The 52,055-nt window shown below is 42.2% G+C and overlaps 4 protein-coding genes across 6 annotated transcripts; 2 read left to right on the forward strand and 2 right to left on the reverse strand.

Annotated features, from left to right (window-relative positions):
• Positions 1 to 211: 211 nt before the first annotated feature.
• On the reverse strand, positions 212 to 26,384 carry LOC123872035. 3 transcript variants are annotated; one of them, XM_045916153.1, is made up of 15 exons: positions 26,149 to 26,384; positions 25,575 to 25,685; positions 23,098 to 23,189; positions 17,450 to 17,559; positions 17,002 to 17,182; positions 16,200 to 16,279; positions 15,224 to 15,360; positions 12,051 to 12,202; positions 10,177 to 10,324; positions 9,196 to 9,386; positions 8,965 to 9,069; positions 8,557 to 8,640; positions 6,239 to 6,295; positions 1,923 to 2,095; positions 212 to 428 (listed from the first exon to the last, which is right to left on the reverse strand). In XM_045916153.1, coding segments are annotated over exons 1-15 (1,695 nt in total). In that variant the 5' UTR covers positions 26,150 to 26,384; the 3' UTR covers positions 212 to 355. The 3 variants fall into 3 exon arrangements, with proteins under 3 accessions (XP_045772109.1, XP_045772111.1, XP_045772110.1); XM_045916155.1 differs by lacking the exon at positions 6,239 to 6,295; XM_045916154.1 differs by lacking the exon at positions 6,239 to 6,295 and having other exon boundaries at positions 8,545 to 8,640; positions 26,149 to 26,381.
• A 1,016-nt stretch (positions 26,385 to 27,400) lies between these two features.
• On the reverse strand, positions 27,401 to 31,079 carry LOC123872096. The gene is made up of 2 exons (XM_045916225.1): positions 30,089 to 31,079; positions 27,401 to 29,937 (listed from the first exon to the last, which is right to left on the reverse strand). The coding sequence occupies exons 1-2, from the start codon at positions 31,077 to 31,079 to the stop codon at positions 27,401 to 27,403; spliced, it is 3,528 nt and encodes a 1,175-aa protein (XP_045772181.1).
• A 137-nt stretch (positions 31,080 to 31,216) lies between these two features.
• Positions 31,217 to 37,005, forward strand: LOC123872097. The gene is made up of 3 exons (XM_045916226.1): positions 31,217 to 31,394; positions 33,077 to 33,220; positions 36,025 to 37,005. Exons 2-3 carry the CDS (start codon positions 33,215 to 33,217, stop codon positions 37,003 to 37,005), a joined length of 987 nt encoding a protein of 328 aa, XP_045772182.1. The 5' UTR covers positions 31,217 to 31,394; positions 33,077 to 33,214.
• A 2,128-nt stretch (positions 37,006 to 39,133) lies between these two features.
• LOC123871677 (nuclear protein localization protein 4 homolog) lies at positions 39,134 to 45,050 on the forward strand. Its single transcript, XM_045915588.1, has 11 exons — positions 39,134 to 39,283; positions 39,595 to 39,861; positions 40,191 to 40,348; positions 41,089 to 41,261; positions 42,064 to 42,279; positions 42,563 to 42,755; positions 43,002 to 43,135; positions 43,285 to 43,445; positions 43,947 to 44,147; positions 44,468 to 44,787; positions 44,889 to 45,050. Exons 1-11 carry the CDS (start codon positions 39,263 to 39,265, stop codon positions 44,899 to 44,901), a joined length of 1,857 nt encoding a protein of 618 aa, XP_045771544.1. The 5' UTR covers positions 39,134 to 39,262; the 3' UTR covers positions 44,902 to 45,050.
• The last annotated feature ends 7,005 nt before the right edge of the window (positions 45,051 to 52,055 follow it).

Raw genomic sequence — 52,055 nt, forward strand, 5'->3', positions numbered from 1 at the left:
AAAAATATCGCAATGAGCCTCTTTTGTACGTTAGAATTTTACTCATTAGCTATTATATATAAGTTCGACCCCTCGATAAGTGGACAAGATGAAAACAACAACCATTTCCCTCTCCCGTGTGAACAAATCCTCACGTCACAATAACGGAAATATATTATTAACAGCAATAAATAATAAATTAAACATTTCAACAGTATCAACAAAACAACCAATCGCACCAGTGAAGTGATTACATCAAAACTTATCAATACTTCCCCGGCGGCCCCCGCGTGGCCCTCGTGTTGCAGGCCGGGGACAGGTCGGGGACGAGCCGGGGACAGGTCGGGGAGGAGCCGGGGACAGGTAGGGGCAGGCCTTAGCTGGGCGCGGCGCTCTTCACTTTGCTCATGATGAGGTCTATCTGCTCGTCGATCCGCGGACTCGTGCCTCTGCAACAAGCCGTTATGTTTCATTACCGCACGTACATACATAAAGAGAACATTTATTTTTAACCTTCGGCGCAAAAAGTGAAGTTATAAGTTTAACCACTTTGTTGGTCTGTTTACAGCATCGCAACGTTCTTACGGATGTATTGATTTGTGATTGACGATAACTTTGGCTTGGCATAGGAGGCTCCTAGAGCGTCGTTGTTTCCTCTGCCTTTGAACCGTACAGCGTGCTCATAGCTCGATGAATCATTTAATAATGATAATTTCTATTTCTCGGTAATTTCCTTCACAACTTCGTTATGTTGCTTATATTGAATGAATTATTACTTTTATTTTTTTATTTAAAAAATAATAAAAGCGCGCCACAGCGCCTCCTCGCCCGGCGCCCACGCCACCAGCTGCAGCGCGGCGATATCGACTCACCGGAAGGCGGAGGGGTCGGGGCCCACCAGCGCCACGAGCTGCGGCACCTCGGCGGAGTGCGCGGTGAGCCGCGCCAGCGCGGCCAGCGCGCGCCACAGCGCCTCCTCGCCCGGCGCCCACGCCACCAGCTGCAGCGCGGCGATATCGACTCACCGGAAGGCGGAGGGGTCGGGGCCCACCAGCGCCACGAGCTGCGGCACCTCGGCGGAGTGCGCGGTGAGCCGCGCCAGCGCGGCCAGCGCGCGCCACAGCGCCTCCTCGCCCGGCGCCCACGCCACCAGCTGCAGCGCGGCGATATCGACTCACCGGAAGGCGGAGGGGTCGGGGCCCACCAGCGCCACGAGCTGCGGCACCTCGGCGGAGTGCGCGGTGAGCCGCGCCAGCGCGGCCAGCGCGCGCCACAGCGCCTCCTCGCCCGGCGCCCACGCCACCAGCTGCAGCGCGGCGATATCGACTCACCGGAAGGCGGAGGGGTCGGGGCCCACCAGCGCCACGAGCTGCGGCACCTCGGCGGAGTGCGCGGTGAGCCGCGCCAGCGCGGCCAGCGCGCGCCACAGCGCCTCCTCGCCCGGCGCCCACGCCACCAGCTGCAGCGCGGCGATATCGACTCACCGGAAGGCGGAGGGGTCGGGGCCCACCAGCGCCACGAGCTGCGGCACCTCGGCGGAGTGCGCGGTGAGCCGCGCCAGCGCGGCCAGCGCGCGCCACAGCGCCTCCTCGCCCGGCGCCCACGCCACCAGCTGCAACGCGGCGATGTCGACTCACCGGAAGGCGGAGGGGTCGGGGCCCACCAGCGCCACGAGCTGCGGCACCTCGGCGGAGTGCGCGGCGAGCCGCGCCAGCGCGGCCAGCGCGCGCCACAGCGCCTCCTCGCCCGGCGCCCACGCCACCAGCTGCAACGCGGCGATGTCGACTCACCGGAAGGCGGAGGGGTCGGGGCCCACCAGCGCCACGAGCTGCGGCACCTCGGCGGAGTGCGCGGCGAGCCGCGCCAGCGCGGCCAGCGCGCGCCACAGCGCCTCCTCGCCCGGCGCCCACGCCACCAGCTGCAACGCGGCGATGTCGACTCACCGGAAGGCGGAGGGGTCGGGGCCCACCAGCGCCACGAGCTGCGGCACCTCGGCGGAGTGCGCGGCGAGGCGCGCCAGCGCGGCCAGCGCGCGCCACAGCGCCTCCTCGCCCGGCGCCCACGCCACCAGCTGCAGCGCCGCCATGCACAGCTCCACGCACACCTCGTCGAACACCTGCACCCACACGTCTACACTAGTCTAACGTGTCCCACCGTGTCTCGGCGTGCGATCCAGCCGCACCGTTGTAGTGCGACGGGACAGCACACAGCAGTCGTAACCGAACAGTTTAATAAATCAAATGAAACAAAAGGGGGTGTAGTCAGGAACCATTACAATTCACGCAATCTTACTTGACTAGCCCGAACAACAAACGAGCCCTAAAATAGCAAAAGCTACTCGTGACTAATTTCTGGTCGGACTAGTGAGCTTGCGGCAATTGTACATTCGGCTAATAAGAGTAATCCATCTCCATATCGCATCCTGTACGCACATCTTGTATTCGACGAGGCGATACGATTTCTTATAAATTACATATTTTTGTGAGAGCAATAACCGACAGTAAAATGAGAATAAATAATAATAATTAACGTTGTTTTAGCGCGTTGAGTTAAAACCAGATTTTAGGGATTACGTTGGGATTACGCTCACACAAACTCATTTTTGGAGTCGTTGCACTCAATGAATATTTTGAATTTGAAACTACATATTTATTAATAGAAAAAATATCTTGACGTTTCTAAATAATTTTGAAAAGTTAAAAATCTTGAAAAACACTATCATAAAAAGTATAAAAATATACCTTTGAAGTTCTTCGTTTGGATCATTTTTTTTTCGATTGATGTATTAATATTTTATAGCTTAAAAGATGTATGCATTCCAAGCTAACTACATGCATACTGACCAAGCTCATAAAATTGCGGGCTAAGCAAAATGTATCCAATATTATGTAAAACAATTTATTATTATATTATATATATTTATAATACCTATATACCTACATGAGCATGCAGTTTTTAAAAGAATTGCTTTGAATTTATTATTTTTAGAGGACTTAGGCGACCTTTGACAATTCGTAATGTGTAAATGATAAAAACGATAACATTGTTATTTACATGTGTTAGCTCTTGATTCTTTAAGACCTTCTAGAATAAAGTGCTAAACACTTCGGGAAATCTTATTTTTATTCTCTATCGGATATAGTTACAAATGTCTCTGCAATTTTTATGTACGAGTAGATTACAAGCTATAATAATATTTTTGTAAGCTATGTTTTTTGGTCATTGTTACGGGTAGGATAGTTTCTCATCAAGGCGATATAAGTATTTATACCTAAAGTGAGCTTTTTCATGTTTTGTTGCTCATGTGTATGTTCATAATATACCCTCCTTCGGCTTCCGTACTTGATTAACGAAAGTAAGGAAATCTATCTTTAGATTTTAAATTATTTGTCGGTCGGGTGGGTTGCGTAATGGGTTACCCATTCAGGTAAACTTTACTTTTTGGGGTCAATCACTTGGCGCTTAGCTGTGGCCTCATGCAGAATACATTATCATACTGAAGATTAGACAACTGTGTATTATATGTCGCTAAGCAGGCCCAACCTGTTGTAACGAAAATAATAACAAGCCAGAACCTGTTGCAACTCAACGAGCTGCACAACATTATGTTATGCGCAAGATGAATAAAAAGTACAGAGCATGAAAGTGCACTTAACGCGGAAACATAAATTGCGCAGCTGCTAGCGAACTACTGATCTGAAATACTTCTTTTTCTTTAATCCGGACGAAAAACGCAGCAGCAAGTTTCTAAAGGTCTTTTCCTGCTCAACGATCACGTAAAATGAAAATGAAAAATGAATTTATTTATTTTACGCAGCACAGCTTGTGCCGGTATGCCTTACCCTGCCGCGCTGGAGTCCCAAAGCCTGCCGTTCGTGAGTGCGGCTTTACTATTGCCGATCATCCCTCGTAGAGAACCGGCGGGGCCTCGTCCGAGTATTTTATTTTCCTAAAGAATCTATTTAGTTAATATTTATCAAATAGTGTTTTAAAAAGCGTATCACAGTATTTTCGACAAAATATTTAGACTTGTATGTCGGCTGCGGGGCTGGACCCATACCAGTAGTTGAGGCAGCAATTTCTCTTGCTTCCTCATATATAAACTGCTATAGCAACAAGATTAATCGCACACGAGTCTTTCTGTCGCACAAGCCAACAATTAAACGCGATTGCTCATGTGGGGTGGTCGCTATCGCCCGGCTACAGGGTCGCGACCGCGCCGAGCGACGTTACGAAACCCGCACAAGCTGCCGTTTATTTGATAGTAATTTGTACGACATATGTAACTGATAAGGCGACGGAGAATTGCACCATGGCGCATAAGCGTAGTTGACGCGAACAAACACACGAGCGATTCAAGGGCGCCACCAGGCCTCCACACCACAACTACATACCTACTAATTCATTGCTCGCATTAATCATATTATTAATATCATTCAATATTAACATTTACAACTTCATTGACAACTAACTGAAATGCATGCAACTATTCCCGGATTTCAGCTCAAGCCAATATAATTGAAATCATAGCAATAATATGATCAACTCATTTGTTTTCACGAAGGCTTAATTTATAAGCGCATACGCAAGTCTAGCTGTTTCTAGTGACTTTTTAGTGAAAATAAACCCCTTTGCAGAAAAACGGGCGGTTTTGATTTTTTGGCAATCATTCACTGCTAGAGTTTTCAATGTATAAAATGTGTTACTGGCATGAAATAACTTGATAGAAAGGATGTGCCCTCGAAACCGAGGCGCAGGTTGTCTTCAGAGAAGGCGAGGATTTGAGAGAAAACCTCCACTGAGCCACAGGACGACCGCTTTCTAGTGAGTCAGATGTTAAGGAACCGGAAGAATACTTACAGGGAGCTCAAAAAACCTAAAAGAATTACAAAGAAATCAAGTTAGGTTGTCGATGACGAGAAAGGCTTCTAGCTATGAGTCTCTGATGGCCCGTTTGAGATTTGCGAGAAATTGTGCATCCTGGACACAAGCAAACTGGAGTAGCGTAGTTTCTCCTGGCAAGTTATGAGAATTTAGAAAAGCTTCGTTCGTCTTGAACATTGAATGTTGAAATTCTTATCCATAGAAAATTTGAAGCACAAATCCTAGATATCGCTGCTCTACTTAGGATAGAGTGACGCACAAATAGAACAGAGGAGCGCGTTTGGTGGCGCCGACGTCCAGCAGCGGACGCATATAGGCTGATGGAATGGAACAAAATGCAGAAATTGAATGCTCTCAAATCACAACATCCACAAGATATATTCAGTGAACCTATGGGAGTAGAGTATTTTCATTGGTCGATTACGTTTACTGTTCGTAGACTAAGAATAGTGTACAAAGTAATATCTGCACTAGGTAGTATATTTTGCTAACGAGATAAGTATGTTAACATTATCAAAGCAGGATTATTTCAGCTATCACATGCAGTTGGAAAGATAGAGTAAGGACAATCACTGATTAATGCAAATATACTGAGAACATGAAGTTATTAATAGCAATCACAACCTTTCTATCGTTTCTGGGTTGCATTATATGCAAATATAATAATATGTAGTATTATAATACTTTTCTAATATAAATAATTAAGTTATTATTACTTTTACATCATTATTTTACAAATTCAACAACTGACAATTAAAAAGGGGACAATGGCACCTATTTTGAATAAATACTTGAAGTTTGAGTTTTATGAGTTAATATTTTACTGGAAGCGTTGCCAAATATTCTCTTTAAGGATATTCAAAAAATTTGCCATAAAATTAAATCGAAGTTTTATCTCTTTATCCTGTACTCAGATCTGAGAATAATTAATTATTATTGTTGAGAATTCGAGAAACGTGCGTGTAAGTGTTGCGATACATTTCCTACGCAACATAAGATATCATTGTATTTCATTCCGTACAACAAACAAACAACCACTGCGCATGTCGGTGGACAAATATTTATATAGCTTTACCGAGAAATTAGATTGTTAACGATTGTAACAAATATCCGTTTTCCTGGACTTGTTTTCGTCAAGGAATTTAGTTTTTAAAGCAAACGTTATCTAGGAAGGGCAAGTGTTATTAGATTGGTTTCACCGCGGGACTATTGTTATTTCGGAAGGAAAACAAGTAAACATCATACATACAGTTCAAGGTGACACCGTTACGTCGGCCCATCGGCGCTTAGGAATGTGTGGGATGCGTAAACCGACTGGAGTATCGAGGAGTGGTGGGGAGCGATGGGCAGTGGCGGGGAGCGGAGCGGAGCGCACCTTGCACTTGGCCGGGGAAGGCAGCTGGCGGCGCAGCATCGAGGCGAGCCCCAGGCGCTGCAACAACCACACTTCTGCAGCGATTCCGCCCTACGGCGCCGCGCCCGCAATGCATTCGACAGACTACCTTCCGCCGTCGAGCAATGAATGCAGCACGTCTCATAAACAACGAGCTCTTTGCTCATCGATGGGATATCAACAGATTTGACTGTATGCGTTCGAACGCGACACATGCACGCTGAAAATTTGTATCATATTTTTAAAAAAAACTTGGATTGCTTTCTCTAATTGACACAATATTTCTAAACAAAAAAACTGGTATAAGTAATTAGATTATGTAACTATTTTTTTAGCCATAGAGTATTACGTTTTATAGAACTGGAGCTTCAAAAATAAATACATCATAATTTAATATTTGGCGGGATAGATTCACCCACTGCTTCGTAATAAAAATAACTCGTTATAAACTCTTAAGTCAAAAGAGACCAAATACATGTCGGCGTAATCAAATTGTTTAGAGAAACTCGAGTTCGCTGCCCGAAATAAATTACTTATATTTGTTATAGAGATCATAAATAAACAAAGCACATCAACATGCGCGTTAATGATTGGCGCCGATAAAGCGTATGCACTCAACTCCGCCGTTGCTGTTTGAACAGGCTTGCGTTGTCTCAACTAATTTTCCTTCCATTTAGAACACTAATATTTGGTTAGTGGCTTCTTTTAAATGTTAGTCAACAATGCAGATACGAAAAAGATACAACAAGGGCGAAGAAGTAAACTAGGACATTACTCTAATGAGCCTTGTCCTCGTAGCACCAGGTTTCTGACAACCGCTATATGTGACGCGATCATCGCAATGATTCAGCGGCTCTGCTGCGCTATCGATCAGCATCCAAATACAATCTTAGCGGCGCAGCTCCTGGCGATCGCTAAGGATCCATATAAACAAAGGTCTATGAACAATCATTTACGCTACCGATTAATTTTTTTTATGAAAAATGGAATCGCGGAAGAGTTGTGAATTTGGATGTCGTTTATGGACATGGACCATTGTTACGCAAACTGCATACGTGTAGTTTAGAAGTTACTGATACTTTTAATAGCTTTAGTTTTAAGTTTATGTTATTATTCAATAATTAGATATCCCATTAAATCTTAAAGATTCAACAATTTTTGACAGTCCAAAAGTGTACAATGGTACCCAATTAGAATAAATTATTTGAATTTGACTTTCGTACACACCAAAAACAGTTTTAGCAAGAAGTGTCAGTCAATAACAACAGTTGCAATAACCACAATACTATTTTTAGCTAAGCCTAGTTTTGACTGAAATTCATTTGTACGTGAAAATGCTGAAAAGTTTGTAAATATTGTCTTACAATAATAGGTGAAAAGAACAATTTCCGCTGGTATTTAATGTTATCGCGAAAGTAAATATACTCAGTTGATTCAGATTCTTTCCGTTTCAACTTATTGTCGTATGTATTAAACTATTTACAGTTTGCAGTCAACACAACCAAACAGGAAGCCGTCAACGTGTGCTGAAATTTTGTAATCGCAATACTTTCCACGACAGTGGTATCTTTATTATTGTTTCTCGCTCGTTTGTACTGTTGAAAAGCATTTTTTCGTTTGTCATGTACAAGAAGAGATATTTTAGCGATCTATGGAGATGAATTCGTCAGTCACATCAAATAGAAGAGCCACAGTATAGTTAATAAACTACAGTCCAATACTTAGAATTTAATTTGAAAGACTAATTTGGTAACTCTGAGGCAATTAGACGATTTGTTGGTTTGGACAAGAAAAAGCATTCTGTTCAGCACGGGCTATGATTTTAAAAATCTGCTAGAGCAAGACAGGAAGAGCATTCCGAATCAGTGGTCGATTCACTTGACGATTCAAAATCGCTTGCAAAAGTTTATTTGAATAAAAAACATTTTTATTTCTATCTCAAGCAACAAATATTCTTATTTCTATTTCAAGCTATTGGAAGAGCCCATTGTCGCCAAGTGGCGTTTAACACGATTAGCATTTAATGTCGGAAGCCAAGATCCTATCTGGGTCACTAATTCAGCGAAGTTAGTAAATATACCGTGGCTGTTCTTAATGCAAGTACAATGTACAGAGAGTATACAGCGCCATGCAAAAAGGAGATAAATCTTACTTTCATGTTTTATGGGTTGGTCCCAAAGAATTTTGAGGAAATTGATTGCAGCGACGCGGACGCCCTGTTGGGTTAGTAACACCCCCTTTCTGCATGGCCGTGTGGAGTAATAGAGGATGCTAAGCGCGATACTGACCACAGTCTTTACCTCCTTGGTGGCCACGTTGTAGAGCAAGGCCGTGCCCGCGTCGCGCAGCTCGCCCGCCTCGCTGAGCACGCAGTGCACGCACACCTACACACAAGGACATTATCACTGAGCGGCACTAAGATGACAGCTCACAAACAATATGTCAATCAATGCAAGTGGCCACGTTTGGACACATAATATACAGATTTATGTTTCCTGCCCGGCTGTGGCGCAGGGAATAAAGCTTGCCTCTTTAAGTGTCGTATCAACTGAGGCCTGCGCTTCCTGGCTTAGGGCCTCGTGGTTGGGTGTTCGGTCCAGGGGTTCCGCACCGCGTGCGCAGGGATGTCGCACCATCCTCATCGTCGGCATGTTCACGTTCAAGTAGCGGCGAGGAGATATCTTAGCAGACTAAGTGCCGCGGCTCACCTTGGTGGTGACGCGTATGTTGGAGAGCGTCTGCCCGTTGGCCTCCCACTCGCTGATGTACAGCAGCCACTCCGACGACGACGTGTTCTCGAACAGGTTGCACATCTGTTGCGATAAGCCAAAACATTAAAAAAATGATTTTTATTTCGATGCTTACATAAAATGTTTTTTTTTGCCATCACAAACTTAGATATTGACAGTTGAAGGTAACACGTATAAGTAGCAACTCACGAAGAGCGCCAGCGCGAGCTGCTCGCTCGGCGGGTGCGCGTCGATGCGGTGCGCGAAGGCCAGCAGCGCGTGGTGGCGCCGGTCCTGGTGCAGCACCAGCGACACGTCGTCCTTCAGCGCGGCGGCGGCCAGGCAGCGCAGCACGCCCACGCGGCACTCCGACTTCAGCCCGCCGTCCGACAGCACGCGCCCTGCGGCAACGCAATCACACGCTACTCACTTCACAGGATTTGCCAAGTATAATAAAAAGACTTGACCTGACTGACTGACTAATGTATCACACGCCATATGCAGTCTAAAAAGCTGTTGTTAAAACTTGAAATTTTGATATTAGGTTCCTTTTATGACGTAAGCGCTCACTAAGAAAGGATTTTTGAAAAAGAGAGATAAATTGAGGGAATAAATAAGCAGTACGTGTTTCAGGGAAGATTTGTAAATCCCCCCCCCCCCCCCCCCCCAACGCTTTTCAAAAACTCCACTCGAACAAAGCTGGGGAAGACCAACTAGTATTTCGATAAATCTCGATGCAACCCATGGAATTTTCTGTGGTCCATCAATTTTACTCTGACTGTTGCATTATAAACAGCGAGATTCAGACAGCGAGTTGCATAAAAAAAATTGTTGTTCAAAAAGTGAGATAATCTTTGTGACAGACAAATTTAAAAAATACTAGCGCACTAGCCAAATGGCCACCTAACAAAGGCTTCTCACATCGGACTGCAAGACATTGTAGAGGATGCGGCGCCTTCACCTGCCCAGCGCAACATCTCGAGCTACGTCCGTGGGCCAAACCAAGGCATATTGGCGTTCATTTTTTAAATATTTCTGTTGTATAAGAAAAAGCTGGTTACTAATTACTTTTCTTTATCCCAAGTTTTCCCGTTTAAGCATACTGAACGAAGCTATCAAAGCATACTGAAGAAATAAATCTAACACGCAAGACAGGACGAACGATGCACCCGCACAGCACTCACTACTCACCGATAAACGTGAGGAACTCGTCTCCCAGCACCCAGCTGCCTTCGCCTTGCACCAAGTACTGCTGCAGCTCGTCCAAGCTCTGCTGCTCCTCTGCGCTCAACTCCACGCCCTCCAGCGCCTTCGAGAACGCCTCGAACTCTTGCGTGCCCTGCACCGACAAACAGTGATTCATCAGATTAAGGGATGATTTGTCTTACGCCAACTCAAAGTCACGACAGTCTAGAGTTAAGGGATGAACCAGTACTAAGGTCCAGATGTGTTGTGCCTTTGGCCGCAATCACGGAGGTATCCAGTAACTTTTGTGCAACCAACTTTGCGTTCTATTGATGGTAATTTTAATCACTTGTTAACTGCATAGCTGTAACTGAATCTTAGTTTCGGACACAATATAATAGGACATTGACAGATTATTCTCGTTGGTTGATGCCATTGACGCCAACACCCTAAACCAAATGTTGTGTAGCACCTATTCATCTCTATGACGTTTTAATTTAATTGGATTGTATACAATCCCTAAGTTAATTTTTTCAACTCTGAAATTCAACATTTTGCAAATTCAACAATATGAGAATTCAACATTTTAGAAATTCCACATTATGAGCCTGAAGGAAAATTACATGTTAAAATTTGGTCCTGTCCTATGCACAAAGTACCGTGCCGTGATTGTGAATAACCAACTCAGCACTACTGTCTAATGTAGCGTGGCTCGCTAGTCGCTACCGCATACCATGTCTGATGCGTTCCACCATAATATCACACTACAGTGGAACCACTTTGGGTGGAAGTATTCTTATTTCCTTATTCATGGGCGTGAGTCATTCGCAAGTAAACTCATTACTTGTGCTTGGCTCTGACTGGCGAGCGACCAAACGCGCGCGTCGTCGCCTGGACACTTCTGGAAAGGGTAATAGTACTAGTATAGACTTGCACTCAATAACAACATACCACATACCTACTGTGTTCTGTCGGTTCTATCTTCACTATTAGTCGTTCTAACGCCACATGACCCATTTTTGGCGGTTTTAACATTTCGAAGCCATTCGCTAGAGGATCCAGAGACGTGCCGTTTCAGCCATTATAGCCAGAAACTCTTAAAGAAATAAAAAACAACTGCACGGTATCCATAAAAACCCAAACTTCTGCAAGTTTTCTCGCTCTCTTGTGAAGTTGCTAATTTTGACTCGTTGAGATGTGGTGTTAGAACTCATACAATGTATCTTGAATATCACGGCATTATTTTTATGAAAGGCAATAATTAAGTCCGATTAATATTATTATGCGCGTTGCAAAGATCGAATGTTTTTTCCGGCACTGATAAGCTCTTCAGAGCGAATCAAATGTTTGGAGTTACCTTCACGCCATGCGCCGCTTCCAGCTCCACCGATTCCCAGCACTTTGACATAAACAGATAAACAGACGAACTATGCAAATATTACAATTTCCTATGGCACGAGATGAGAGCATGTAACGTTGCCATCTGTTGCGGCACGCATCATAAACGTTTTAAAAATAAACTATGACAAGTTCAAGGTCTGATCATTAAGAAAAGTACGATACGTTAAAAAAGACCATTGCAAGAGTGCAATTTAATAGTGCAAGTAATAGAGCAATTAAATAGTTCAATAGAAAGGAATATTAGCAGAAAAACAACACAGATTTTAAAATAAAATCACTTGCACTAATAATGCAACTGGGCTGAAATCATTGTTCTCGGGTTTGATGTCAACTCGTAACAATTGATTTTCGCCGTTGCCGAGCTCGCTACGTGGCTGGCTGTCAGGCTTGAGAGCTGCTATGTTTATGCTTGCAATACATCGACGCCGAAATAACGATAAAGCGAATATTGGCGACAGCCGCGTCCCGTGGGTACTTACGTCGATGTCTCTGTACACGATGGGTGGATCCCGCTCCCGCCGCCGCTGCTCCTCCTGGCGCCGCTCGTCCGCCTCGGCGTCCAGGTCGCGCGAGCTGGGCCCCGCCAACGCCGCGCGCGGCTCCGGCATCGCTTCCACCGCTTCCGCCATGTCTGCCCACCCACAACACACGCTGTCAAACTGGTCTCTCACCCGCTTCGGAGGAGAAACACCTCCACCGTGTCTATGGGAGTGTCCTACTCGACGTTCGTGAGGATTCCAGTACAAGGATCCAAGATCTTGTCGCCTCGGGGGAAAGCTTTTGTCGGTTATACGAGAATTCACGCAGCAGTGGCACGAGATGCGGAACGGTATGAGAGGATCTGGTCCGCGAGCCTTCTGTCCCGAGAGAACTATTAACAACTATGTTGTCAACTATTAACATTTCTGTGTTCCATTTAATAGTCATATCAGCACAGCAAATTGGACAAGGAGAAAAACAAAAGGGGCAATAGACAGAAAGAATTAGTCGAAAAGGCATCATCAGGAAACACGCTAGCAAGTAGCGAGGGGCCCTCCTGTGATTCAGGCCATATAACGGAGGGGTCGGTGGGGCTATGAGAGGTGGTAAGTTGACCCACTTCGACATCGCTCGGGAGAACGCTATACATTTCGACGAGTAAACGAGGTTTGTTTACCTCCTCGACAACTTACACGTGAGATACGAGAGTCGGTCATGTACGTGCGAGTTACGACTGACAAGCGAATGATGATCATATAGTTACACGTTACGTTTCAATGAATGTGGTTATCCTCACCGGCTACGAGAGGATTGTACAGTGTTTAGTTTAGGGTCAAGCTAAACAAACAAATCAATTTGTGAACAGGAGTTCAGTAAAAATAAACATACATCTTTAAAATGTCTTTAAAGACATTCTTTGTTGCATCGTAACAGTTTAATTATTTCCTTTCGTCTCCGACAGGATATTTTAACATCTACAACTGTTGAGCGACACAAGCGGTCCCCGCTCGACGCTCGTTCGCCAGCCGCATTGATCCGCAGATATTTTAAGCATTTAATCGACACTAGGTTGCAGCGTTATTCTCGGACCACTCCAACTTTCACCAATCAATATTTCATCCATGTCAAAGATCATAAGACCGCGTGTATTTTTGGAGAAATAGCACGATTATTTCACCGACATATTATAAGTTTAGAAGTTAGAACACATACAAACCTAACGAAAACACAGATTATTTATAACACAGTCTATTTCCAGAGGTTGCGCTTGGAAAACACCGGCTAGTGAATCGAAACGCACGAACACAGGCACAGTGGAGGTAGTTCCGGAGTCGCGACGTACTGGGCGTGCAGAACACGGGGCAGGTAGATCGACGTTCCCGCGTCACCTGGCGTCAGGCTCCGCGCAGCGGCGTAGAGAGTCTCCTGGCGCAGGAGCGGCACTGGCGGGCGGCGCCGCGCGCTGGCAGCGCGCCAGCGCGCGCCCCGACCGTGCCTCATCACTAGCGTTATTAAACTCCAAAACATCTAGCACATCTCCCAAATGTTACAGGAATTTTCCGGCAACTGACGACTTTCGAGATTCGCTGTACCTTAAAAAACGAGCGGGTTTCCTGAAGGTGTTGCAGTGGCACGTGGGCGCGCGGGAGGCGAGTCGCGGCCTATTTGAGGATCGTTCAACCGGGGGGAATAAATAACCGAGGTCGATCACTCTGTCTAGTGTTACAAGAGTTCGCGAGCTATTCGCACTTATACCTACTACGACTTATGAGATCGAGATATATATATGTATGTATTTACGTTTCTTAGTTCCACGAGCAAACAAAACTTTCATCGTGGATAAGTTCCCGGGAACCGACTCGGCTCAACGTGTCGCAAAGTTGAACTGACGATGGGCTCGAACCGCCCGTAACGAGAAGCCCTCCCACCTGTCGGGGTTGACCCCTAACTAAGTGGTCTTCACCACCAACAACAAAGCACTACAGCCCTGGGTGGGCCTTGGCTCTGTCAAGCACACTCCGCCATCGGTGCCGGTCAGATGCAGCTTGTCCCTCTCCACTCCATCGATCTACCGACCTCTAGGTCTTCCTCGGCCCCTGCGGCCTTCTGGTTTGCTGTCCAACAACATTTTCGGGGCTCGTGTGTCGTCCACGCGTTGCTTGACAGTTTAATGATTTTGACAACATTCGGTTCTTTAAAAAGTTCGTACAGTTGGTGATTGTAACGAATGCTATAACTATAATTGTGCTCAATTGACATAATATCTTGGGTTGTGGAAAACGAAAATCCGCTAAAGATACTAATGTCCATCGGTTGAGACGACTAGTCACGAGAAATAACTAGTTGCTAGGAATGCTTACGAAAAGAACGGCTAATAGAATTTAATGGATTAGTCTGCAACAAACAGACAACTATGGCAAGCGCAATCTTTGAGTATAGAGAAATTGCTATGAATAATTTAAAAGGCGCGAACTGAGATTTATCGTTTGGCCTGGACAGGTGGCAAATAATATGATGGAAAGGAACACGAGGTGAAAATCTAGATAACTATCCGCAGACTGCCAGTTAGAGACTAAACCGAGTCATAAACTGGCAGTTTCCGAAACGCTATTCAAGTAATAAATCAGTAAATTGGTAAAATATTATGAATTTAGCGTGCAATGACGATGCAAGGAGCAAAAGATAGGTGAATTTTGAAGTCTATAAACATTTGGTATGGTCATCAATATTGAAAACAGAGGATGACGTTTTTACATTAATAAATTACGTTAATAATTACGTTAATAAAAATAATCACTTGGAAATTATTCAGCTCTGGTATTATTATTTCATTTATACTGGAGGGAAGCATCTAAAAAGAAAACCACATGATTTCTTGCTTTGTTTGTAAGAGCGAGCAATCAATATGTACAAGGGTACAATTGTGTTTCCAAGTCGAAAAGAATACCTTCACGAGACTCAGATGGAAATGCTTCTAATACGAAAAACGCGTGTTCTAGAGATATAAATATAAAATCTGTTGTATCGTCGGCACATACAGTAGACCTGAAGATGTAGACTGAACTGACCAGCAGTAAATTGTTTTAAATGTTGCAAAAATTGGGTGATAATTTGATTTCCACACAATTTTGTGCAGATTTATTTAGTCAGAATTGTTCAGCGTTTTAGTTACCGTCGTCCGGCTCGAGCGCGTCGCCGCCGCCGCCGTGCTCGCGCAGCTTCTTCCTCTTCTTCTCCTTGCGCCGCTCCTTGCGCGCCAGCTTCTCCGTCAGGCTGCTCCGGCGCGCGTCCAGCGCTTGGGACGCCACTCTGTGTGGATCACAACAGTACACAACTTCCTACGTTATGACATTTGTGCAACTAAGCGTACGTGTCAAGATATGATTCATTTAATATGATTATTATTACAGATTCCTCAAAGTTTGTTTTTAGTAAAGCTAGAGAAACCACGATATATTGAGGAGAGTTACATTATTGGATAGGTATAGATGGATACTCGTTGAAGCAACGGTTACAAGAAACTGCTAACGTAATCATATAATATGACACACTGACTACACATCTTACGAATGAATTTTTATCCAGAATTCCAGCTGATTCTTTTTTACTTTTGAGGACAACGAAAGGATGATTTTCAGAAATATTTCAGTAAATTAAAAATAAGTGCAAAGATTTCAATGAAATTAACTGACAATTAAGTAAAATACAGAAATAACAGAAAACAGTTTTACTATTTTTATTTGAATTTTAAAGTGTGTACGTTGTACAAGATGTAGATGGATGTTTGTGGGATGAGTATTAAGATAGTTATCTAGAACGGTCTCCGCGGCGCGCTCTCGCCGTGCAGCGCGCGCACGGCGGCGGCCGCGCGCGCCAGCGCTCGCAGCACGCCCAGCGCGGCGTGCGTCGCGCCGCGCCGCCCCGCGCCGCCCCGCGCCGCGCCGCACCTGCGGCCCACGGACCGTGCCACTACCGCCGCGCTACGCTACGCCAGGGATGTTATGGAGCTTCGTTACCGTAACCCAAACTGGCGGATATCCGAAATAAAATCTATCCGTAAGCGTAACCAAACCCGTTATAAGTTTCGAATAACTTCCTGGGTCTGGCGCATGGGTTTTCCTGCGCGTCACAATCAAGCGGCGACTCACCTGGCCTCCTCGATCTGGTGGTTGAGCGTGAGGAAGTCGGGGCTGTCGCGCCGGCTGTGCCGCACGCCGTTCGCGTACACCTGCCGACATGCAATTGTCGTAATCCCAAGTCAATGCCTAAGAGCACAATGTATCAGTGACCACATTGAACTCTTGGGCATCGACATCTTACCCAACCTCAATTTCGGGAAACGCATCGAGCGGAAGGCTAAAACGGCTGCCAAGAAACTTGATATCCTGAACAAGGTGAAGTATTTCACGCCAAAACAACACTTTACTCTTTATCAGGCTCAGGGTCGGTCTGGCATGGCGTACTGCTGCCAGCTTTGGGATGGATCTGCCAAGTACCAACTTGATGCATTAGACTCGATAGATCGCCGCTCCTGAGGAGTTATTGTCGGTCAATCACTCGCGCAGGCGAAATTGCTCGGCTTACAGCATCGACGCAACGTCGCGCGCTTATCGGATATCCTTTACTACTAAAGAGTATGCTCAGGAACTTAACAGCCTTCTTTCTTCAACGTTCTACTACAGCGTTCTGTTTCTCGGGCATGAATGTGAAAGCGCAAGTCTATCTCATTACAAAAATTAAACTTCTGAACCTACTTTGGTGTCTGAGTAAAATGTTTGTAGTTTTGGAAAATTTGTGTGGTGTTGTGTATAGCTTGTTTCCTGCATGCGCAGAAGCGGGCGGCGAGCGGTGCACAGCGCATGCTGCACGTTACGCCACATTGATTCATCTGGTGTGGCGGAGTGGAGCGTATGAGGCTTGCTGTTTGTCCACCGCCACAGCACACCGTACCTGATCGCCATCGGGCACCAGCTTATCCAGGAGGGCCTGCAGCGCGAGGCGCAGCGGCGGCGGCAGGTCGCGCTCGGGCTGCGCGAGGATGTGCTTGGGGATGCGCGCGCCGCACACGAACTGCGCCACCTCGTCGCTGAAGTGGTTGCAGTTGTGCTCCAGCAGGCGGTAGGCCTCCCCGCTGCAACACAGACATCCACGTCACCAGCGGTTCGCCGCGAACTAGGGCTGACATCTATAGAGCACACTTTGACTTCAGACTCATCAGTTGCCGGAGACATATTTATGTACTCTGTATAAATCTGTCTCATTTTAACTCTGTGTTACTACGCCCCGCGATATTAGCCCCACCCAGGGTGTAAGTGTGTAGCGAGTGGGTGCAGTATCGTGTGGTGGTGGGTGCAGTATCGTGTGGTGGTGGGTGCAGTATCGCGCGGCGGGTACTGACGTGTAGGTGGTGGTGGCGAGCCCCTGGATGTACTCGTTGAACACGGGGAAGGGCACGAAGGTGACGCCGAGCCGCTCCACGCGGTGCGGCGCGCCCAGCTGCGTGCTGCCCTGGCAACGGAAACATCACATTTCATTACATGTTTGCACTTGGTGTCCTGTAGTTCGATTCCGAAAAACCTGCACTCGCAATTATTGTTGTGACTGGCTGATTTGATGGTATTCTTGTTGCAACAACGCATTGTAGCCAATAGAGAACGAGCATCAAGCAATCTATTTATTGGTATGAAGTGAGGAGCGACGGCGGAGGTGTGAATGAATGATATATGTATTCAATAAAATGTAGGTACAATATCTTCAAATAATGTCAGATGAGCCTTATACATTTTACTACTGTAACTGGTGGTTGAATATTACCTTAAATTATTAAATTAAATAAAAACGAAAGTGGAATGCGAGATGTACCGTACATGTACCTACCTATGTGCGGAAAGCTGGACGAAAAATGTTTACTTGTTTTTGATACAATTTAAACTAAGTAGATTATGTTCGAGTATTAAACGCGCATATTGTTTCTCTGGAACTACATAGATAAAGTTTTGTAAGTGAAAAGTTTGTAAAACGTTTCTTTTGATCTGGTTTTTGTATTTAAAAATTCCATACATAACACGTGTACGTAGTTCACATTGGCACGGCGCGGACCTTTACACCTATTATATACTCGTATAGCTAAATTAATAAATCGCTTGGCATTTCTATCCGCTGGAACAGTTCCGTATAAAAATAAAGACGCGCCCACGCGGAGTTCTCCGACACATTGCCGACCACGGGAAAGCAGACGAAGTCACCTTAACGACTTGAGAGCATTCCTGTTGGAAACGATCATTTGCGTGTTAGCTGCGAGTGGGCCGGACAGCGGCTCTAGGAGGGAGAGAGACGGCGTCGGTGTGAGGGGGACGGCGAGGCGCGAGGTTATTCCGGGAGGATATCGGGGGCACGCGAGCGCAGGAACACGCAGAGATGCACATTTGTCCTGATTGTAAACTTCCACGTAGCATCTGGCGAATTTGTGAAAATTGACGTGATCATTTTACGTTAATTTTCAGGTAACGAAACAGAACAACGGATACACAACTGGTAAATAAAGTACAGAATTCCTGAAGAATATTTTTAGACTGCTCACATTCGCGGCGTCGCGCATGGCTTCCTCCCAAACCGTTGTTTACATCAGTTGTATTGTTTTATACAGTACCCTTTAGCAAAGCTAAAACTGCCCAGTAGCCAATTTTCATAAACGCGCATATTCGTGCCTATTTGATATTGTTATCTGTAGAGGCACTAGTAAATAGGCATTTTCGAGCTACGCCGTGTGAGCCGTAGCAAGTTTGGTTAGTTGCATCTAGCCCGTTGTATCATGTTGACGTTTACAAATTGTAACTTAAAATTGTGAATTATAATATATATTTTTTTAGTGTTCATTTCTTTTGTTTTTATTACTACCCTGGTAGAGAACACGGCGCTATATATACATCAAATATCTGTACAAATATACCTGTACATTGGTGACTCGGACTTTGAACTACCAGGGTAGCGCGTGTTAATTTTCTTAATTAAAATAAAGTAAAGTAACGTAAGCTAGGGCAACTCAAATTAACACGTGTAAGGAAGTGAAAAACTAAAAAACTTTAAAAATGGCGCAACCTACGACAGTAGTGAAGGATGAAGACACGTATCTAGCGTCGATATCTCTCACGTCGAAGATCCCGGAGTTTTGGACCGACCAACCTAGGGTCTGGTTTATCCAGCTGGAAGCAATACTGGCACCACAAAAACAAGGAGACGCATCCAAGTATAATATAGTGGTATCCAAGCTGGGTAAGGATGTCATACAACAAGTGACAGACATCCTGATCAATCCTCCGGAGGTGCGTAAGTACGAGGTACTTAAAGAAAGGTTGCTCAACATATATGAAGAGTCGGAGAACCGCCAGATACAGAAGCTCATCGGGGAGATGGAACTGGGTGATCAGAAACCCAGCCACCTCCTCCGAAAGATGCAGGATCTGGCCAGGGGTAAAATTAATAATGAGACCCTAAGTGTTTTATGGCAGAATCTGCTACCAGCAGCAGCACGAGGCGTTCTGGCTGCGACAGAAGCTAAAGATCTAGACAGACTAGCCGTGATTGCTGACAAAGTAATGGAAACTATGAAGTCCCAACCAGTAGCAGAAGTGGCAGCAAAGGAGACGGTACCCGGAAATTCGTCGATGGCAGCTGAAATAGCCAGGATCCATGCGAGGTTGGACCAGCTGGACAGGTCCAGAGACAGTTGGCGAGGCAGGCGAGGTCGCGGAAGGTTCCGTGGTCGTTCGCGTTCCCGAGGACGAGAGGACAACAGATCCAGACGTACCCCGGATAGCCCGGACTGGCTCTGCGTGCATCATTTTAAATATAGGCAGAGAGCTAATCGCTGCGAACAGCCGTGCACCTGGAATACGAAGCAGGAAAACTAGTGAAGATGCAGGTGGAACCGGTGGGTACCTGCGTCGAATTAGGGAACCACCGTTTATGTATTACGGATAAGGAAAATGGCATACGTTATTTAATAGACACAGGTGCGAACATTTCAGTGTTGCCTAAAAATTATAAATCAGTGTGTGACAGTGCAATGAATAATAAATACAAACTTTATGCCGCGAATGGTAGTGAAATACAAACTTTCGGAACAAAGACTCTAGTGTTAAATTTAAGATTGCGTCGTGCGTTTAAGTGGACTTTTGTAATAGCCGACGTTAAACAACCCATTTTAGGAGCGGATTTTTTAGCTAAGTATAATTTGTTAGTAGACTTAAGAAACAGACGATTGTTAGATCAGGAGACTAACATGTATGTAATTTCCACTATAGTAAACTCGGAGCATTCATCTATTTTTACTATAGCCGAGTCGCATCCATGTTATTCTCTTCTAAGTAGGTTTCCAGAATTGACAATGCCAGTGACGTTCAAAGAACCACCACGTCACAGCGTAAGACACCACATCGAGACTTCAGGACCTCCGGTGCATGCGCGCCCAAGGCCACTGCCGCCGGACCGATTTAAAAAGGTAAGAGAAGAATTTCGCCTTATGCAGGAAATGGGTATTTGCCGCCCGTCAAAGAGTGCGTGGGCGAGTCCTCTACACGTTGTACCTAAAAAAGATGGTAATATAAGGCCGTGTGGAGACTATAGAGCGCTGAATGCAATTACGAAGCCTGATAGATACCCAATTCCTCACATAAAGGATTTTACGTTTATTTTAGCCGATAAGAAAGTATTTAGCAGGATTGATATTAACCGAGCGTATCATTTTATTCCGATAGCAGAGGATGACGTGGAGAAAACAGCTATCATTACACCTTTTGGTTTGTTTGAATGGCCATGTATGTCTTTCGGTTTAAGAAACGCAGCACAAACGTTTCAACGTTTCATGAATAATTATGTCTTACAGGATTTAGAGGCAAATTTTCAACAAAATAACCCGGATTGTGCGAATTATAAAGCAGAAATTTGTATTTGTTTAATTTTTATTAAGATAAAAATTTGGGGTGGTGTGATGTAGAGGCACTAGTAAATAGGCATTTTCGAGCTACGCCGTGTGAGCCGTAGCAAGTTTGGTTAGTTGCATCTAGCCCGTTGTATCATGTTGACGTTTACAAATTGTAACTTAAAATTGTGAATTATAATATATATTTTTTTAGTGTTCATTTCTTTTGTTTTTATTACTACCCTGGTAGAGAACACGGCGCTATATATACATCAAATATCTGTACAAATATACCTGTACATTATCCATACGTAAAAAATGTATCAGTTTATTTTGTAACAATTTAGAAAAGACGCTCGCTTCGCTCGAATCTGCCGCAATGTGCCACGAGCCCAGTAGCGTGCAAGTCGTTAAAGATAGTTTCGGGGTTCGATCCCGGGCGCACACCTCCAACTTTCCAGAGTTATGTGCATTTAAAGTAATTAAAATATCACTCGCTTTAACGGTGAAGGAAAATATTGTGGAAAACCGACATGTCTGAATGTTATCTATAATATTTCTAAAAATATGTCAAGTCAGCCAATAACAATCCGCAGCGTGGCAGACTGACTTAAGCCCTTATTTCCAGAAATTCGTGCTCAGTAGTGGGTCGGCAATGGGTTGATGATGATTATGATGCCGGTAATGTGACTTCAACGTCCTTCAAGCTCGACTGCTGCGCAGCTGGACATGGACTGACCTCCAGGTGAGATGTTACCCACATTCTCAAGTTTGTAGACGCAAATCAAATGAATGGTGGCTAGTTACAGAGCACAGGAGTACAGTACAGGAGTGTGTTCTGACGACGGAGCGCAGTCATGACGCGTGCGCACGGTATAGCGGCGCAGTGCGCGCGTATAGCGGCGTGTGACGTCATGGATGCGGTGCCACAACTGCGCAGATCGCCGCCGCGCTCATTAATCGTAAATCACTAGTGAAGGGCCGCGACGCTATCCGTTCATGTTTTTGAACATTGAAAACATTGAATAATTTAAAGAAACGTTAGTTTTTGGATACCAACATAATAATATTTACGGACGATGGGTAGATATAGGGCATTATATGTGTCGCGGTCGGCGGGTATCTGCGTTGCGGGTTTGTGCTCTCCCGCTACGCATTCCATCGTTCTGCCATGGGTTGTGTTGTGGGACTGCTTGCTTAGATGAGATCTTATACCATCTCACTCAACATTTACAGAATTCGAACGATTCGAACGTGAATGTTACGTAATAGTAAAAAATAAAACCCGACTTCAAAAACCACAAACACTAAAAAGTAAAAAATAACTTTTGTTTAGCTACACGTGTAATGTACCTAGGTATGAAGTCGAGCGAGCATATTAAAACAAAATTAGAAATCCAAGAGTGAAGCTCGCCCGACTTCATACCTAGGTACATTACACGTGTAGCTAAACAAAAGTTATTTTTAACTTTTTTTAGTGTTTATGGTTTTTGAAGTCGGTTTTATTTTTCTTTTGAATTTTTTTTATTTTTTATTTCACAATTTTTAGTGGCCCCAGTGTACTATAATATACTATGCCCAGTTAAAACCGTACTGTTTACTAAGCTATTACACTGATGCGAGCACTTTGCTCCTATCCATTGAGGGATTCTGTTCTCCATCTCCGAAGATATTCATCAGATCTTCACCTTTATATGGGACCACCTGCACAGTATACAATTTTAAACAAAAAAAAATAATTTCCAAATCGGTCCAGGGGTCTTCCTCCTTTTTTTGAAGTCGGTTAAAAATGGACTTAAAATTCCTCGATTTTAGTCATAAATTCAGTAGATATCACCCACTCATTATAATTTATAAGGTTTTGAAACGCTGGTGCTGACTGTAGATGTATAGTCGAACTTAAAGTTTTAAAATCAGGCAATTAAAGTTTTTTTTTTTTTAAGAATATTAGCCAAGTTTATTATGCTGACTAATATTCCCCTATCCCCTCCAATTAAGCGTAAAGCTTGTGCTAGGAGTAGGTACGACAATAGTGCAACGGGTGGGGTTTGAACTGGCGACCTTTCAGTTTTCAGTCCGCTCCCTAACCGTTGTGCTATCGAGGCAAACTTAGTGAGGACACTCACCGGAGCGCAGCTGGTGACGCCGGCGCCGCCGTAGAAGTACTCCCGCTCGAACACCACCACCGACGTGTGCCACACGCCCTCCACCTGCCGCCCTGCAACAACGACACGCCACCACTCACAACACGCCAATCTCTGCACTCCTACGCAGTCCAAATTCCACGGGTACCTAGCGATTTGCCTCCTCGTTTCTAATTCGAACCGCTAGGATATAGAACGCTCCTTCGGCATCAGTTTTCCCCTCCAACCTGACCTTTGAGTCAAGAGTGATTAGGCATCTTCTAGGCAAGCTACTCCAATCTAGACCTCATCATAGCTTTTTATTAGGCATGATTTATCATCAATCGCAAACTTATCTAAAAAAAACTCCGGGTCGGCACTGAGAATTTCTAAATAGAACAATCCAATAACTCTTTCGGTCAGACCCGAGGCTTGATTCCGGGACCTCGAGACGGCAGCCGACTGCGCTAGCCGCTACACCAGCGAGACAGTTCAGGAAATAACACACTATCTTTGTACATCAGCTTTGACGGGAGTTAAACAGGAGAAGTGGCAGAGAGACAGGAGCAAACAGAAGCAGCAGGAAGAGAGTAATGATCTCTTTCGCTGGTAAAAATACAGCTAACAAATGGCGCGGCGAAGTGCGCTGTGCTCTTTTAATTTCCAGGATTGGATTCCCGGACTATTGAATTGGATCAAGTGTTGCTCGATGACAAAGCTTCGAGTGACCAGTGACCACCTTCAATGACAAGGAAAAGTAGCAATATATTTTGAGCCGTCTGTAAAAGAATTCTGTGATGTAGTTCGTAACAAAATATTAGGCGAGTAAATACACGATGTGTTTTGTCGAATGTAATTAATTCGAGCGTTCGACACCTACGCATCCTGAATATTAATTTAGCGAGTGTATTTATAAAGCTCAATCAGTTGGATGCACAAGTTGATCGCTGACAGCCAGTAATGGCCAGTAGTACCTGCGCTGCTGGCGACGTCAGCGCCGGCTGCTGCCGACACAGCGCGCGGCGCGTGGGCGTGATCTCAGTACGTTTACTACGATCGCACGATTGCCGCGCGCGTTTCCAACCATAACAGTTATTGAAGACTCATCATTAAAAGCAAAGCACTAATATAAGTTCTTGGGAATTCGCCCACTTTTCTCTACGAAATTAAACGATCACACCTCATTTGCTCATGGAAATAGGTCGTAACTATTGAATTTAATTTGTAAAATACTGGTTTAGCTATGCCTGAATGCCTGAACAGATAAGGATGTATATATAGCGTATCATGCGGATCCTTGCAATATCATCCTGCAGTGGTCTGCATTTAAAAAAAAAATTAAATACCTATGGTATTTAATGTAAAGAAATTAAAATACGAAACAGCATTTTATTTTGATTGTGAGTGATTTGCAGTTTTATTGAAAAGTTCCCTACTCCATCTCAGGATAACTTCATCTGGTCTTCACATAGTCATAAAGGGTCCAACATGAGTGTGCTGCACCTTTCCCAAGATTCTAACAATTCTACTGGATGCAGTAAAATGGTGTATGAAAGTAGTTCATGTGAGATGTCCTTGAAAGATACAGGGATAAGTCTGAATGGAGCTGTCATGTCTGTCGCGCCCTACTAATATATTCAATAAGTAGGTCACTTTCTTCTAACTATACAACTATATATTTGAAATGTTTTCAGCAGCAGATGGCCAATTACAAACATCACCACCACCACCAATTAAACAACTTTTCAAATGTAAATTGTCATAAAATAATTTAATAGTCTTCACTGATTGCCTTATAAAGATTTTAAAATTGTATTGAATAATTTCCTAAACAATAATTTTACTCTATGCCTCTGTTTAATCAAACAATTCAAACAAAGCAATGAACAGGTAAAAGGTTAGCCTTTGATCATTTTGTCTTGACAATGATTCACAGTACAGGTATAGCTAATTAGCTACCTAGAACATATATGTGAAATCAGATAACATTGAAATACATTGCCAGTTTACAACAATCAATGGCCAAGAAAAAGAAAGCAAGTAAACATAGTTTTCAGAGCAAATGCTATTGAAATACCATCTGATCATGGATGTACATGTTCATGGAATAAATACAGAAGTATGGCTATGGTGATATAAACAAAGGAAACTTATTGGGCTGAAAAGATATAGAATTTAATCATAAGAATAAGTTTAAGTTATCATTGTTACTGTATGTAGTAGGAGATAAAGTTAACATTATAGAAAAATAAATACAGTATGTATCAGTTTTTCTGCTTTTTTAGAAACATGACAATTAATTAAAATTGACACACTAGCTTCTGGAAAAGTATTATCTAGCTAGAGTTACAAAGACATAGTAGGAGATTGATCTAGCAATAAGGCCGCCTTTGCGCCCTCATATATAGTATCTTCTGTGTTTTCTGTATAAGTATATGTTTGTGTGTAAGAATTGTTAATAGGTAAATAAATAGTAGTACCTAGTATGGAGGGTGAGAGCAGAGAGGCCAGGCCGTTGGTGAGGTCGTAGATGTAGAGGTCCACCGGCACACCATCCTCACTGTCCATGGTGGATGTACCTGTGTAACACAATACATTTTACAAATACAAAATCCTTAACAACTTGTAGTATTGGGAGTTGGACTGAAATACTAAAGGTCTGAAGTTTAAGTCCTATCCTCCGAACTATTGATACATGCAGTCAGTGCTTAATACCAATTCTTCCACAGTTTAAGGATGAACACAAAATTCTTTTGGAAAGTCACATTTGTTTGTTTGTTTGATTCTGCAATCAATTATGAATGCTTTTTATACAAAAAAAAATCAATATTTTAACACTAACTAGTTATTTCATTTAATTTATTCAATTTCTAAACACACATTAGTCAAGAATGTTTATATTCATATTTGTGCATCAAAATATGACATCCAAGAAATTAAAAATACAACTTAAGTAGGTTATAAATTACTGCTTCACAAAGTATATTATTTGTCTAGTATGTTCAATTATTATCATCGCGTAATTTAATAACACTTACTTAGTAACTAGATAAGTATAAATTCACAAATCAGCACACTTGATTCTCAGACAATCACTTATTTACCATTCAATAGAGAAAGAACTGCATAAATTTAAAGAAACAGTAGTTATTTGTTGTGTAAGTCTGTGTGTCAACAGATTTTAAGTGATTCCACTGTCATCAAAAGTAAATTGTCGGTCAAAAGGAAATATATAGGAACGGAGCAAGTGCGCGGAATGCGCGGAAGCAGCGCGGCTACACCTGAGCCGCCTGACTCTGCGCCGCCCACCCGCCACCGACTCTCACTACACTACAGCTATACTATTTATAAGCTACTACATGCCACACGAAATTCATCTAAACCTGTCCACATTACTCGCAATCAAATATTATGAGATTAAAAACGACCATTATACCTTTATAATACTGGTGTTTATGTGTAATATTAATTGAATATTAAGCACTCAGCTGGTCTTCAAGAAAAGAAGTTGGTTAATTACTCAGCGTAAATGATACACTATTTCATTATCAAATATTGAAACAATAAAGAGAGACCATTGTTAAGAAATCATATTATTGCTTTAATTAAACGCAACAATAATTTTAATTCTATTTTTATAATTTAAAATATAATATTATATACAAAAACAATATAATTTTCAATTTTTTAAAATCATTAGGATTTAGCAGACTTTTTGTCACCTTCAGGCCCTGTCATCTCAGGGCATAAAGAGATGTATCAGTCCATTTCTATCGCACATTATATCGTCTTTCTTCTATCACCCTATTTATATATATCGCCCTCTCGGTAACTACTTGACTATCTCGCTCCACTCACACAGTATTAAATTCATGCACACTCTGTCATTTTATTAGTCTATCGTATTTACTGCTCAATTCTCATTGGTCGGTGATTAGCTCCAATCGGCTTTCACTAGGATTTTCATTCAAAATAAATATGGCAGTTTTGAGAGATTTTATAACCTCTCGTTAAAATTCCATTTTTATTATTCCACTGAGAGAGTTTAAACCTGGAAGTGTTCTGCAGTTATAACAGGATATTCGTTTTAAATTTCTATTTTCAGTTTTTTAGTACTTGTTGTAATTTAGAGATATAGTGGATGTGCTCTTTAATACTTGGCCGTGGTTGTGTGGCATAATAAAACGAGAAACCAAGAAAATATTGGTTTTATTTAACTGAAACGTTGACTCATTTGACAATAGTTAGATGACAGTTGTCTATGGAGGTACAGCGCGGAGGTCGCATCACCTCATTCTCCCCCGGTTCAGTTTTCACTCTCACTCCCATCAACCACAAAGTCCGCCAGGTAGGTGGGTAATTTTCGCGCCCTATTAGATTTCCTGGGAAGTCCAGTCCGAAGAACTGGCGAGGACGTTGACGGCTCTTCTACACGAGGCGACGACGAAGGAGCGATATTTTCAGGTGGAGGTGTGGAGTTATTTTCAGATGGAAACGTGAGGCTATCGTCTTCGGAGGCCGTTTCAAAGTTATCATCTCTACTATCATCAGTAGAACTGGGGAAAGGAGCCAATTGACGGTTTGATACCGTTGAGGTTTCTCCATTATCCCGTCTTATGAGAGAGTAGTAGGGATTGGTCTCTAGAAGCTCGGCTTCCTCGACAAGAGGGTCCGTTTTTGAAGAGCGGATGTTCTTCTTAACGAGGATCGGTCCCGGCGTGAGCCAAGATGGCAGTGAATCTCCGTTCGGGGATCTTCTAGGGTATGTGAAAAGTTTTTCGTGCGGAGTAGCGTTCGTTGCCGTACATAGGAGAGAGCGGACACAATGCAATGCGTCCTTCAGTACTACTTCCCAATTTTCAACCGATAATCCCTTTGACCGAAGGCTGAGTTGAATAGTTCGCCAGAGCGTTCCGTTAAGTCGTTCCACTTGGCCATTACCCTGGGGGTTATAGGGCGTCGTTCTGGACGAGGCTATGTTTGACTGCCGTAGAAATGATTTGAACTCTTCGGACATGAATGACGACCCTCTATCACTATGAATGTAGAGAGGTTGGCCAAATGTCAGAAAAAGATCTTTCAGGCAAGTAATGACGGTGGCTGAGGTCATATCCTTACATGCGTAAGCAAAAGGAAACCGACTGTACTCATCAATAATCGTAAGTATGTACTTGTTGGCTGTTTCAGAAGGCAGTGGTCCTTTAAAATCTATGTTGATCCGTTCAAACGGCGACGTAGCTTTTATCAATTGACCCTTGACCTTAAAAAACCTCGGTTTTATTTCGGCGCAGGTAGGACACGAAGCGGTCATCTCCTTGACATCATTAGCTGAGTAGGGCAAGTTTTTAGATCTTACCCAGTGATACATTCTAGTTACTCCCGGGTGGCAGAGTGCGTTATGTAGTTCTTTCAACTTGTTTATATTCATGTAGGCGCATACGCGAGATAGAGCGTCCGCAGCAGCGTTTTCAGTGCCTGGTCTGTAAACTATATCGTATTTGAAGCAAGACAGTTCTAATCGCCAACGTTGAATCTTCTCATTTTTTATTTTACTGTTATGATTTTGATTGAACATGAAGGCTACCGATTGTTGGTCTGTTATAAGAAGAAAATGTCTACCAATCAGGTAGTGTCTCCATTTCTTTAGGCTCTCTACTATCGCACAAGCCTCTTTTTCGATTGAGGATTGTTTGCATTCCGAGTTATTCAATGTCCGAGAGAAAAAAGCAACTGGTCTTCCATGTTGCGTCAGTGTAGCCCCTAGCGCGAATTCCGAAGCGTCTGTTTCGACTGTAAACATTTCATTGTCGTTAATGGCTACTAGAGCGGCTGCCTTAATATCTTGCTTGAGTTCTTCAAAGCACTTGAGCGCATCAGGTGGCAACGGGAAAGTAGTCACGCATGTAAGTGGCTTTATTTTTTCGGAGAAACGCGCGATCCATTTAGCGTAATGAGCAAGCATCCCTAGGACTCGTTTTAGTTCACTAGTTTTAGTTGGAGCGGGAAGCTCTAGAAGAGGTTTTAGTCTTTCCGGGTCAGGACTGATTGTGTTATTTTCAACAGTATATCCAAGCAAGTTGATTTTAGTCTTATTGAAAACACTCTTCTGTTCGTTTAGAGTTAAATGAAATTTATTAGCGGCGTCCAAAAAGCGTTTTAGATTGTGGTCATGATCCCTTTGATCTTTGCCGCAGACGGTTACATCATCTAAGTAGGCAAACGTTCCTTCTAATTTCTCTTCAGTTATGATGAAGTCCAGAGTTCGTTGAAAAGCTGCAACGCCATTAGTCACGCCAAATGGAATGCGTGTAAACTGGTACAATTTGCCGCAAGCTTCGAAAGCTGTATATATCTTTTCATTTTCTAAGATGGGTACTTGATGATATGCGCTCTTTAAGTCGATTTGACTGAACACTTTAAATCTTGATACGTTGTTCACGACTGATTCTATGCTTGGCAAGGGGAAGGCATCCAGTTCGGTGAATTTGTTTATTGTCATGGAGTAATCAATGACAAGTCGTTTTCGATGAACTCCTCCTCCCGCTACGAGGACTTGAGCTCTCCAGGGGGAAATGCTTGTTTCAACGACCCCGTCTTCAAGTAATTTAGACACTTCTTCTTTTATGAAGTCCTCATCTTCCTTGCTGTAGCGCCGGCTTCTCACGACGATCGGTCGAATGTTTGGCGACAGATTTGTAAATACGGAGGCTGGTGGCACCGAAGCTTGTAACACGTTGCATATCTCTAAAGGTTCGCCAGGCCCACCAAGATTGAAATGAATGCTCGAGTGATGTTTGAGCAAGTCATGGCCGATGATGACGTCGGCACAGAGGTTGTCGACAACTAGAAGAGGTGTTTGTTTATAAGTATGCTTATTCATCGTAATAGTAGCAAAGCAGACACCTTCAACAAAGGAAACTTGATTGAGAGAAGCGAGATTGACTGTCTGCTGGCAGGGTTTTTTTGCGTAGTTTCATTATGCGAGCAACTTTACCATTAATAAAGCTGACCGAACTTCCTGTATCGACGAGAGCATCAGCCTTGTATTCGTTGACCATGATTGGAATTGTTGCACTCCTAAGGCTCGAAGGAGAGGCAGCAGAAATAGCTCCACTGTAGAATTGGTCGTTGTTAGGGGTTGTAGGATCTTCAACTGTCGTGGAGTTCAAGTTAAAATTGCCCGATCTACAGACGCTTGCGAAGTGTCCTTTCTTTGAGCACTTTTTGCAAGTGGCTTTGTTGGCTGGACATCTGAACCTTGGATGAAGACTCCCGCCGCAAAAGAAGCAGGGTTTAGCCGGAGGTGGCGTGTTCGGGGCGGCTTGAAAAGTTCGTGACGATAGAGCCGCCACTAGATTTTCGGATTCCTTTACCCGTGAAATACCTTGCGATATGGCGGTGAGTTGCGAAGAGCTAATACCAATAGTAACTGCATCCTTCTCTGCCGTTTCCAGAGCTACGGCTTGATTAAGTGCTTCTGAGAGAGTGAGTTTAGAGTTTTCTAGTAACCGCTCGCGAATTCTTCGTGATAGTAAGCCGGATATGAGAGCACTACGAACTGCTTGGTCTTCATGCTCTTGGGCTGTGACGTCTTCGAATTTACAATCTTTCGCAGAAAGTCGGAGAGCTCTAACATAGTCAGAGATCGTTTCGTCGGCTCGTTGCTTGCGATTGAAGAGAATGTGTCGAGCTAGAATAGTATTTTTCGGTTTGACATAGATGTCTTCTAGAACTTTCATCGAATCTTTATAAGTGGAGCATGTTTTGATATGCTTATAAATCGATGCCGATAAGTGGTTAACTAGGATCTTACGCTTAAGGGAGTCCGGTACATCTTCGGTAATCTCTTCTGCTAAGAAGCTTTCGAATGTCGATTTCCAATGTAGCCATTTTGTATCGGAGTCCGCGACATCAGGCTCGATGTCAAACTTATCGGGTCGCAGATATCTTAACAGCGAAGGCTTGCCTAGTTTTTCGTCAGTCATTCTCAGTTAAATAAATTGTGGCATAATAAAACGAGAAACCAAGAAAATATTGGTTTTATTTAACTGAAACGTTGACTCATTTGACAATAGTTAGATGACAGTTGTCTATGGAGGTACAGCGCGGAGGTCGCATCACCTCATTTTGTAAGGTTTTGTAATTGTTAGTGTATCTAAATACCTAGTTACTAGTATTCTTTTTATTCGATATGAGGCAGTGTAGTGTACCTAAGTGTAAAAACACCTTACATTTACACGCCGTACCTTTTACTGACACAACTAGATGGAAGGCATGGTTGATTAATTGTCCATATTTCCGTAAGTATTCCCTTAGGCAATTAGAGAATGTCAGGATTTGTGAATCCCATTTCTTACCTCGGTATATCGTAAATCATAGATTGACGAAAGATTCAATTCCTTCGCTGAATTTGCATATTGCACAGTCTTCAAAAAACACTGGTTTAGTACATTTTAAAATTGGCAAATTTCTAGAGATATCACCTCTACAGACTGGTAAACCACTTGATGTCAACATAGTGGACTGTATCCCATCGACTTCACAGTCATACAAACAAAGTAGGAATGAACTATCTTCTGTCATTTCAAGTCCTACTGATTTAGTAACCCCCTTGCCAAATATACCGATTCCTGACAAACAGAAGTCACCAGACTTAATTCAGACAATACACAATATTTTAGAGCCAACAACTTCTGTCACTCATTATTCACAATCACTGAGTCCTGTACCTCATGAGTCCCTGCATTCTGAGGTTGTATCTGCTTCACAGACTACCTTTCCTTCTGCTGATGTTCAAAGTTCCATTCCGTCTGTACCCATGTCTTCTGAAGATGTATCTGCTTTACAGACTAAAAGCCCCATTCCGTCAGATCAAGATGTGTCTGCTCTGCATACTCCAAGTCCCATTCCATTTGATCCCATGTCTTCAGAGGATGTGGCCAATTCACAGGCTACAAGTTTAATACCACCTGATCCTATGCCTTCTGAAGTTGTGTCTGCTTTACAGACAACACCAAAACGGAAACGACCATATTCTAGATATCATCATAAAAAGTCAGATACAATACCTAGAGTACGTTTAGATAAAAATCAGGAAACCCCTCGTAAGCAGAAGCTACGTCAGGGTAATAAAACATTGAAAATAAAATTAAGGAACATGACCATAAGATATAATAAGTTAAAGGCAAAGATGCAATCATTTTCAGATAAAGTAAAACTCTTTATTAAAAAGTATCCTCTTTTGAGTAATTTTGGAAAGTTATTAGTAGACTCACAGTTACGGCTATCTGGTGTAAAATCTAAAGGTTCTAGATACACTAATGATGAAAAAGTTTTTGCGCTTTCTTTATATAAATTAAGTCCAAGATGTTACAGATATTTGCAAAAAAGATTAAGATTACCAGCTCAATCCACTATAGGCTCTATATTAAATAATATACCTTTAAGACCAGGTATTAATGATTTTATTTTTCAGCATTTGGCAGATGCTGCTAAAAATAAAGATTGTATGGGGTTACAGTGTGTATTGCTGTTTGACGAAATGGCCATTAACAAAAATTTATTTTTTAATTTTCATACTGGTGTTATTGAAGGGTTTGAAGATCTAGGAGGTGGTGAACGCACTAACAATGTTGCTGACAAAGTTTTAGTGTTTATGTTACGGGGCATATTTTCACCTTGGAAGCTACCTATAGCATTTTATTTTGTAAGAGATGGAATTAAAACCTTCTTTCTAAAAAATATTATTAAAGAACTGACTAAGGCAGTATTAAAGACAGGATTCGTTTTGAGATCAACAGTATCAGATCAAGGCTCTGCCAATGTTGCTGCGATAAACTCATTAATAGCTGATGCACGCGAAGATTTACTTCGTAGTAGCAATGATGGGTCTTATATAATAAACTATGCCATCGACGGACACAAGATATATCACATATATGATGTCCCACATTTACTCAAATGTTTCCGCAATAATTTTCAGAAGAAAGACTTGCTCATCGGGAATCAGCGTGCTCAGTGGGACTACATCGAGAAGCTGTATGCTGTTGATGGTGTGGCAGGTGTCGGGTGGTCTACCAAATTGTCAGACAAGCATGTTAAACCAAACTCATACGACAAGATGAAGGCAAGTAACTGAACATTTGCTTTTTAAACTATGGGGAGCAGACCCTGGTTGTTGGTACTCAAACGTCTTGTTTTTGTGGTGTCTATGCGATCACATGATCAAATCTTTGGAAGCTCATATCTCCGAAACTATGGGGAGCAGACCCTGGTTGTTGGTACTCAAACTTCTTGTTTTTGTGGTGTCTATGCGATCACATGATCAAATCTTTGGAAGCTCATATCTCCGAAACTATGGGGAGCAGACCCTGGTTGTTGGTACTCAAACTTCTTGTTTTTGTGGTGTCTATGCGATCACATGATCAAATCTTTGGAAGCTCATATCTCCGAAACTATGGGGAGCAGACCCTGGTTGTTGGTACTCAAACTTCTTGTTTTTGTGGTGTCTATGCGATCACGTGATCAAATCTTTGGAAGCTCATATCTCCGAAACTATGGGGAGCAGACCCTGGTTGTTGGTACTCAAACTTCTTGTTTTTGTGGTGTCTATGCGATCACGTGATCAAATCTTTGGAAGCTCATATCTCCGAAACTATGGGGAGCAGACCCTGGTTGTTGGTACTCAAACTTCTTGTTTTTGTGGTGTCTATGCGATCACATGATCAAATCTTTGGAAGCTCATATCTCCGAAACTATGGGGAGCAGACCCTGGTTGTTGGTACTCAAACTTCTTGTTTTTGTGGTGTCTATGCGATCACGTGATCAAATCTTTGGAAGCTCATATCTCCGAAACTATGGGGAGCAGACCCTGGTTGTTGGTACTCAAACTTCTTGTTTTTGTGGTATCTATGCGATCACATGATCAAATCTTTGGAAGCTCATATCTCCGAAACTATGGGGAGCAGACCCTGGTTGTTGGTACTCAAACTTCTTGTTTTTGTGGTGTCTATGCGATCACATGATCAAATCTTTGGAAGCTCATATCTCCGAAACTATGGGGAGCAGACCCTGGTTGTTGGTACTCAAACTTCTTGTTTTTGTGGTGTCTATGCGATCACGTGATCAAATCTTTGGAAGCTCATATCTCCGAAACTATGGGGAGCAGACCCTGGTTGTTGGTACTCAAACTTCTTGTTTTTGTGGTGTCTATGCGATCACGTGATCAAATCTTTGGAAGCTCATATCTCCGAAACTATGGGGAGCAGACCCTGGTTGTTGGTACTCAAACTTCTTGTTTTTGTGGTGTCTATGCGATCACATGATCAAATCTTTGGAAGCTCATATCTCCGAAACTATGGGGAGCAGACCCTGGTTGTTGGTACTCAAACTTCTTGTTTTTGTGGTGTCTATGCGATCACGTGATCAAATCTTTGGAAGCTCATATCTCCGAAACTATGGGGAGCAGACCCTGGTTGTTGGTACTCAAACTTCTTGTTTTTGTGGTATCTATGCGATCACATGATCAAATCTTTGGAAGCTCATATCTCCGAAACTATGGGGAGCAGACCCTGGTTGTTGGTACTCAAACTTCTTGTTTTTGTGGTGTCTATGCGATCACGTGATCAAATCTTTGGAAGCTCATATCTCCGAAACTATGGGGAGCAGACCCTGGTTGTTGGTACTCAAACTTCTTGTTTTTGTGGTGTCTATGCGATCACATGATCAAATCTTTGGAAGCTCATATCTCCGAAACTATGGGGAGCAGACCCTGGTTGTTGGTACTCAAACTTCTTGTTTTTGTTGTGTCTATGCGATCACGTGATCAAATCTTTGGAAGCTCATATCTCCGAAACTATGGGGAGCAGACCCTGGTTGTTGGCACTCAAACTTCTTGTTTTTGTGGTGTCTATGCGATCACATGATCAAATCTTTGGAAGCTCATATCTCCGAAACTATGGGGAGCAGACCCTGGTTGTTGGTACTCAAACTTCTTGTTTTTGTGGTGTCTATGCGATCACGTGATCAAATCTTTGGAAGCTCATATCTCCGAAACTATGGGGAGCAGACCCTGGTTGTTGGTACTCAAACTTCTTGTTTTTGTGGTGTCTATGCGATCACATGATCAAATCTTTGGAAGCTCATATCTCCGAAACTATGGGGAGCAGACCCTGGTTGTTGGTACTCAAACTTCTTGTTTTTGTTGTGTCTATGCGATCACGTGATCAAATCTTTGGAAGCTCATATCTCCGAAACTATGGGGAGCACACCCTGGTTGTTGGCACTCAAACTTCTTGTTTTTGTAGTGTCTATGCGATCACGTGATCAAATCTTTGGAAGCTCATATCTCCGAAACTATGGGGAGCAGACCCTGGTTGTTGGTACTCAAACTTCTTGTTTTTGTGGTGTCTATGCGATCACGTGATCAAATCTTTGGAAGCTCATATCTCCGAAACTATGGGGAGCAGACCCTGGTTGTTGGTACTCAAACTTCTTGTTTTTGTGGTGTCTATGTGATTACGTGATGAAATTCAGGGTCATCAGGTATGAGCTTTCAAAAATTTGATCACATAATCACATAGACACCACAAAAACAGGTAGAAAAACACAACTCCACCATTTTTAAAATGGGTTAAAAAAGTAGCCTATGTTACTCAAATCAAAATATATCCAGCTGTTCCAAAGATTAGCCCGTTTAAACAGACGGACAGACAGACAGACAAAAATTTTAAAACCGTGTGATCCAGTTATGATTCAAATAACCATATGAGCTTAATATGACGTAGTTATTTTGAAATTATACTTCAATTTTATTTATTAGTATATAAATATAGATTTAAGATATTTTAAGCCTAATGTCTATTTTAAATCTAAATTGCATTATCAATTTGGTTCTTATCATATCTATAAAAAAATAACTTTACATTACAGGTGAAACTTGCTGCGCAAGTCTTCAGCAGGGATGTGGCCCACTGCTTGAGAATACAGATGAAGACATATCAACAACTACAACTAGAACATGGTTATTGTCCTCCATCTGTGAACATTGATAATGGACTTTTCACTGCTGAGATCCTTTTATTTATTCACAATTTATTTAGCAGCCTTAACTCCTCCGGCCATTCCAGTAGTGAATTATGTAATTCTTTATCCATAAATTCATCCCATCTCGATTTTTGGAATGAAGCAGTGAAGAAACTAGAATCAATGAAATTCGATGCGCCAGATTCAAGAGAAAGTAAGCCATTATGTTTAAGAAATTTTATACATGACATTAAAACTATAAAACATCTCTGGTCAGATCTCAGATTAATCTCAGGCGTTAAATTTTTGAGTCTGACGCGTTTAAACCAGGATCCCCTGGAAAATTTCTTTTCTCAGATTAGAGGTCAGGGTGGTTCTAGCACACACCCAGACTGTCATAATTTTGTTTCATTGTTTAAAACATTGTTAATTAATAACATTACCACTGGTAAATCTCTGTATGCGAACTGCGCCGCCGATAGTGATAAAATGCTTGGTACTCTAAGTAATTTGGTTAGTAGACCAAAACTTGACACACGTTTTGTTGATTACAGTTCTGATATTCATAACGTAAATTTTATTGAAGAATGTGTTCCACCTGAAAACATTTTTCAAACGAATGCTTTGTCTTATATTGCCGGTGCAGTTTGTCGGTATTTATTTCCGAAGTTGAATTGTGAGCAATGCCCAAATTGCCGAAATACACTGTTGTCTAACGAAATTAAATCATTTCATACTTTGATTGAAATGAAAGAATATGATTCAAGTAACAAAAAATTGTACTACCCGTCCAATCAATTGTTGTCCCTGGTATGGGAGTGTATATCTATCATTGAAAAAATTTTGCCAGACATATGTAAGGTTTACATATATACAGATTTAATATAAGCATAATCATCTGAACTTGTAAATATTTTATAAACACAGCTGATATCCTCATTGAAGCTCTGGCTATTCTAATGGTTTTGTATTGTATACATCTTTATAATTATAATTTAAACAATTTGGGATGAAAAAATTACAATCAATAAATTTATCATCCTAAAAATATGCTTGACGGTACAACCACAGTTTTACAGGGGTGCGGAGCAAGTAACACTCATGGTTTGGTTTTAAAATGTTTGATTTTCACACGCATGTAATGTAACTATCTAATCCTTAAACCTTGTTGAGCTAAAATGAATAAGATTGAAGAATTAACATGTGCAAGGCTGGTGCAGTTGCGTGGGTTGCACAGACCAAGTGGGTTGCACGTATTTTTAGGATGACATTTCTATTGATCGATTATATAATTTTATGTTTTTTGTATCAACTAAATAATGCAAAGGTATAATAATTAATCAAATGAGCACCCTCCATATGACTTATGCCAATACATTTTCTGCTGATGGAAATATGCTCCTAAAGCTTGAGTCATAATACCTATCCAAATCTATCATTGTTTAGTTGGTACTATTTTAGTCCTAATGTTCTCAGAATTAAAATAGAGTAAAAATCGAAATGTAATAAACTACAAAAAAAATATTAAAAGAGAAACTATTGAGTTTCTTGCCGGTTCTTCTCAATAGAATTTGCTTTCCGAACCGGTGGTAGAGTCACTTATTATATTCTAAATAAAGTTTTTATAATTTAATTAATTTGTTTGATTTAAATAACTTTTTAAATTCCTAAATTATTAATAGAGTTACCGATGAATATCGAAAATCGGTAATCGATAATAGAAAAACCGTTAAAATCTGTTGAAAAAGGACATCACTAGAGACTTCCGGTTTACTCGCTGTCAAGCCATCCCTAATTTACTACATCCGGCAAATAATTGCTATATATACTATTATGTTAGAAAGAGATGGTCGTGTTGATTTCATTGTCTTTCATTCAAAAAAACCAATAAAATGTGAGACAGGCGATCACTTTAAGAATTACATTTTGTTATATATATTCCTTGACTCCCACTTCCCCTAAGATTTCTCGTACTAAAACGAAAATCGTCCATATAGTAGGGTGTCTGTATCCTATATGTTATTGGTCTGTGGTCACCTTTTTGTTATGACACTATTTTTTTTTTCTCTCTCGTCTGGCTTTACAAAGATTAGCCAATGTCAAGTTTGTAGTTATTTGTAACAAGTTAGTTAAACCATACAAGTATGGACCCCGTCTGTGCCGGCGCTCGCCGACACACGCACGGCACCCCCTAATAGCGCTTTCCAGTCAATTTTAAGAAAAAAAAACACTCCAAAAAGGTAAAGCACGCCCGCCAGCTAACACCAACAACACAGACGAAGTCCATGACACTATTGACACTATTAATGACAACTAGTGATTGCGATGGAACGCGATGGAGATATGTTTTAATCGATTGCTTCAATTGTTTTCGAGCATCATCGAAATATTTGAACAATCGCAGACTCAAGTCAAAAGATTGATGTTATTTCTTTACCAAATCACTCAGACAACTTTGCCAATCACTCAGCTATTGGCTGTAGAGTACAGTGGTAAATACGACATGTATATTTTCGTGCCGTAGCTCTCGGCTAACTAGTAGAGCTTCACGTTGGGGGCTTATAACATATAATCCTACTCTATGCTTATAACTATGTGTCACCACAATTCTATCGGGCATCGCATGATCGTGCCAATTGAGTTGACGCATCAATACTTGATTCAATAATTGCCAGAGTCAATTTACATTTCAGCCATTGAAAAAAACGGGACTGAACCATTTACTATTTGAAAAATATATTTGTCGATTGTTGAAACATCTTGTAATCACTGATGACTGAACAGAAAAAATAAGCACGTCTAGTGACAACTGACATTTTTTTTTTGATGATAGTTCAGAAATTAGTCGCTACCGAATAATATTAACTAACTATTATATTAGTGAATTCAGTATTATTACATAAATAGAATAGTGACCTATCTAAATTGAATTATATTATATGCATGTTCCTTTACTGGATTAGTATTAACTAATATGGTTAACTAAATAAATGTTTAATAATAGCTTAGAGAGCCCCATTTTAGAACGAACGTTGATATAATGTCATGTCATTGTCATTGAATTGTCAATTATTGTTGTCAATTTCTAAAATTGTCATGTCAGTGCTTAGTGCTGAGTTACTTTATCAGAATTTTTATAAATAAAATGTCAGGATCCAAGAAAATGGTAAATATATTCATGAGAAATTAAAGATCGATCCATGGGTCTACGAATACATTTGTTTAACTTGAGAATTAACAAAAGGGTAAAGTAGAAATGATAGTATTTCTTCGCCACTATTTGACAAGTTTTTGAATTTTGCAGCATATCTTCAAAAGTTTTGATGGTTTTTGCTGTTGGTCGATAGAATACTGAGCTCATATGTTCAAGTAGCATGTTAGCATATCGGTGTGCGGCGTTCGATGGTCGGAAGTGGAGGATGATGGTGCACATCGGGAGCGTTGTGGCACGTCGCGTAACTCGCTGTGTTGTGGCAGACGCTGCGCGTGCAGTCGGCGGAGGGCACGGCGCGCGTCGAGGTGCTGGACACGGACGCGACGGCGCGGCTGTACGAGCGCGTGTACGAGGCGCTGAACCTCAGCACGTTCGGCTTCTGCCTGCACAAGGACCGCGCGCGCAAGGAGGAGATCACGTCCAGCAAGTCGCGCCAGCTGCGCGCCTGCGGCCTGCAGCACGGGGACATGCTCTACCTGAGCCCCGTCAACGGCGCCGTGCTGTTCCACCAACCCTCCACCAGTGCAGAGGTATGTCAACCTGGCAGTTTCAAGCCAGGTGAGAACGCATGGGCAGGAGTGTGCTTGTGGTGGCGGAATGTTTATCAGACATCTACATTCTGATAGGAAGTTTATATTCAAGTGGCAGACTTTCACGCAGTACTGTCTCACCAGTGGACTTTATTATTATTTATTATTATTATAAAAATGTTGTGATAAATTCATATAACTTTCTTTGTGTTGTCAACCAACTTAAGAGTTACTAATAATGAATACCATATTATATTCTGCCTCATACTTGACAATTAGTTTAGTGAGGATTCCATTTGCTAATAAGAAAGGATGTTCTTGTCAATCAGACAAACAATAAACCATTTGGAGAGCCAGCGGAGGCGGGGCCGTCATCAGCAGCTCAGCCCGCGTCAGCCAGCAAGCCCAATGCTCCGGCTGAGGACGAGGTGGACCTGCAGCTGTACCGTCTCTCGGGGAACATACAGCGACAAAGAGATGACAAATTGTAAGTTAATCCAATTCAATTTATGATTTATTCAAACCTTGTACAGGCATTAGATAAAAAAGCTGTAGAGAAGTTGAACTTGGTGGAAGGGAATGTGTCGGGGCATGAGTACTTGCTATTGGCTGTGGTGCGGCTGACTAGTTGATGATCCAAGCGTGCCTCACTCTGTACTTTACCAAATAGAGATGTACGGGAGCTGTGCTGTGTACTCCACCGTACCAATAGGGAAATTTCCCAACTGAGCGGTGTTGTGCTCGGTAGCGCCAGCTGGGCCGACGGTTATGCGTTGAAACTTCTATATTTAGTGCAATTTCGTAAACGCTCTGTCCATGCGATTGAAAGTTGCGTGTTTCTCCTTGTATTCCAATTAAGCTACCCGTGCTGCCATCTAGGCGTAGGTCGTGAGTTATCACTTGCGAATGTGGCAACCGCTACAGAGATAAATCACCCACTGTGCAAGATCATGATTTATTTTTCATAGTTTTCTTCCAGATGCCAGCTAAAAGTAGTGTTATTATTTTTACAATGTTCCTCGCTCAAATGGATAAGCATTCTCGTGTCTCTTGAAATATGCCACACGTCATTGGCGAAATGAATCGCGCCCATCTGCTGCAGCTCCGCGCCATAAAATAAAATTGAATTGAATAGCACTACTTGTACACCTAACAATTTAGTAGAGCTTAAAGACTGGTGTATGACAGGATTATCACCAGTGGCTGTGTAAATTGTTTTGTTGATAGATGCAGACACAACTCCAAGGGCTGCTGCGTGCACTGCTCCCCGCTGGAGCCGTGGGACGAGAACTACCTCAAGGAACACAACATTAAGCACCTCTCCTTCCACTCCTACTTGAGAAAGATGACCTCGGGCAAATTCATCACACTGGATGAACTCTCCTTTAAAATAAAGCCTGGTAATTTGTGTGTTTTACTAATCAGTAAAAACCTTATTAGTACAAAGTTTGTTTCACCTCACCCTGCCAGGGGTATATGCAGTAGAAAGGTTTAAAAAAGGGTTAAGGGTGCAAAGGGAAGGCATTTATCTATTTAATGGAAGGTAATAATGAAAACAGCATTTTTCTATATGTATTGCGGGTGGACATTTATTTTTTAAGCTTTCTGAACAAAAAATTTCTATGGAAAAATGGTTATAATGGCTAAAATATAAATGTTTGGTTTATACTATCGCAGACTTTTTGTAGGCATTATTGAGTTCTACAACTTTTCTATAGAAGTCAACCATACATCTCTAACCATTTAGGCAGCGTTCACGAGAATCGTTAACGTACGGCAGTTTTTTCGACGCCTTACTCCACAATTTTCACTACCACGAAAAATCCTATCTATTTTCCGGGATAAAATATAGCCTATACGGATTCGGAAGAATCCCTCTAAGTAATGGTAAAAGAAATTTTGAAATCGGTCCAGTAGTTTTTGAGCCTATTCAATACAAACATACAAAAATACAAAGGTTTCCTCTTTATAATATTAGTATAGATATGCCCCTGCTGTTCATAGTTGTACCGACTGCTCTTACGTATTATTATAGCACGCAATATGAGCAGTTGACTAAATTATGCAATGTGCAGTCTAACTCGTGGTCTCTTCCCTCACTTCATACACTAAATAGATGGATAAATCGCCTTTTGCTCAGGTACAATTTCAGCAGTGTTTTTAACTGTGTGATGAAGTAAGTGATGTGTTTGTTTATATCAGGGTGTAAGGAGCACCCGCCGTGGCCGCGCGGCATCTGCTCGGCGTGCCAGCCCGGCGCCGCCACGCTCACGCGCCAGCCCTACCGCCACGTGGACAACGTGCTGCTGGAGCACGCGGCGCCCGTCGACCGCTTCCTGGCCTACTGGCGCGCCACGGGCCACCAGCGCGTCGGCTTCCTCTACGGCCAGTACGAGCAGCATCCCGACGTGCCTCTAGGTGAACTCACCACTCCTGCTACGCATATGCGTAGATGAATGATGACTCTTGGCATTTTGGCAGTGCAGTGTGAAATAACATTAATTGTAAAATTGTGTCTGGTAGTAAACAATTAAAGCAAACTTTTTTTCTTGTTAATCAATCGGCCTACTAGTATTTTGTTTTATATTCGCCGAATCGAAAATACGTTTGAAATCAAAATCAAAGTTTTAGTGACGTAAGGCAGATTTGTGCGATTATATATTTCATGATGGTTTTAGTAATCTGCGTTGTTTGCGTGCAGGTATCCGTGCCCGCGTGTCTGCAATATACGAGCCGCCGCAGGAGTGCACGCGCGACAGCGTGCGGCTGGCGGACGACGAGCACGAGGCGCTCGTGGAGGAGCTGGCGCGGCGGCTCGGCCTGCGCCGCGTGGGCTGGCTCTTCACGGACCTGCTGCCGAAGGACCGCACTGCTGCGACTGTGCAGTGTCTGCGGTGGGTAGACAAACACTCGACACACCAACGATTCTTTCCAGCTGTAATGTCCCACTAAAACTGACCTAAAAGCTGACAACGCACTGACAGATCATCGAGTGTTATGAATGTTAACGGCAGGCGGTAATCATTTTGAAGTTGGTTTGCTAGCTATTTATTAAAACTTATATTCAAACGATATAATATACAGATTTACATACATTCCAATGTCAAACATGTTGAGTGATTATTTGTTTGGTGTTGCAGAGGCGTGGACACTCACTTCCTGTCAGCACAGGAATGCATCATGGCAGGCCACTACCAGAACCAGCACCCCAACGCGTGCCGCCACGCCTCCTCCGGATACTTCGGCTCCAAGTTCGTCACCGTCTGCGTCACGGGTAACCCGCGCCTGTCACCCTCACCCTATTCCCAAAACAGTTTAAACTATAACATTAGCAATGCACTCCCGCTATCTTCCAATTCCAATGATCTAGATTCTAGATATTTGTTCTGGGTGTACATTGTTAATGTCGTAGCTGTTTCCCAGGGGACAGCAACTACCAGATCCATCTCGAGGGCTACCAGGTGTCGGGGCAGTGCCAGGCGCTGGTGCGAGACGGCATCCTGCTGCCCACGCGCGACGCGCCCGAGCTGGGCTACATCCGCGACTGCACGCCACAGCAGTACGTGCCCGATGTCTACTACAAGGTCAGTGCTGTGTGCAGCTACCAGCAGTGTACTGCCAACCCGCGGATCCACCAGTTATCGGGAGATACCCTTCCGACTTCCGCCTTAGGCACCTTCAGATCAAAAGTGAAAGGCATCTAGGCTAACATGCTCCTCCTTAAGCTGCATTATCACTTGCTAGTTTGATTGCAGCCAAGTCTGATTGCTGGTCAGTAGAAAAAAAAGTCCAGCTAGAACATGGGCTGTGATTATGAAGTCAGACTAACCACAGACATGACTGAAAATTGCTGTCCAGAGTCTGACAGTAGAATGAGAGGAACTCCATATGTGCTTGAACTTATTGAAATTGTCTTCGTGAGGAAATCATGATTGATTGATTGGAAAAATGATTTGTTTTGAAATCTCAGTAAAATATTTTGTTTGAAGTACAGTAACGGGACCGTTATTTATAAAGAGAACCGAGTGTTGCGCCGGAAGAAATGCTTAGTTAGAAACGTTTATAACGTTAAATTGTTGGTTCAGGAGAAGGATGCATACGGCAACGAGGTGGGCGTGTCGGCCAAGCGGCTGCCCGTAGCCTACCTGCTGGTGGACGTGCCGTGCGGCGTGGCGCCCGCCAGCGCGCCGCCGCTGCTGAGCCCCGCCGCGCGCTTCCCGCCCGCGCACCGCCCGCTGCAGCAGCACGTGCAGAGCCTGCACGCGCTGCACCAGCACGTGCAGCAGGTGAGGCCTGACTCGCAGCGTCACAATTGGGGCTTGTCACATTGCGACTATTGCAATGTGGTAAGCCGGCGTTTGAGCGAAAAATGAGTCAGCAAAATGTTTTTACGAAATATTATTATGTACTCAGTAAGTAAAAATAGAGCTTTTGATAGTATTATACGACTCTAACTTCTAAGTACTTTAAAGTACCTTGATAAAATATGACAGCTGTTCTGGTCCTTGGTCATTTTAAAAAGATTCATGCTATATGAAAAAGTATCGAAAAAGAATTGCTGGCAAGGAGAGCAAGTGTAAAACGGTCTGTTTAATCGTTTGCGCAGTCGAGCTCGTTCCTGGAGGCTGCGGCGGACCTTCACGTGCTGCTGTACCTGGCCAGCAACGATGCGAGCCCGCTGTCGCTGGAGCAGCTGCAGCCGCTCGTGGCGGCCGTGCGCGCGCGCGACGCCGCCGCCGCCGAGGCGTGGCGCCACACGCCGGCCGCCGCCGCGCTGCTGCTGCGCGCGCGCGCCGCTCACGACGGCGCGCCCGCGGCGCCGCGCGCGCCCGCCGGCGCCGACGCGCCCGGCGTGTGGACGTGTCCGCTCTGCACCTTCCACAACGCGGCGCCGCTCGACGCCTGCGAGATGTGCGCCATGCCCAGGTGACGCGACGCTGTTTATATACGCTCTTAAAATCCCGATTATTTATTTGATTAATTCCCGATGATCAAGTTATTGAGCAATGCGATGTTTCCGGTTGCAGGAACGCGATGTAAATAGCCGAATCGTAGCGGATTCACTTTCGTACCGGAGACACGACGCGTCCGTCGCAGGCACGGCCGCTCGTCGCCGCGAGTGTGCGGCTACTTCTAAGACATTCAAAATAAATGCTGCTCCATTGCAAGCCCATTCTTTTACAAGAATCACAAACATCTAGATATAATTATTATTAAGCTGCCTGTCCACTAAACTCTAGAGATGTGCAGTAACATAACGAGAGAAGCGTTAGAGATCCGTGGGATTGCTGCACTTCCTCTGCACACTACACTACACACACCGACTGCCACCTCAACCTGTCGCGGGCTATATGTATGTCCGTTATTATGTTTACTCGCAACTAGCCAACGGCTCAGCCACCCTCTGCGCCATTTTCCTCATCGCTGAAAACTGTGATCCCTTTTCATTATTCACATAATGGCAGGGGGTTTCCTTTGAGTTGGTGGTCTCACGCATGCAACCGCATCAATAATAATAGATACCTACCACTTGACTAAGAATAGCAATATCCATTCTTAGGATAAACGATCAATTAATTTCAATTAAATGATGAAACAATAACCGGCACCGACGACTTTTTGTGCTCTCCGAGGCACAAAGGCTACGAAAAGATCGACCTCTCGGGTAGGTCACTCATCCAGTTACCGACCTGGGTGAGTGTTGCCTAACATGCCTAAACTCAGTTCCAAGGCTGACGTAAATCCGGCAAATAAATAATGTAAGGCATCGCCTCACCGCATGTCTGACGTCTGTACGCTGTAGCGACGGTGTGTGTGAAACCAACCCAGTAACAAAGCTTTATTTTCTTACCTCAACTTTTTTTTACTAATAAGCCATGATACATACATACATACATACATACATAGCTACATGATATGCATATGAAGTTTTAAAGAACTAGATTTCTCGAAGAAGAGAAGAATATCTCACTATATGCATCTTCGCTCATCTCGGGTGGAGGGGCAGGCTTAGCTCCACATAACCACGGAGGTGTTTCTCTTATCCAACACACTATGATAAAAATAATACAATATTTCTTGTAAAGGAGTAGGACCGGAGGGATTCAAACTCTTTTGAAGGTCAAAAATTTTACACTATTTTTGCAAAAACATTAGGTACATTATCATAAGCTTCTGATGGTCTTGAGCTAAGTAGGAGTAGGTATGACAGGACAGGTATCAACTGCGCGCATTTTCAGATAGCAAGTCCCTTTTGACATTTCTAATGTACCAAAGTTATTTATTCATCAACCGGAACAATAATACGGTCGACGTCGAAAGTCCATACATAGCTTAAAGGCTAAAACCGTGCAGCAAGGAATGCTTTGAATCACTCGCATGCTCACTCACACAAATAAATATTAACTGTCAATAATATTATCAACCTTAAGTAAACTACATAAGGTTCAAACGATTTCAGTTCAATACTTCCATAAAATGTCTACAATATCAACCTTAAGACAACAACCATTAAGTTTAAAATAATTTTCTATTCCTGCTCGACCTATCTACTGACTTTAGTGATTGTTTATTTCATATCTCTGCGTATACTCACTCTCAGTGTCGTAGTAACATAGTCGGCACACAATGCATTAGCTCCAAATGATCTAGGTTCGAATCTCTTATTGCATTTTTTTTAGTTTTTAATAAAATGACTTTTTGTTTATATAATTATTGTTTATTGATATTATAAAAAGAGTAAATAAGAAAAAAATACTTTTTACTAGATAATCGACTTTATTGTGATTTTTTCATTGTTATCTTCTTACATTTGCTGAAAAGTAATAAATAGATAATATTAGCTATTTTTTTTTCAATCTATTTTAAAGGTTATAGCTTAAGTAATCGTTTTCATAAAGAAATTTCAAATTCATTTCAAAAACTAGTAATCATTCGGCGGCGCTGCTTTTGTTGTCTGTTAATTTTAGTAAGATATATTATTAACATAATATAAGTTAAGAAAAGAAAATACTTTATGTTCTATGTTTAAAGACTTAAAAAGTAAAATTGATATAACTTTATAAGTAAATTGTTTAAGTATTTAATATAACCTCCACTATTTTCAATAACAGCAAGCAAGCGCCACCGCATGGATCCGACTATATAGAAACAGATATAATCCTGTCTTCTAATATTCTCCCACACTTCCATATAGTGAGCCTCTAATTTCTCTGCAGTCCTCTCGTTTCGCATATCCCGTCTGGTGATCTTGCTGGCCAGGGAATAATAGTTATGTCTCGGTTTTCATTAAGCCAATCACGCACTATATGTGCTCGATGCACAGGACAGTTATCATGCACATAAGATAGTTGTGGCATATTAACAACTGGATACACACACCACACAGTCGGCAACATGCTGTCACGTAACACTTCCACATAATGTGCAGCTGTGGGGCGCCCTGCAATTGACACTAGTTCACCAGGTGCAGCGGCACTCATCCAGCCCCATATATTGACAGATATCCGTCCAGATTCCATGTTTGGGACAACATTTTCATATTGTTCGACCATAGATCTCCGCTGTGAATCATTAATATGACGCAGGTGGCCACTTCGCGGTCTCCCAAGTAACACAAAAGTGCTGCATATCAACTGAATCACTGTCCACGTTGGAAACTTTAGCTCCAAAACATGCTATATTAAAGCTGAATAATATCTGAATAATAGCATCCTCAGAAGATATAACTCTGATTTGGGCACAAATTAAACAGCAACTAGCTGATTAACTGCGTTATAATAGCATTTAATAAGCATTAATAAAGGTAACATTCGCCCCAAAAGCTGAACATTGGCTGATAAAGAGAGTGTGTGTTACCTATTGTGCAGCTCAAACAACAAATAAGCACCCTTTTTACGCTTTTATGCAGTTAAAAGAGCACGAGCGACGAAATTGTGAATAAATATTACTCCATATATTCTATAACATAACACTATCTCGATAATATTCTGCAGCAGTGTTATATTTGTGCACAAATATCATCACCATCATACAATGTGACATGTGTTGTGTACTTAACTGAAGTGCAAAAAGTTAATTCATTTTCGGTAAGTAAAACTTGATCTTATTTGTTACTAGTGCCTGTTTGATGGGGAAAGCAAGTTTATTGTCAAATATCATATACTTTTAGACCAAAATTTTCACGCGCCCTCGTAATATAACTGTTTCCTTGGAAATCTTATTATAAAATGGATTGTAATAATATAAAAATGCCAGCAATTTTTTTGAATTAGACGATAAGCTTTTTACGTATAACTAATTAAAAATCTTTTTCAAATCCAATAGATATTTTCATAGACAAAATAAGAGTAAATAGTAAATAAATAATAAATATTGTAATTTAGTACATAGAAAATGGTGGGCAAGCAATGTGAACCGTAATAATGCCAAATAAATGCTTTAAGGGCTATAATAAGGTGCTAGGGATATATTAATCAGCAAAAGGCTGATACGAGTAGTTCTTGTGTCTAGTAAGTCAGCCATGGATTGATGTACAGCTGAATAGTTGGTAACATTACGCAAATACTTTATACCCAATGAACAGCTGTATAATCTGTCAAGAGTTAGCTATTAGGGGTCCGTGGTGAAAGTTTTTCATGAGCGAATAAGTCAGTACTTATTAATTTATTTATTTCTTTCTTTCGTTCTTTTATCTTTACTTTATAATACTTATTATAACTTTATTTCTCAGGGTAATTCCCAAGGGGACTTATTCGACATTTGCACTTCAAGTGCAAATGTATTCTGCTCTCAGCAAGAGCAACAAGCAGCAGAGCAGCTGGCACAAGTGATCAGCTCGAAAACCATGAAGACTCTGATGGCTAATCAAGCTTTAATTTAAGATAAATAAATACCATTTTTAAGCAATTTTTCCATTTCAATTTTCCTTTTCAGTTTGCCTATTCTGAAACAAATGCCAGTGACAAAAGTCTGCAAAAAGGATTCTTAAAAACGTTGCAAAGTATAGGCCAAAACTCGTTTTTAGAACTCTTAAAAATTGGCCAATCGTATTTCACTAATTCTTATTATTTTTTCTACATTTTTTTACAACAACCCTATTATTTACTAGAGTTCCGTACCTCAAAAGGAAAAACGAACCCTTATAGGATCACTTTGTTGTCTGTCTGTCCATCTGTCGTGTCAGTCAAGAAACCCTATAGGGTGCTTTCTATTGACCTAGAACCATGAAATTTGGCAGGTACGAAGGTCTTATAGCACAAATAAAATGTGTTCTAAAACAAACAATTACTTACCTAGTAGATATTTTAAATTTACAAAGTAAGATAACTATACCAAGTGGGGTATCATATAAAAGGGGTTTATCTGTACATTCTGAAACAAATTTTTATTTATTTTTAAGCATAATAGTTTTTGATTTACTGTGCAAAATGTAGAAAAATATACCCGAGTATGGAACCCTTGGTGCGCGAGTCTGACTCGCACTTGGCCGGTTTTTATAACGCTGATAATATAAATGATATACAAGTACGGTGAGGCGCTGAAAAAGAACTTTTCAGGATCTTAAATAACTCTATGAGCTGATTAAATGCCTACGGGAGTACAATTATTCAGCCCAAGTAAGGACAAAGGGTTACAAGTGAATAGCTTTATACCTGCTTGCTGTAATTTAACACCATATACGTCCACCCAAAGGAATCATGTGGGCTAGATAAGTGCAGTTATGAGAGTGTGTATAACAGCTGATTAAAACTGTGAAAGTTCAACTATATGCAGCTTGAAGCGTTAATTGAATTCACGGAGTAACTGATAGCTTTATAATAATTCACATATGTTCAGTTAAAATGCAAACATTTGAAAGATACACTTGTGACCTTTTATTCAGAAAGTAGCTTAGTTTGAGTCCATAAAAATACTTTATTGTAGCTGACAGTACTGAAACTTGCTAAAAGCTGAATAACATGACCTGCGCACCTGATAGTAACGCTCGCAACATTACAGCGGTGTCTTCGTGGTACTTAGTAAAGTCAATGTACAGGAGAAAGCGTAATAGTAGGCTTTTACAGTAACGGTGGACTCTAATAAGTCTTCATAAATGCTTAAAGTACCGATGTGATATCTTTTAAAGCAGTTTCGTGTTACTTGGGCTAGATGTTAAATTACCTTCTTCTTCGTGGCGCGACACCCCCAACGCTTTTCGGTGATCCACTAAAAACCAAACAGTGAGATTAATATAACACCAAATAAAACAACACTTTAACCTACTAAGTATCTTGTCTAAATTTTATGGATATTCCTTCGATCACTTATTCGAGTATTCGAGTATTATTTACTCACAAAACTTTATGTAATGCTATGTTTATGAACACAATTTCTTAACCTAATACACGTTATCTAACAATAAAAACAATACTCACGGTGAAATCAGTTTCATTGCAAATGTTCAAAACCAGTTTTATCAACAATACACATTAGCCTGCATTATTCTTGAAGACAAGTCAAATAAAAGGTTTTCAACACTCAGGAAACAACATGAATTAATGTTGTAGCCTTTGCAAGTAACGACTGTCAAAATCTTTTGTCCGTCGGTACTCAGTGACCATATTTTATTTAACTTCGTAACTGCGATTTTTTAAACTACCCACTTAAGCTATTATTAGTCTAAACGTATCATTAAAAAAATAAAAACAGAAAAAAGCTTACACCCGAGATTCGAACCAGAAACCGTCGCGTTTGCAGTCCGGGTACCCCCGCGCTGCGCCATTCAACTCTTTTGCTTTATATATGAAATTTTTAGATATTACTCAGGCTTACAAATTGAATGACTTGTATAATATTACAGTGCAAGTGTGTGCGTGACAGAGTGCATGCAAGGCAACTTGTTTACTTATTCTATATGGACTTTTGACGTCGACTGTACATCGATATTCATTATTTTTCTACTCATCATAGAGATGACATTCAATGGTTTGTAGCTGACATAAGGGACTTTCTGTTTGAACATAAAGTTTGACAGTTTAGTTGAATGGACACCAGGAATGTTCGTGTCCTCCCAGTCCCGTGCAGCAGAGCGCTCTGTCGGGCGCAGTGGCGCGCAGCCTGACACTGCTCACCCAAGTTTAACTAGCTCAATGCTAATTTGTTATAATGACCTGCCAAAAGTAGAAGGATAATTCAGGGCCTGCAAACGAGAGACTATTGTCTGCGGAGGACAAAAGCGCCTTATCTTTTGTAGTTTCGTCGTCCAGTCCATGTGTGCGGTATGCGATGCTCTCAGTGAGACATGTCCTCCGCGGACAATGCCCCTCGCCTGCGGCGGCCGTCAGCACCGCCACTGCTCTGACGTCACTCTACTGTTCAACTGAACAAGGTGTAGACAATACTTAGATTTACTTTCTGTTTGTGTAGGTATCACAATATATTTTTAAATAGTTAATTAATCTATATTTGGTTTCATTTGTTGAGATAAAAATTCATCTTTAGAGTTTAGGTTATGTTCTAAGTTATTAAAGAAAAAATATTGGTACCTAATATGGTTTTTTAATCCATTCCACAAAGTAGCCACAACTTTATTAACTGTACATAAAATTGTTACGTGTTTTTAAAAATTAGTTTAGTTTAAAATTACTGTGTTTGTTGTAAACCTAATAGAATGCTGGAAACTGGAATTTATATAAACAATCGATAACTGAATGTACGAGTATTTTCTTGGACTCCTAGAAAATCAAATAAGTACATATACCTACATTATATGTAGCAAACTGTTGACAGATAATGATAACCGAGCTTTAGGTCCGGCATCCACCGGAGCGGAGATGTGTTTAGCAGATCAATCCTACTTATTACTTTGACATGAAAAATATCATACCTATTGTTATCTAACATATTGATTGGTCTGCTAAACACATTTTCGCTCTGGTGGATACTGGACCTTAACGCTGCTTTATCCGCTATGTACGAAGGGTCTGTGGAAAACCCACCAAAATCGCTTCGTTTTTATTAGCCTTCGTGGAAAGGAGTTCAGAGCCTTTGAAAGTACAGCGGTGCCACTGTTGCGGTTCACACAGCGCGTCGTCATAGTGTACCGCGCTGGCTGAGTGCGGATTGGCAGACCTTGCCTTTGAGAACATCCTTCATCGTTAAGGCAAGTCATCCATCCATCAGCCTGTATGCGTCCACAGCTGGACATAGGACTT

The sequence above is a fragment of the Maniola jurtina genome, chromosome 14 (genome assembly GCF_905333055.1).
Source record: "Maniola jurtina chromosome 14, ilManJurt1.1, whole genome shotgun sequence".
Taxonomy (NCBI): Eukaryota; Metazoa; Arthropoda; class Insecta; order Lepidoptera; family Nymphalidae; genus Maniola; species Maniola jurtina.

What these genes read in the sequence shown, in the direction of transcription:
- LOC123872035 (XM_045916153.1), bottom strand. An exon ending in GCGTCACCAGCTGCGCTCCG is followed by an intron (nt 17,560 to 23,097) that starts GTGAGTGTCCTC and finishes TTCCGTTGCCAG; the next exon opens with GGCAGCACGCAGCTGGGCGC. An exon ending in CGCGCTCGAGCCGGACGACG is followed by an intron (nt 12,203 to 15,223) that starts GTAACTAAAACG and finishes GTGGGTGGGCAG; the next exon opens with ACATGGCGGAAGCGGTGGAA.
- LOC123872096 (XM_045916225.1), bottom strand. Translation starts at nt 31,079, where the DNA reads ATGACTGACGAAAAACTAGGCAAGCCTTCGCTGTTAAGATATCTGCGA. An exon ending in TTCGGTCAGCTTTATTAATG is followed by an intron (nt 29,938 to 30,088) that starts GTAAAGTTGCTC and finishes CACCTCTTCTAG; the next exon opens with TTGTCGACAACCTCTGTGCC.
- LOC123871677 (XM_045915588.1), top strand. Translation starts at nt 39,263, where the DNA reads ATGTCAGGATCCAAGAAAATG. An exon ending in TGTCAGGATCCAAGAAAATG is followed by an intron (nt 39,284 to 39,594) that starts GTAAATATATTC and finishes GTGTTGTGGCAG; the next exon opens with ACGCTGCGCGTGCAGTCGGC. An exon ending in TGCCCGATGTCTACTACAAG is followed by an intron (nt 43,446 to 43,946) that starts GTCAGTGCTGTG and finishes TTGTTGGTTCAG; the next exon opens with GAGAAGGATGCATACGGCAA.